Genomic DNA, 72,089 nt, shown 5'->3' with positions numbered 1-72,089 from the left:
TTGTAAAAACTGGCAAAGTTAAACCCCATTGCTTTTCAAAGCCAAATGTTATGGGGACTTATTTTCCTAGTGTGGGTCCCCTATGCCTGGGATACCTGCTGAGGGGTCTGATCCTTTCCCTTCTCCATGCTTGTGGTGTCCCTTCCATTTGTGGTTGGACTCACCAAGAGTTTGGTTTCTGACCATGTCCCCACCCCTCCTGTCCTTTTTCATGTGTCCTCTCCTCTCTGAGTAACTGCGGAGTCTGTTCTGCCAGTCTTCAGGTCAATTCCTGAGTTAGTTACACTCATGCGTCTGCTATCTTGGTGCGTCCATAGGGCAGGGTGAGCTCAGGATCCTATTACTCGGCCATCTTTTTAGAACTCAGCCCATACTGTTTTGTTAGAGAGGGCCTTCTTTTGTTTGTCTTTCTTTTATATGATAGAGGCAGGGCAGAGAAATTTCTTTCTTTCATTTTAAAGATTATTTTTATTTTTTTAATTGAAGTATAGTTGACACACAATGTTATATTAGTTTCAGACATATAACAGAGTGATTTCTTGACTCTATATGCAGAGAACATTCTTAAATGGCTTTGTATTGTGTGATGCATCACAAATTTATTGAGCAGCAACTGGCTTTCAGGCATGGTACTAAGCACTACAAATTTTAAGATGAAAAAAACACAGTCCCTTACCTCAGGGTGCTCATAGTGTACTCTGAAAGTGAGCCTGGTCCATAATAGGTGATCAATAAATGCTTGTTGAAGAAGAGAAGAAAAAGAGGCAAGAAAACCATCTATAATCACTGACTTCTTAGAATATGGTCTCTTGGGTTAGACTGACTGGCTTTGAATCTGGCTCTGACACTAGCTGTTTACTAAACTTTATCTCTGTTTTCTCATTATAAAATAGAATATTAGATTTGAATGAGATGGTATATAGAAAGTACTTAATCCCTTGTCTGGCATGTAGGCTCTCCATAAATAGATGACAATGATTTATTGGATGGAGGCATGTCCAGAATGCTATGGGAACACAGAAGAGGGTCATCCTACTCAGACCAGTTCATGGGAGGGTGGGAGGGACTGGCCAGTGAAGGGTGTGTGAAGGACAGCCCTCTGGGAGGCATGAGCTATGCTGAACTTATAGGAAAATGTATAATAGTGATTAAACAAAAACAGATTTGACCTTTAAGAACTGGAAGATGGTACAAGTGTTCTTAAGCTCAGTTAGAGATGTCTTCGGTAATGTGACATTATTCTGAGAATTTCAGGGCAAGTACTACTTTCTGTGACAATAATTGATTGAAATAGTTTACCATGTGCTAGCTCTGGGCTCAGTGTTTTTGTAAGGCATGTCTGAAAATATCTATAAGCAAGAAGGATGAACAACTGAAAAAGCCACTGAGCAATGTATTAATTTTCCACCAGCACCTGTACTTCCAACATGGTATTAAATGCAGAGTCTGTTTGACTTTATCTATACTGTTCTCCTCAGTTTATTGGGGAAAAAATACCCTCAGCAGTCAAATGTTAGAGGGCCAGATGGAGGGAATTCTATTTTCTATAATCACATGTGGAGTTTTGCTGTTGATTTTACATTTAGGCACTGGGATAGAAATTGTTATTTCTACATATTTCTGGGCAGAATACTCACATTTCTGGATATTTCATTTGCCAGCTATCAAAGTGTTTTTTTTTTAAGAATAAATATTTTTACAGTTTTATCTCATAACTTTTGGTAGTCAAACATGGGTAATTATTATTTTAGTCAAAGCACAGAGTGCTATCTAGCCATATTAGTGTATGACCTACTGAAATTGATACTCAAACTCTTTAAAGGTAAGGTGTAGTTTAAAGGTCAGTGTAGTTTGATTTCATTTTTATAATATAATGTATGCATATATACATCAATATTTATAATATATGTAGGTATACATATAATCAGAGAAAAATTACATAAAGGTGTTAACAGTAGATCACCCAAGAGCTGTGGGTAGGTAGAATAGATGGGCTTTCATTTTTGTAATTTATATGCTTTTGAATTAATTAGAGTTGTCAAGGTAGGCTATCTGTTGTAACAAATAGACTGAATAGAGTTGATGGCTAAAGAACACAGAAATTTGGTTTTCCTTTGTGTAACCAATCCCTGTGTAACCAATCTAAGGCAGCTCTTAGACACTGGGAAGGATAGGAAGGAGCTCTACTTCACACAGTCATTCAGGTGTCTATTTGACATGAAGCTTACAAGGTTTCTTGGCTCTGATATTATATCCAACCCTCTAGGCATTGACAGCTGAGTGGCAGAAGTGAAATAAATATAGAAAATTATTCATTGGAGGTATGGTGGGTAGTATATGTACTTGATGAGCTAGGCCTGGCCATGGCACGTCTGCTCAGAATTTGCTAGAACTCAGTCATATGACCAACATGTAATTGAAAGGAAGGCTGAGAAAGAGAATCTATCTGTATTCCCAGGAGGAAGAGGAGAATGAAGATTTTGGTGAACAGCTAGAAGTTCCTACCATAATCAAGCTCGCTGGTCACCAGATATCCAGGTTCTCCCTTCTATTTACATAGAGAACACACTTAGGCTCTTCCTTAAGGGAGATGATTCTGAGTTTCATTTAAACGCTGTATAAGATTCAGAGGCAAGGGTCCCAGGGTGATGCATCTGGTTCATATTCAGATATGGTTCCTTATGGTGTGGTGGCTTGTGTGTTAGGGTAAAGACAAGTCCTCTTCTCCTTCTTTCAGTAGTACAAACACACACACACACACCATTGTGTGTTAGGGTAAAGACAAGTCCTCTTCTCCTTCTTTCAGTAGTACAAACACACACACACACACACACACACACACACACACACACCATTACCTTGAGTAATGGTTCTGGGACTAGATAACTACAGTAATGGCTCCCATTCAGGAGGGGGAAGAATGGGAGTCAGAGAGCAATCACTGGTTCAAGGCAACAATGAAACCCTGCTGCATAGGCATTGTGAAGGCCCCATTCCTGGTGACAGGGGAAGTTCCTTAAATAAATCCTGATTCTGCCACCTTGGAGGAACTCCTTGTCTACTGATTTACCCCAGTCCCCTGCCCTGAGTGCATCTTCCTTGTTCATTATCCTCCACGGCCATATGTGAAGTAAAACACAAAGGACAAGCCTTCCTCAGGGGCTGCACAACATTCTCAGCTTACTCTCTGCCTGTGCCAAGAGGGGGTGTGAGAGTTCTTTTAAGGCTTGAGTAGTCAGAAGCTTTTGTTGTTGTTGTTTAGGCATAGGTTTCTTTGGGGCCGTCATTTCCTCAAATAGTTATCAGGTTTCTGATCTATTTGCTTCTAGTCATTTCCATAGGAGAGAATGTCATCCCCAGAATTCTTTCCTGAGCCAAAATACACAAGCCTCATCTGTTTCCTCACTTCCCTAACCTAGCACTTCTCTCTCTCAACTTAATGGTGGCTCTCTGGCAGCCATTTGAAACTAAACGCTTAGGTGGAAAGGAAACAGACTTAATATGATTTTCCACAGTGCTAAATACCTCTGTTTAACTAATATGGACCCTTCAAGGCCTGTTTTTAGTCTTATTTCCTATTGTTTGTGGTTTGGAAGCAGTTCTGCGAAGTCTAGATTTTCTTCATTCTCTTTGATTTCTGCTTGCAATCAACCAGTTCTTTCTTAAGCTCATCTCTTTCTTTTAAGTCCTTCCTAAATACAACAAATAATAGGCTCTGTAGCCGGTCTGCTTGAGCTGGACTCTTGGCAAGAAGGGATACCCCGCCAGGGATCCCTCTATGGAGTTCACTGTAGTATACTTGGCATGTTGCTTTATGTCTGGCTCCTAATGGGAGGGGGACTTATTCAATAAGCTATTCATCAAAAATTGAGCACCATCTGTGTGCTAAGAGTAGTCTCAGCATGGGAGGGTAGAGCAATGAGCAAAATAGAAGTTCCTGCCCCCACGGAGCTTGCATTCTAGGGGGATCACAGATAATAAACAAAACAAATAAGCAAAATACGTAATAGTTAGGTGGTGATAAAAACAACAGAGAAAAATAAAGCAGGGGAAGAGGGTAGGATCAGAGGAAGATGGAGGTAAAGGCCTCAGTAAGTAGAGAGCAGGAAGTAAAAGAGGATGCCATGCCAATATCAGGCAGAACAGCAGTCAAAGAAGAGAGAACAGTTAGAGCAAAGACTCTGGGGTGGATGTTCTTGGTGTGTTCTGAAAATTGTGGATGCCAGTGTGTCTGACATAGAGTAAGAGCTAGGTAAAGGAGTAAAGGACAAGGTCAGAGATCATGGCAGGGACCATATTATGTAGGGCCTTGTGCAAATGTTGACTTTTATGCTGGGCGAGATGGGGAGTCATTGGAACATACTGAGATGATGGCTGCTGGGTTGAGTATTGAATGAAGGGGCTTGAGGGTAGACTTGGAGTGACCTGTCAGGAGGCTATAGGAGTGGTGCTGGCAAGAGATGAAGGTGGCATGAGCCAACGTGGCATGGAGGAGGTGGTAAGAGATGGTTGAATTCTGGTTATATTTTGAAGGTAGAGTCAATGATTACTTTCTGATGGAGTAGATGTGTAGTTTGAGAGAAAGAGAGGCATGGTGAAGGGACTGGTAGCTTCTGGAAAGATGCAACCGGCATAAACTGATACAGGGAATATGGTGGCTAGTGCAGTTTTTAGGGAGAGGATGAGGAACTCATTTAGCACTGTGTTGAGTCTGAGCCTGTTAGACATTTGGGGGAAAATAGTGAGGAAGCAGGTGGATACTGGATAAGTAAGCTTGGATTTCAGAGTCAGGTATGGGCTGGAGATGTAAATTTGGATAGGTATCTATGTCAAGAGATCTGGATAGATGTGCAGCCACAGAGTGTGTGGCCCTAGGCTCTGAAGCCAGTCTGCTTGGGCTGGACTATTGGAAAATAATCTAACTTTCAGGTACTCAGTTTTCTCATCTGTAAAATGTGATAATAATTATAGTGTCTAGGGACTTGCTGTGAGAAGTTAATGAGTATATTTAAATTACGTAGATAAAGGCCTGGTTCTAAGGAGTGCTAAAATGCTATTATTATTGTTATTCCTGTTTTATTTTGCGTTGTTTTTGTTGGTATAGTTGTTGATGCCTTTCCAATATTATTTCACTCAGTTATCATAAGAAACATATAAGGTAGATATTATTATTTTCCTTAACAGAAATGAAGAAGCCAAGGCACACAGAGGATAAATCACTTGCCCAAGGAGACCCAGGCCTGTTTGACCCCAAAGATTGGGCAGTTAATCATTTTTTTTATAAATAGTAAAATCTAGTCTTGCCTATAGGTCAAGATAGGAGATTAGAATCATTAGTTCATATAAATAGCCAAGCTGGAAATTCAATGAGTTTAAGTTCAAAATAATCCTGTGAACAAAGCAACAGCACAATTTGAAATGTCAATGTGACATTCTGTTCCACAGTAAATTAATAAGATGTGACTGAAGGCCTTTTTTTTGTCATGGCTGTAACAATCAGAAGCCATACTTCTCTCCCCTCTAATGTCAGGCTATGACAATAGGCAATCAGTAGGGACATCCTTCAAATATTGGCTAAGACTCTTTCACATGCAAAGGTGACGTATTGGCAGTATCCAATTTTATTCATTTCTGTTGGAGGAAGTATGGCTTTAAACACTATTGTATGATGACATGAGCAGTGTAAAAACAGAGTTGGTTTCCTAGGATTAATTTGGTATTTGGTATTGATAGAAAACACTTTCATTCTCTTCTACTCTTTTTGTTGCTGAGCTAAGAGGTCAGCCAGGTGTTTTGAGTGCCTTTGAGGCATGGGCCAAAACCTGTGAAGTCCCAGGAAGTAATTAAGCCATCTGATAAAAACCCATTGGATCACCCTGGTGATTAATCTGCATATTTTGGAATCCTTTCATTTTGGCCATTTCTTTAGTTAAAGATTCTTGGTTGCCAGTCTTGACCATGGCTTTGGGCACCTTCTCCATTTGATCTCAATGCCACTTCCTGAATCCCCTCTAGATCATCCTGAGAACTGTGTCCCATGGATTATGGCCAGCTCTCTACTTGCTTTATTCTGGAACTTATCTAGTAACTGGTACTTTTAATAATTAACACTCCATTTTCCCAAGTTGGCTAAGGAGGGAGAACATCCCCATGGATGAGACTGGTTAGTCCTGTTGCCATAACTCGTATTAAGGGAGATGAGAGGGCTCTCAGCCGAGATTACAGATTTCTAAACCTGACAAGTGCCCCTAGGATTTAACAGTATGGACTCTTCTGGAATCAAACTGGTTTAATATTTTCTTTTCTTGGGAGATGAGATTAAGAGGGGGCATCTTTAATCTAGGTATATGTGTGTGGAGTTAGGTCTTCAGAATACATGGACATTTGAAAGGCCAGATTGCAGGGCACCTGTGTGTCTTAGTCAGTTAAGTGTCCCAATTCTTGATCTCAGCTCAGGTCAAGATCTCAGGGTCATAAGTTCAAGCCCCATGTTGTGCTCCACACTGGGTGTGGAGCCTACTTTAAAAAAAAAAAAAAAAGAAAGAAAGAAAGAAAGAAAGAAAGAAAGAAAGAAAGACAGACTAGATCTCACTGAAACATGACATGGAAAATACTGTTCAGGGGCGCCTGGGTGGCTCAGTCGTTAAGCGTCTGCCTTCGGCTCAGGTCATGATTCCAGGTCCTGGGATCGAGCCCTGCATCAGGCTCCCTGCTCAGCGGGAAGCCTGCTTCTCCCTCTCCCACTCCCACTGCTTGTATTCCCTCTCTCGCTGTGTCTCTCTCTGTCAAATAAATAAATAAATAAAAACTTAAAAAAAAAAAAGAAAATATTGTTCAAGTCAGAAACCTCTAGACCTCATCTATCTGTATTTCTTTCTTTGCCTCATCACCCACCTTCAAACTATAAGCCACTCTTGCTAGGTCTACTTCCAACATCTATCCATTATCTGTTTGCTTTTCACCATCTCATCTCCTGCCACCCTGGTCTATGTCTCCGTATCTTGCAGCCTGAAGTCTTGTGATAGCCTCTGAAGAGGTGTATCTAGTTCTTCTCTTGTGTTCCCAGAAGTTATTCTTTAGAGAGTAGTTAAATAAACTTGTAAATCATAAACCAGGTCATTTGACTCCTCTGCTGTGAAAACTACTGGCTTCTCACAAGGTGCCCTATGGCCCTGGTCCCAGGCCTCTCTCACTTCCCTCACCCACTACCACTCCCTCCTTGGTCACCATATTGAGCCACAGCACTTTGTTCTGCTTACTGAACAGAACAAGTTTGGTGTAACTTCAGGGCCTTTGAACTTGTTGTTTCGTCTACCAAGGAAGTTCTTTGTGATGGTTTTCCTAGCCAGGCTCCTTTTAGTAAAAATCTTAGTTGACAGATTACTTTCTCAGAGAGGCCTATTTACTCCACCTAAAGTAGTTCTCTCCTGCCCTTCCATTTTGTGTATTCATAAAACAAATATTTATTGAAAGTCTCCTATATTTCAAGCACTGAGACACTGGGAATAGAGTAGTGAACAAGACAAATAGCAAGTTCCTGCCTTCACATGTCTTACAGTCAGGTGTCCCATCTGACTGTTTGATTTTCTTCATTGCACTTACATCTATCTGAATTATTTATTGGTTTTCTTGTTTTAGCCTTTCTACCTCAATCATAAAAATATAGGGAAGAATAAATTGTTTTTGTCTTTTCAGGATTCCTGAGGTGATCAGTCTCAGGGAGGCTAAAATTAGAAGGATTTTCTAGACATCAGGGATCAAAGTTGGCACAGTTTGCTGACCTCCCTTGCTGTGGACATTTTTGAACACAGAGTTCAGGAGTGATACTTGTCAAAGACAGTTCACAGATGGCATCATTAATGCACAATTGGAAACAATAGTGCCAGTACCCCATCATTTGGTGGCGGTAAGTTTTGCTTCATTGGCTAGAAACTCTACACACTGTCTGTGTCTAGACTTTGGTTTGTATGTAAGGATTGCAAAGTCATTCGGATTTTACTAAAACCCAGTTTGCAGTCATTCAGATTTTTCAGGAATTCAGAATCATTTAGTAATTCAGGAATTCTGCCTCTAGAGATTTTGATTATTAGGGTAAAGCTGGGACTACGTTTTTAAAAAGCAGTCCACATGCTGCATTTTGTAAAATACTTTGTAGAGTGTAATTTGATATTATAAGGGCCGATTTTGACTTTTAGGGCCTGGGGTACCAGAGAATCAGTAACTGTAGGATCTTCTGAATTTAGGTGACTCTGTATCCAGGTTTGCTTTGGGTAGTCCTGGTATATACTTGTTTTCCTGTCTCATTATTCATAGTGACACCTTTCACTGTCAAAAGTGTCCCAATTTGGGTGGTGTATCATGTGGTAACTCTGTATGGATGATATCTCACCCAAGAAACTGTTATACACAGCTTCCTTGTTAGGGATAAAAAGATAATCTTACATGAAAAGGATAAAGTGGGAATATGCCTCCTGGCCCAGGGCTTCTGCTATGGAAATTTTTAACCATATCCAAGTATAATAAAGTCATCCTTCAGATTTTAGGAATTCTTGTTTCTTTTTCCTCCTCATTACCAGTTCTCTGACAGACTTGACATGGAAATGCATTTCTTTGTCTAGACCTGTGCTGCCCAGTACTGCCGACAATGGTAACATGTGGCTGTTTAAATTTTAATTCAAATTAATAAAGATCAAAGCAAATTAAAAATTCCATTTTATTAGTCTTACTAGTCAATTTCAATGGCTAGTGGCTGCTATGTTGGACCACGAATTATAGAACATTCCATCATTGTAAAAAGTTTCTATTAGACCGTGCTGGTCTAGGTTATGTTTCCCTAGTTTTTGCCCACCTAGATTTGTGTCCAGCACTTTTCCAAGTTATGACTATGAGAAGAGTCAGAAAATTAAAAATAATGTTGGAAATTGTTTTAGAGATTGTCTAACCCAATCTCTTGATATAATTGGTGTGTGAACAGGTTGAGGGAGATTAGGTGACTGGCAACGATTACTTGGCTAGATCTTAGACAAAGTTAGCTGGACTGGGTATTCAAACTAGTTATGTAATCTTAACTAGTTGCTTGCTGTCAAATTGTCCCATCTGCAGAATGGGAACCATTACACTAACCCTTCCTCAGAGTGACGATGAAGTAGCCCTGCAGCATATGTAGATGACAGCTGCTGAGTAAGTACCGTTTTGTATCATTAAATCATACACTGGCTTTGCCAAGACACTATGAACTATTTGGTGTAATTCACTATGGATATGATGGGGAAATTGATTCAAAAGCAAACCAAATTAAAATAGCTGTCAGTATGATTAGGTCCAAAGATGAATTATGCACACATTCTATTTTGTTGTCAAAATAGGTGCTCCTAATGAGATGTTTCCCTACTTCAGATGGTCTTGTAAAATGGCTAGTGCCTTGGAGGCTTTGAAGAGCCTGTAAGTGATGCTGTTTGTAGCACTTCATGTTTTTTTTGACACCTTCAAAGGAAATTGTAAACCCTGTTCCACTCTGTCCATTTGGCCTGGTTAGACTAACACCCTGGCCCTCTTCAAACCAAAGAGCATCTAGTTCAACACTGCTTCCTTTGTGGAACACCCTCTTGATGCAGTGGTGGATTCACTGCTCTGGGAGAGTGCTTTGATATATGTGTGTAGATGCACAGAGCCCTTGTTTGATCATAGGGAGAGCTTCTTTTTGGTGGAACGCATGAAGAGGGGGGCTGGAGCAAATGTGTACAGGGAGGGAAGAATAATGAGTGGATTCCAGGTATGAACACTAACATCTCTTATTATTTATTAAACAAATGTAAATGGGTATTTTGGGAGACTTGTGAGCATAATTTTTAAAATCTAAAATGTGGCAGAACTATTATGGGATAGCCCCTAAAGCATAGGATTTCGAGTCAGAAGTCTTTAATAAGATTCGCTGATGACAAATGTGTATGATGGGCAAGTCATTCTTCCTCAGCCTTAGTCTTTTATCTGGGGGAGAATATTCCTACTCTTCCTTTGCATAGGGCTATTGGGAGGATTTTGTGAGAAATGGATGTGAAAATACCGCTTGATTGCAATGCCATATGTATAAACAAGTGGCATTTTTTTTCTTATTATTATTACTATTAGTATTAATAGTTGAGACATGGATGGAACTAGAGGATATTATGCTAAGCAAAATAAGTGAATTAGAGAAAGACAATTATATGATTTCACTCATATGTGGAATTTAAGAAACAAAACAGAGGATCATAGAGGAAGGTAGGGAAAAATAAAATAAGATGAAATCAGAGAAAGAGACAAACCATAAGAGACTCTTAACTATAGGAAACAAACTGAGGGTTGCTGGGGGGATGTAGGGGGAGGGGTGGGGTAACTGGCATTAAGGAGGGCACGTGACATAATGAGCACTGTAGTAAGACTGATGAGTCACTGAACTCTACCTCTGAAACTAGTAATACTATATGTTAATTAATTGAATTTAAATAAAATAAAATTAAAAAAACTCAAATACATCTAATAAAGTATAAAATCATGGACTAGAAAAAATATTAATAGTTGAATATACCTTCATTATTTACATTTCAAGTGCCTAGAACCACACTTGAGGTTCTTGAGGTTGTAGCATAACCTTTTTGAACTAAGCAAGGAAAGTGAGTTGTCTCAGTATGTTGAGAACCTTGATATCTAGACCCTCTTTATCTTTTCTCTCCTTTTGGTCCTAAATACGGCTTAAGTTTTGCACCCTCACAAGGGAAGCAATGAATTAATGCCTCTGAAAAATAAGGCATTACTTATTTTAAGGCACTCAAACAGGATTGGCCAGGGAATCTGGGAGCTCCTTAGATTGTCGGATGAGAGCTCAGGATTTCTTCATTGGAAAATGACCAAAGTGAAAGCTCACTTTAAATAAGAGCCGGCCTTTCAAAAAAGGCTATCGACATAGGGGTAACTTTTTGATAAATTAACTAGGCAAACTCAGGGATCACTCTGTGGGTTAAGAAGCCCTTCATTTTTCTAACTTTTTTGTAAAGTCCTGCCTTGCCTCTTGCCCGGAGATTTCATAGGGTATTACACAATGTAGTGGTCTCCAGAATCACATTCTATGATTGCCCCTGCTGGGGTCTTGCACAGGGTGAGGTGGCCAGTGGCATCTGAAATCCAAGCTCTTCTCCCATAGTGTTATGTTCACCTAGAGGGGGTGGCCTTTTAAATTTCACACAAAGGCATCTTATGGCACAGTGGAGCCAGTGGGAGGTCATATCCTCAACAAAGGAGGAAACGATATTAATTCATTTTTACCAGACAGAAGTGGGTAAATCATGAAGGCAGGCTTAGAAAAGGAATGTAAAAGACCTTTGGTTAAATATGGAGGTCTGAAGAAATCTGTTTATATCTACTTTCTCCTTAAACCCCATTTAGAAAATATCTGTATCTGTACATATTTATATATATAAAATATATATATATATATATATACACAGTCTATATATATATATATATATATATATATACTGTGTACCTACTATGCACCAAGTAATGTACTTGCTTACAAGAACCACGCAAGATAATTATTATTGTCCCTTTCTATCGGTGAAGAAACTGAGGCTCAGAGAGATGAAATAGTCTCTGGTTATATAACAAGGAGTCAGGATTCTCACCCAGTTGTTTGGTTCGGTTCCAGAGCCCCCACTCTAATCTCTTGTATTATCCTGCTTTCTTTTTACAGTTTACAAAATGCATTTGGATCTATTTTCTCATTTGATACTCTCCACATCCTGTTAGTTAGCCTGGCAAGTATCAATATCCCTACCACTTAGACAGGTCCTCTGAGTGATACAGGGACTTGCCCAAGGTCAAACAGCTTGGGTGAATGTCTGAGTCTTATGTATACACTTACCCTGCTACTGAAACTGTCAAAACACCAAAATAGATGGGAACTATTGCTGAAAGCTACCAGCATTCTTCCAGTAAAGCAGATTCTGCATGCAGCAGAAACTCCTGTCCTGCTGGCACTCTTTGCATAATGAAATAGACCAGGAAATTTGTCCTGTAGGTTTCGCTGCAGTCTCAGTAGTTTTGTACTGCTGTGTCACAGAATGGCATTTCATATGGCTTTCTGGAAAACTAGATGAGTGTTCAAAGGGCAAAAAATATCTGATGGGGATAAAGAGACCAGAGATTAAACACACATGCTGAGGTCCCTGGATATGCTGGGGTTAGGAATTCTGGGGCGCCGAAGGAATGTCAGAATCATGGCAGAAAATCTCTCAGCTGGCCTGTTGAGAGAAAGTTAGTTCTACCCAGCTGTGTAAACGACAATATTGGAAATGTCAGAAAAAATAAAATTCTTTTTTGGAGGGGGGCCATTAAAAAAAAAAAAAGACAATGCTAATAGCAAAATTAGAAATGCATTAGCTTTGTTGTACAAGGTCTGTGACAACATCCCTCCTTGGCACCAGAGCGGTCTCTTATGCACACAGGGGTGGAGCATTTGACAGGTTTATGATCTTTCCCCTAAAACAGTTATTGTCTCTTTATTCCTGTACCATTTGTCAGCCAGTTCATAAATTGATCGACAAATCCTATAATATCAAATGTCAGTTCTGATCAGCCCTTCGGTCTTTTTAATATTTATATGATTTCTTTTGACAGAGCTTGGTGCAGCTTTTACCAGGTGTTGGAGGCTGGAGGAGTGACGGGGTGAGGTGGCTCAGAAAAACCTCTGACAATTGACTGGCAGATTTAGAGGCCACTGAGCAAAACAATTGGGTGATACCTGACAGATGCGCTGTAACAAAATGTAACGCTATCACTGTTTTGGTTCTGACAGCTTCCCCGGAGAAGAGCGCTCTCCAAGTGGGATGCCAAAAGTATTTCCGTGATGATGCGTGCATTGCAAGGACCCCTGGACTGTGAACTTGTGCTCATTAAGGGCAGAAAAGAAATTTATAAAAGCTCTTAGCTTGTGTGGACTCACATGTAACCAGATTGCCATGTACTTCACATCGCGATGCACAGAACCATCCAAGGCATGTGTTAAAAGTCAGTCCCGGGGAAGCTCTCAGGGACATTTGATTTAAAATCGTTTGAAGCCAAAGATTTGGAATTCTGTTGCAGGTGTCGGTTTTCTATACCATGCTTGTGTTCTATCATTCATTCGTTTATCCTTTCATACAGAAAATTTTCTGATAAATTTGTAATTCGAGGGAGCCCGTATTATTAGTTTGTTAGGACGAATAAACGTCACTTGACAGGGATGCACCAATATGCAATATTCAGTATCCTCCCTTCTCAGAGTAACAGGAAATACAGTCTTTTCTCTGAGAATGTTCTCATGATGGATGCAAGAAGCCTGGGGTGCTAAGTGGTTGCAGATGGTGAGCCTTGGCTCTGTCTTCCTCTTCAAAGGCCTGCTCTTCACTGGTACTTCATGAAAGGCTGCCTCCTGTGTGGTCCGGTCCATCGGAATTGAGTGGAGGCTGATTTGTGATGTAGTGGAGAAGGAGTTAGGGGGGAAATGGCCCTGAGTATCGTTTAGTTAAAGGTGCCCCATGCCAACACTGACTCAGTAGAACAGCAGTTTCTCCAGCCAGATTTTTCAATTAGCTCAATTGCCTGAGGGCTTTAAGTGCATATGTTGCTAGACTACATGGTTTGGGATTAGCCTTTTGGCAAATCCAGAAGCAATGCCATCCCTCACACTTAGGGTGATTTTTATCTCAGGGAGCTCTTTAGAGCTTTCCTGCCAATAGGCCTTGATTGGGTACACCCTATAACTTCCCCCAGGAAGTTGTAAGTATTTTGATGTTTCAAAACTTTGAACCTTGAATAGGATTCAAGGCTGTTTTTTTTTTTTTTGCTCTTATGCAAATTTCACACCCCTACCCCCTGCCCTCTTCCCCCTCCCACCGCCAGTAAACTTTAAATTTTGTATTTCAGTTTGTATGGGGGAAGGGTAAAAGCCCTATCAACAGAGCTGAGCTAGATTCTGTTCTCAAAATAAAGGACAGAAGATAGTAAAATAAACCCTGCTTCACACATAGGCACCTGCCTATGTCTATTGTGTGCTGGATGTTCTATGAGGGCTCAGGGGTTTAAATAAAGTTTTATTGGAACACAGCCACGCCCATTCATTTACTATTACTTAGGGCAGCTTTTGCCCTACAGTGACAGTGTGGAGTAGTTGAGACAGGGCCCATCTGTTCTGTAAAGCCTAAAATGTTTACTATTTGGCCCTTTACAGAAAAAAACTTATGGACCCCTGAGTAAAGACTGGGCATTCAGAAAGAAAAACATGCTGTTTCTGTTCTTGAGGTGGAAACAAAGTCATAAGAGTAAAAAATGGGGCTAAGTACCCTGAGTGCTGGTAGTAGAGAATGGGATGTTAGCTCTTCTTAGCTCTTCTGAGGCACCTGGGGAAGGTTCCCCACCCAAGTTGGTCACATTTAACCTGGATCTTAAATTGGATTGCTTTCAACATGTGGGAAAAAGGTGAAGGGGAGGAAGAAGAGCATTTCAGGCTGTGGGAATAGCTTCTACAAAGGCATGAATACTCACAGTGTTCTGGGGGAAACTCAGGGCAGCTGGAATGTAGGAGGGCAGTACACCTGGGTGCAGGCTGCATGTGTGTTTTTAGTGCACCTGGTCTGGGTCTAGAAGAGAGCCTTGTAGGCTATCCCTGGGCTCTGCACCAGTGGAGGAGGGGTGTCAGCTGAGAAGTGACAAGATAGGATATATCCTTTGGGAAGATTGTGACTTCCCAAAGGGGGGCAGGAGCACAGCCTGGGGGGACAGTGAAAGGCTTACCTAAAATATACACATTCTTTCTTGAGCAGCTATAGCCCAGTTTCCTCCTTCAGATAAGTTCTCTATTATACTGATATCATGTCCTGGTTGTAAAGATTCCCATCCCAGGATTGTTTGGGTTGTAAAGACTCCCATACCTAAGCATTGTTCAAAGCCTGAGCTCTCAAGCATGTTTTAATGGATCTATTGAAATAAAATCTCAGCAAAAAGATGTTCTCCATGAAATTGTCATCTTTTCTCGCAGGACACATTGCATGAGTTCCCATTTTACATTTATTTTATTTTGCTTTGATTATGAGACTTACACCTTTGCCTACCACCATGCCAGGCACAGAGTAGGTACCCCATTTATATTGACGAATGAAAGATTGGCAGAGTGCAGCTGAGCATGGTGGACTAGGGAGCCAAAGAGAGTGACTGAAGCCTCAGGAGACATTGGTAAGTGTGTCCCAATAGGGAGCTGGCCCCCACTGGAAGAGAGTCCAGGTCACACCTTCCTTAGTTCTATTCCTTCAGTAACCACCTCCACCAAAACAGGCACTAAAGAAAGTCAGCTTAACAATGTGGGAATAACTAAGTCATTTTCAGTATGACTGATGGATTCAAATTGGATTCAGTTTCTTTCTCTATCGTGGAAAATCTGTGTCTTGTTTTTTGTATTATCACCAGATTTCTCATGTTCACGTGGTTGGACATCTACATGGTAGGCTGTGGTGCTGAAGTTGTGGTTGGACGGATGCAATTGGAAGGTTGTGCAATTGCAGGGTATGGATTCCAAGGAGCAGGCTTAGCTTTGTTTATTACACACCATGTGGTCATCCTGTAGGTAGAACATGAAGCACTTTTATATTAGACGGTAAATAACTGCTGCTTCTCTCAAGTGTGCCACCTGGCACCCGGGCTGCCCTTTCTGCTCATCCCTGGAATTTCCTGGATATTCCTACATGCTGTCTTCTATAGGGTTCATGCCTGGCAGAGAGGACACCCCTAGATGCTGCTCCGGTGTTCTATCTGATTGGTTGGTATCAGAGCCACTCTGCACACCCATGAAGTTCTTGCTCCAGAGCCCTCCCATACGAGCCCCCTGGGACCACAGAATTTTACACCTTGTTTTCACCCACTACACAGGGCTGCCTTTGTGCCTGCCAGCTGGCCTGCCTGGCTCCTGTCCCCTGGCTTCTGCTCCTGCATTTCCCTTGTACCAGATCAAAGGACCTTGGTAGGGGAGGTAGACCCCATGGCAAGGATGCTTACACTTTGACAAGCAAATACCACCTGTGCTGGATCCCAGGTGTAGCAGTGGTCTGCTGCAAGGAAGGGTGTCCTACCTGGGAGTCATCATTGTGTTTTTGCTTGTAGGAACTGTAACGTCTATGCGATTTGGGACCTGAGAGACTTGGAGAGGCAGGAAGAATGGGGGCGAGGGGAGGGAGGGTGACAGAAACAGTGGACATTGCAGAAATGGCCAGACACCGCAGGCCTCCTTGCATGTTGGGCACTTCTGGGATAAGAAGGAGGTGGGGATGACTGGAGTCATGGGGGATGAATCGCATTTCCATTTAATGACCTAACTCTGAAAACCCATGGAATACCTACCCATCGTGGGTACCAACTACATTCTTTTTAATAAATGTGAGAGCTAATGTTCACGTGGGGCCTCTCTCCCAGGCATCATGTACAGTGACTTATTTGAGTCCTATAATAACCACCACAATCCCCGTTTTACAGATGAGGAAACTGGAGATATTTATAACAAGTGTAGTATAGTCAGGATTCAAGTACACAAGCTGAAAGGCTTAGATTTGACCTAATTAACTATGACAAGCCACCGAATGATTTCTGTTGTGGCTTAGTTGATTATAGAGTCATTGAGTACAGAAAATATTTAGACATTAGTATAAGAACTAGCAAAAAAATTGGAATGTAATTGCTGTTACTTGAGCAGAAGCCAAGAGAGGATTCAGCGCCATAAATAATACATTGCTATTGGTAAGAGAAGTTCACAATTTAAGAGTACAAATGACCCAATAATGATCAATTTAGAAGAGTTTGCTTATGGGCTTTCTGTCAGATTTTGACTCAGACAGGGGCTCAGGCTAGTGTCAGCTAGTGACAGCCCCACCCAACAAAGTATAACACCAATAATTTATAATATTGGGGGGAAATATTAATCAGGTAAATAACAGTTGTTACAACTTACATGACTTGGTAACCGGTTCCATAAATAAATATATGTAGGTATTTAGAGACAAAATTGGGGCGGAGGTTTTCATTTTTTATTTATATATTTATTTCTCTACACAGGTTGTTAGATATGTTAAGTGTAACTTGATATTGTAGTTACCTAGTGAAATAAATCAAATAGGGAGACTGATGGATGTGAAAAATGCATCATAAACTGTAACATGCCCATAAATAGTAATGGGAAGCATTAATGTATTATTTTCTACAGGTACATATATTTTTAAAAAGCAAGACTAAAAGGGGTTAGAAATATGCTCTTGATTTAGCACTGGGCCCGGGAGTCAATACCTCTCCCCTATAATATAATTGAATCTATGTGGTAGCTCAATTGTGTGTAGAAATGTACTTCAATTAAGGCAGTATGACAGCGATAATAACGTGCATTTTGAAGTCATAGGGATCTGGGATTTATTTACCTTGAGTCTAAACTTTGCAACTTGACAATTTCTGAGCCCGTTTTCATTCTTGGAAAATGTGGGTAAAGCTACAACCTTAAGAATTAGGAATATAGGGTGCCTGGGTGGCTCGGTCGGTTAAGCATCTGCCTTCAGCTCGGGTCATGATCCCAAGGTCCTGGGATCAAGTCCCACATAGGGCTCCCTGCTCAGCGGGGAGCCTGCTTTTCCCCCTGCCCCTCCCCCTGCTTGTGCTTTCTCTCTCTCTCTCAAAAAAAAGAATTAGGAATATAATACTATCAGTGCCCTCAATATACTGACAAATATTACGAATTTATTTCTGACATCTTCCGTTTCTCCTTTATGCTCTCAAGAATTTGGTCTCTGGTTTTTCATTTATTTTAAATTATTATCTTAAATGCAAGGAAATTCTATTTTAAATTAGAACTCATTTTTTTAAAATTACAAAATATGTAGTCATATAGAAAACTTGGGAGGCACAGAGAAACAAAGAACAAAGTAAACACATATTTCTTCATCCCTAGAGAGAATCATTATTAATTTTCCCAGTCTTTTTATGCATAAATATACCATCTTAAGAAATATTCCATATTCGGACTTGTAACCTTTTCCTTGCCTCGGAATTTATAGTGAACATTTTCCCTCTGTCATTAAATATGCTACAACATTTAAATGGCTATATACTGTGTGAATATAAAAGCCAAGGACTTTTTGACTTGCAAATCAAATCTCCAATTACTTTTCATTCTGTTTTGTTTTGTTTTGTGTTTTGGTGGGTGGGTGGGAGGAGGTATGAATTGTTTTTAAGGTATGTTTCTCATATTTGTTTTCCCTAATCATTGTTCACTAGTTTGAAAGATGTGACTCAATCCATTCCTTGCGCATGACAATGACAGGATTTAGTAGCATAACCCTCTTAGGGAATTCATTGCCTGCCAAGACCTGGAACCGAAAGATTTACTGATGCTAGAGAATTTGCTATCAACAGGAGTCACATGAAAGGCATAGAGTTACTGTCTGTCTTTCAGCTATTCTGTGCCAGAGTGCCTGCCTTCCACTCTGCACCAGCCACCTCCAGTTGCCTGAAATATGCAAACCAGCGAGTGACAAATGCTTTTTGGAAAGGTACAATTGCATTCAGATTGAAAATGGAGGAAGTTGATCAAAGAAGAAAGAAAGAAAGGCATTAAAAATTAATCACCCCAGGGCCATAAAGTCAGCTGTAAACCCTTAGCAATAAAAAATTAAATGAAGAAGTTAATGTTTTAAGCAGAGATTTACATTTTCCAGGGGGGATCTTGACAGCTACAACCGATCGGGGAGCTGGCAAGATTTACAGGGGAAGCCCAAGCGTCTTGTCCCACCAGAAGCTCCAGAATGCATAAAACAGCCATCAAATAAAACATCATTTATATTATTTAGTATCATTGTGAAAAACCTTGGCCGTAAAAGGAAATGGCACTTTTGACCGACCGAGAATATTGTTCTCATCAGGACAGATTAAAGTGGTAAAAAGTGCAGGAATGCTAAAAAAACACATCACTGCTGTGGAAGGCCCAGAGGAAATATTACAGAAATACACTGTATTTCTCCAAGTAATAATATTTATCTATCTGTCTTTCTAGTTCAGATACCAAAGCCTAAGCCTATACCTGGAATCACGCATTTATTGGCAGGTGTCCCGGGGTGGGCTTAATGAATGGTCAGGTCTTTGGACTCCAAATGGAAAGTTGTACCAGACTGATTACAGTTTCTGAGCAAAGTTGGCACATATTTTAGGATTTTCCTGACATAGCTAAAAATTGGGCCTGGACTGATCTAGGTATGAAGACATTATAACATGGTGGTGAAGAGAACTGGTTTTGACAGCAAAGAGATCCCTCCTTGACTATTGGCTGTGCCACTTGCAGCGAAACCTTGGGGAAATTGCTTCTCTTCTGTGAGCCTTCATTTCTCCATCTCTAAAATGGGCATGGAAATAATGGTATGCACTTCACAGGGTGGCGGTTATGAGAATTAATTTAGGTATTAGATAATTAAGCATTTAGCACAGGTCTGGGTACTTAGTAAACCGTCAGTAAATGGCAGCTTCTTATACTGTTTTCCTGCTAGATCATCACGTGGAGGTCAGAAAGATGTGTGGGAATGACTGGAAGACAGCGTGGATGGAACTCCCGGTGAGTGCTGTCTTACCGTGTGTAGGTATTCTGGTCTCTTCCTGTAGATTCCCAAAGATTTTAGGGGTCTCTTCATGGCATTTTTGGTTCCTTGTTGCCCAGCATAGAGGGTCTGTTGGGTGTGGGGTGTGATGTTATGATGTCTACACCTTCCAACTTGGCTCCAGGTCCTGACCAGCTGTAGGGGACAAAGTACTCACCAGGATAATCTGAGAAGGGCCCTCTTCCAGCTCAACTTCCGTGGGTTTACCCACAGAAATATGTTATTAATGCTTAGCAACACGAGGAGGGAATGTTCCAACTGTTGAGAGGAATTAACACTTATTTAGCTATTTTTTCAAGCTCATTAAAGTTTATGGTGCCCTTGTTCAGCACCGATGCTGTTTCTGTGCTGCACTGTCAGTCTTCAGTTCCAAGAAGTGGGGATGTGGAAGGGTGTGGACTTCTGATTATTGGTACTTCAGATGAGAATAATAAAGCAACCTTTTGCAATTATTATAGTCTTTTAATTCCCAGTGTTCTTTCAAATGAATTAAGTCCTATTGCTTTTTCTATGGGAAGCTGGTGAGTGGCACAGGCATGAGATTTGCCCTGTGCCTGCGTTCTTCCCTCCGTCTTTCTGACTTTAATATCATTCTCATCCTCTCAGTTACCCAAACCAGAACCCCAATTCGCATTCCATACTCTTCCTGCAAACACATGGTCAGCTAATCCTATCAATTCTGGCTTCTGAAATACATCTACCTTCCCTTACCGCTCCTGCTGCCTTAGTTCAGGTGACTGGCATCTGGTGCTCCATTTTATTTTATTTTATTTATTTATTTTTTAATTTTTTATTGTTATGTTAATCACCATATATTACATCATTAGTTTTTGATGCAGTGTTCCGTGATTCATTGTTTGTTCATAACACCCAGTGCTCCATGCAGAACGTGCCCTCCTCAATACCCATCACCAGGCTAACCCATCCCCCCACCCCCCTACCCTCTAGAACCCTCAGTTTGTTTTTCAGAGTCCATCATCTCTCATGGTTCGTCTCCCCCTCTGACATACTCCCCTTTTCTTCCTCTCCTGTTATCTTCTTCTTTTCCTTTTTTCTTAAAATATGTTGCGTTATTTGTTTCAGAAGTACAGATCTGTGATTCAACAGTCTTGCACAATTCACAGTGCTCACCATAGCACATACCCTCCCCAATGTCTATCACCCAGCCATCCCATCCCTCCCACCCCCAACCACTCCAGTAACACTCAGTTTGTTTCCTGAGATTAAGAATTCCTCATATCAGTGAGGTCATGTGATACATGTCTTTCTCTGATTGACTTATTTCACTCAGCATAACACCCTCCAGGTCCATCCACGTCGTTGCAAATGGCAAGATCTCATTCCTTTTGATGGCTGCATAATATTCCATTGTGTATATATACCACATCTTCTTTATCCATTCATCTGTCGATGGGCATCTTGGCTCTTTCCACAGTTTGGCTATTGTGGACATTGCTGCTATAAACATTGGGGTACACGTACCCCTTCGGGTCCCTACATTTGTATCTTTGTGGTAAATACCCAGTAGTGCAATTGCTGGATCGAACGGTAGCTCTAATTTCAACTGTTTGAGGAACCTCCATACTGTTTTCCAGAGGGGTCGCACCAGCTTGCATTCCCACCAACAGTGTAGGAGGGTTCCCCTTTCTCCACATCCCCGCCAACATCTGTCGTTCCCTGACTTGTTAATTTTAGCCATTCTGACGGGTGTGAGGTGGTATCTCATTGAGGTTTTGATTTGGATTTCCCTGATGCCGAGTGATGTTGAGCACTTTTTCATGTGCCTGTTGGCCATTTGGATGTCTTCTTTGGAGAAATGTGTGTTCATGTCTTCTGCCCATTTCTTGATTGGATTATTTGTTCTTTGGGTGTTGAGTTTGATAAGTTCTTTATAGATTTTGGATACTAGCCCTTTATCTGATATGTCATTTGCAAATATTTTCTCCCATTCTGTCGGTTGTCTTTTGGTTTTGTGGACTGTTTCTTTTGCTGTGCAAAAGCTTTTTATCTTGATGAAATCCCAATAGTTCATTTTTGCCCTGGCTTCCCGTGCCTTTGGCGATGTTTCTAGGAAGAAGTTGCTGCGGCTAAGGTCGAAAAGGTTGCTACCTGTGTTCTCCTTTAGGATTTGGATGGACTCCTGTCTCACATTTAGGTCTTTCAACCATTTGGAGTCTATTTTTGTGTGAGGTGTAAGGAAATGGTCCAGTTTCATTCTTCTGCATGTGGCTGTCCAATTTTCCCAACACCATTTGTTGAAGAGACTGTCTTTTTGCCATTGGACATTCTTTCCTGCTTTGTCAAAAATAAGTTGACCATAGAGTTGAGGGTCCATTTCTGGGCTCTCGATTCTGTTCCATTGATCTATGCGTCTGTTTTTGTGCCAGTACCATACTGTCTTGATGATGACAGCTTTGTAATAGAGCTGGAAGTCCGGAATTGTGATGCCGCCAGCTTTGCTTTTCTTTTTCAGTATTCCTCTGGCTATTCGGGGTCTCTTCTGGTTCCATACAAATTTTAGGATTATTTGTTCCATTTCTTTGAAAAAAGTGGATGGTATTTTGATGGGGATTGCATTGAATGTGTAGATTGCTCTAGGTAGCATTGACATCTTCACAATGTTTGTTCTTCCAATCCATGAGCATGGAACGTTTTTCCATTTCTTTGTGTCTTCTTCAATTTCTTTCATGAGTATTTTATAGTTTTCTGAGTACAGATCCTTTGCCTCTTTGGTTAGATTTATTCCTAGGTATCTAATGGTTTTGGGTGCAATTGTAAATGGGATAGACTCCTTGATTTGTCTCTCTTCTGTCTTGTTGTTGGTGTATAGGAATGCCACTGATTTCTGTGCATTGATTTTATATCCTGCTACTTTACTGAATTCCTGTATGAGTTCTAGGTGCTCCATTTTAACTGCCTCTGTGCTGGTCTCCCTTTGTTTAGTCTTGACCCCCTCTAGCCAGTCATTTCCAAGACAGTCACAATCTTCTTTCTAAAAGGCAAATGTGATTGTGTTACTTTGCTTAAAAACCAGTCCGTGAGTCCAGTTAGGCACCTGTTTGGTGTCCTTCCCACCCCTTCCATCTTTCTTGTCACTGGCCTGTGCGAGAATCATACAGAAGTACCTGTAGCTCTCCAGTTGATGAGACTTTTTCATGCCTTCATTCCCTCTACCTGAAATTTGCCCCTTCCAGCTCTGTTCTGTTGAGACCTCATGGAGGTAGCTCATATGATACTTTTTCTAGGACCCATTTAGTGACTTTATCCTATCCTGCCACCTTTCCCCTCATCATCACTCATTCTGTGTTTCTAAAATAATATGTTCTGAGATTATAGCACTTATGGACTGCACTGTGCTGATTACAAGCTTATTTATCCCACTGTACTCTGGACCCCTTGAACATAAGAATGGTGTCTCTTTCCATTTGTTGCTAGGGACTTAGACGTTGCATGTAGTAGATGCTAAATGATAATGGTTGAATTGTTGGATGGATGGATGGATAAGTGAATGGGTCCCCCTGTTAATCTTCTGATTCCCTGCTGCCCTGCACTCTCTGGAATCCTCCACTGCAATCTCAAATCTGGGCTTGTTTTCAAAGACTGCCCCCTTATCATTCGTAACTTTTTCCTCCCTCATTAAAATCCCCCCTTTTTTCTCTGTACTGATTTTAGTAGCTGTTAAGAGAAAGACATTTGAATGTAAACCATTTTATTCTAAATTGTGAATGACTCACTATATCCACATTTTCTATTTTTAAAATTAATTCTTATCCCTACTTTCAGTTTTTTCCTGCTTTCATTTCTAAAAAGAAGGTATAAATTCCTAGGTGAGGCCAAAGGGTATCGCTTTGCTCTTTCAAGTTACCCTTTTACTCTGAGTACATAGGCCAGCCTGGTTTCACAAAAGAGCTTCCCTTTTATAAAATCAAGAGATAATCTTGTTATTATAACAACAATAATACCCTCTCATGAGTGCTTGCTATGGATTGTCTACTATGTTAAATCCTTTCTATATATAATCTCATTTAGTCCTCAACTATGGCCCTGAAAGATAGGCCTCATTTTTCCCAAATTGTAGTTGAGGAAACAGAGATATGGAGAAGTGGGGAAGTGGAGTGACTTGCCTCCAGTCACACAATTAGTAAGTGGAAAGCTGGGATTTGAACCTAAGCTTTCCAAAGCCACTCAGCTTCCACTGAGTGCCTCCACCGAGCCTCCACGCCTGTCAAGTATAGTGACTTCTCAGAGAAACAGATTCAAACAGATTCAAGCCAACAGATTCAGGAAGTGGGGACTCGAGGAAGAGATGGGGACGATCATCAGTTCTAGATGGAATGATAATAATGATCAATAGTGATGAACATTTCTGGCATACCAGGCACTGTTCAAAAAAAAAAAAAAAAACTCTTCAAGTAAAACATGAAGAAAATGGAACTAGAAAAATTAAACTCTGAAAGTAACTTGCTCAGGTTGTTCAGTTAATAAATAATGAAGAGGGGATTTAATAAGAGTTCCAACAATGAACACTCTTATTTTATCAGTTTGATTGAAAAAAAAAACCCCGAGGCTCAGTGTAGTGTTCATTTTAATAAGGGCCTTGATATTTATATATTTTGTCTCTATTATTACAACCACCAGCCTAAGAAGTCTGCAGTTTCGAGGATATTTTTACTTTGGGCTATGCGGTCTACATTGCTATTCCCCTGATCTTTCAGAGGTGTTTATATTTTTTTTTAGAAGAGAAATTCTAAGTGCTAATTCAACAGATTGCCTGTAAGTGAGACACTGGGACCTGTTGATGTGCATTTGTTCCAGTTCTCTAAACATCCTTTTATTGGTCTTGATAGACGGCTAATTCCTCACAGGCTCCATTACTTCTAACTCATACAAATATGCCTTTTCTCTCTTTTCAGGGTTGCGATAGCTTTAAGGAATGAGGTCAGTATTTCAAAGGCATAATTAATTTAGTATGCCTCCTCTTTCATTAGGAAGCTCGTTTTCTCCTGAGCCTGTCTTTCTCAGCATATCTGCAAAGCCCTTCTCTAGTCTCCCTTAATTCCTTCTGTGAGCACTGGCTCACTTTTCTTCCCTCCCTCCCTCCCTCCTTCCTCCCTTCCTTCTTTAGGCTTGTATTCTCATTCCTTAACATTCTTTAACCTGACAAATGGCATGAATTCTTTCCACAACTTTTATTCTGTCTTCAGTGACAGTTTATTTCTTTGCAGGCAACTATGGGTCAAAACTCAGTGTGGTTCCAGCTGCCTGGCTGGGTGGGAATGTCCACAGGGTGAGCTGTAGCCCAAGTTACACTTTGGTGGGACAGCAATGTCTACAATAAACACAGGGGAGAAGGGACCTGCTGGCGAGTTGAACAGCTTATTTTTAAAAAACCATAGTTAAAGATTTTTAATGACAATAAAATACGCATGACCTAAGATTTGGCATTTTAACCACTCTTGAGTGTGCATTTCAGTAGTGTTAAGTGCCTTAACTGTTGTGTAAACGATCTCCAGAACTCTTTTCATCTTGTAAAACTGAAACTCTATACCCATGAAACAACAACCCCCATTTCCCCCTTCCCCAGTCCCTGGAAACCACAGGTCTACTTTCTGTCTCTGAGAATTTGACTACTTTAGGTACCTCATATAAGTAGAATTCTACAGTATTTGCCTTTTGTGACTGGTTTATTTTTCTTATCACAATGTCCTCAAGATTCATCCTTGTTGTAATATATGTCCGAATTTCCTCCTTTTTATGATTGAATAATATTCGTGTGTGTGTGTGTGTTTACACTTAGAAGTGTAATTCCTGGATCATATGGTAATTCTGTTTTTAATTTTTTGAGGAATTGCTGTACTGTTTTCCACAGTGATTGCGCCATTTTACATTCCCACCAATGCATAAGAGTTATGCACAAGAGTGATTTCTCCACATCCTCACCAACACTTGTTATTTTGTTTTGTTTTGCTTTTGACAGTAACCATCCTAATGGGTGTGAGGTTGAATAGCTTGCTTTTAAGGAGGTTGGGAGAAATTGAAGTTGAATGTGTTATAAGAATTTCTAAGGTGTCAGCCTGAGGGAGGAAAGATAGTATATAACACCAAGCAGCAGTTCTTGGCATCAGGTGGGAAAACTGGCCTGGATCAAGGGATTATGATACAGTAGAAGGAGATGAATTCAGGACTCAATATTGAAAGAAGGGGCTGAGAGAAACCTGTGAAAAGGTTGGTCTCACCCAAACACTCTTTAAATTCACAGTGAGCTCTCAATGCCCAGACCCAAAAGACACATGCAGAAATCTAAGTAGGCAGGTTGGGGTTTCAGTGGGGAGGCTGCCACCAGATGGTTCTCACAGACACTGGGGGCTGTGTTCACTTTCTGTTTCAAATTAAGTATTGGAAAACTGAGTTCAGTTAAAATAAGCTAGTTTGGTAGGAGCTGAGTTCTGTTTCTTGAGCCACGGAGAAGTTTCCCCCTGATATGGGAAGGAGGATCACTGCAGTGTTGGTTCCACTTAAGAAAGCCAAAATTCAGCGTTCCCCTGGTCTCTGGGTCCCACTGACCTACGGATGTGAGAGAAGAGTGGAGTTATGGAAATTTAGTGAGAAAAAGCATATCTCAATAAGAAATGAAAGGTTGAAGGGTGCCTGGGTGGCTCAGTCGTTGAGTGTCCGCCTTTGGCTCAGGTCATGATCCCGGGGTCCTGGGATCGAGCCCCACATCGGGCTCCTTGCTCGGCAGGAAGCCTGCTTCTCCCTCTCCCACTCTCCCTGCTTGTGTTCCCTCTCTCACTGTGTCTCTCTCTGTCAAATAAATAAATAAAATCTTTAAAAAAAAAAGAAATGAAAGGTTGACAGGACTGATTGAATGAATGGCACAGGATTGATCTCACTGGATCAAAGTACAATGGATAGCCAGTTCCTTGCTATGTCTTTCTTAAATACATGACTCAGAGGTGACACACAATGTTCTAGCTTGTTAAGGAGGGTTTGAGCAGAGAAAATAGAGTGTGATGATATAATTTTTCTGATGGGGATGATTTGTAGATCTATGCAGGTCTCTTATCTTCTCCTCCTGACACAATTAGCTCCGCAGAGGCAAAAAGATAATAAATGCCTATTTGAGGTCAGCTAGTCATTTTCTAGGTAATATACATGCGTTAGTGCTCTTAATATGATCCTCAGAACAACTCTGCCAGGACGGTCTTATTATTCCCATTTTATAGATGAAGAATCAGAGGCTCACAAAAGTTCAATAAATTTTTCAAGAATTCAAAGCTAAATGATGAGACCTGGATTTGATTCAAGGGTTATATTGGCAGTCTTATGCCAAAGCCAGGGTCCCTTACAGCAAGGCACCACTTCTAAATTATGCTAATTGGAATATACACTGTACATGCAATGTGGGTCACATAGTCTTCTCTTCACTCTGACCTTGACTTATACTTCTTCTCACCCTGACCTTGACTTCTTCACTGTAACATACCTGGTTTTTGCTTCCAACTCCCTTGTCCTTGCTGCAATGACAGCATTTTAATGGAATGACCTTCACTCATGTCATAGGAATGGTCTCTGAGTTGCTACCTCTCATGTTGATAGTTAAACCCTCTTCCCTGTCAAATCCTTGGAGAAACAGCCTCATTAAAACCAGTCTGAGGAATATGACTTATTAACTCTTACTCTATGTAGTTACCCATTTTATTTATTTATTTATTTATTTATTTATTTATTTATTTAGTTAGTTAGTTAGTTAGTTACTGTTTAGTTTTTATGTCATAATCATAAACTTAACTCTGCAATCCAGCTAGACTTGAAGGGGAGTAAGAAAAATATGGAACCCATCGAACTGCAGGAGGAGCACAAAGATTATAGGATATTTCAAGCAAATGGAGGTGAAGGGATGCTCTCCTGAGCTACAGAAGGAATGGGCTGGTAGTTAAGAGAAAACACAAGTCAAATTTATTAAATTTGTCCACAGTCTGTGATGGTGATCTTCTTGCTGGTCTTGCCATTCCTGGACCCAAAGCACTTCATTGCTTCCACAGTATTGATGCCCTCTTTGACCTTGCCAAAGACCACATGCTTGCTATCCAACTACTCAGTGCACATGAAGAGCTGGGAACTGTTTGTGTTGGGTCCAGCCTTTGCCATGGAGAAGATGCCAGGACCCATGTGCTTCGGGATGAAATTCTCATCATCAGATTTCTCCCCATAGGTAGGCAGACTTGCCACCAGTGCCATGATGGCATGTGAAGTCACCATCATGGCACAAAATTCCCTGAACAATCCAGTGAAAGCAGAACCCTTTGTAACCAAATCCTTTCTCCCCAGTGCTCAGGGCATGAAAGTTTTCTACTGTCTTTGGAACTTTGTCTGTAAACAGCTTGAAGGAGACCCGGCCCAAGGGCTTGCCAACCGCGGCGATCAAAGAACCCAGTAGGGTTGACCATGGCTGGGTGGCATGGGCAGCTCTGCAGCAGGCTTGCAAGGCTATAGTTATCCATTTTAGTCCTCATAACAACCTCCAGGGCCAGGCATCACTATCCCCATATTGGGGATGAGGCAATAGAGATGCAGAGGTTAAGAACTGGCCCATGGTTGGGGCGCCTGGATTGCTGAGCATCCAACTCAGTTGGTTGTGTCCGACTCTTGATTTCGGCTCAGGTCATGATCTCAGAGTCCTGGGATTGAGCCCCGTATCAGGCTCTGTGCTGAGTGTGCAGCCTGCTTAAGATTCTCTCTCCCTCTGCCTCTGTCCCTCCCCGTTCTTCCTCTTAAAAAAAAAAAAGAAAAAAGAAAAAAGAAAGAATTTGCCCAAGGTTTACTCTACTAGGTGGTGGAGACAGGAACTGAGGCAGGAGTGCCACTCAGTGCCGAATTTTTTGAGCCTGGAGTTTCTATTTTTGCACCATAAAGAGCTTCATTGCCTTTTTAAATTAATGGATCAGTGGAGTGGATTTTTATTCAATAACCTCTTTACTTGATCCCCCAGTTTATAGATTAAGCAATTGAGGATAAGAGCAGTCACATGGAAATGGAGAGGTGGTGCTGGGGTTTGTGTCTAGGTTTAATTGTCTTCAACCTCTGATGTTGCGCCAGGCAGGGAACCTTGGGTCTGAAGTATCTCCATTCAAGGGCTTTTTAAAATACATTAATTACTGAGTTCTCCCATTTAGCCCCGGGGAAACCTCTGGGCAGTTCTAAGTGCTGGTCTTTGGTTCAGACACTCTCCCTCCCCCACTCCATGGTAACTCTCAGCTCCAGAAGAGAAGTTACCATTGGTGATAAGAAGGTGTATGGATTTCATATATTGTAACCTGTGGCAGTATCTAGTAGATATGAACAGGCTTTTGAGTCCAATCTGTGTTTGAAGCCAACTTTCTTGTTCAACATTTGTTAAATGTCTGTCTCACAGTAGTGCTGAGAGGATTGTATAAAGTAATGTGTGCAAAGTGTGTAGCATGATGTCGGACATGAAGAAAGGGCTCAGTGCACCACAGCTGTGATGAGAACTACCCTTTACTAGACTTGGGCTGAGAGGTGAGATTTTCCTGAACAGGAGACACTGCACAGCAGGACTAAGTTACACTTAATTCACTGCCACGATGTTTGTCGTCTTTGACCATAAGTGTTTATAAATCCACAAGGGGGCTATGAATACTCATGGGTTTATCTGAAATATCACTGACTCTTCCCAAATGTGTTTCTTTCCCTTGCCCTTTTTGTATTCTCTTTCTTGCCTTTTCCTCTCTCTCTTTCAAAGGATGCACATAATTTTAACTCTCAGGTCAAATAAACCAGATATGGGGAAAGAAGTGGGAGAGAAATGCATTTAACTAGAATGTCAAATAAATGGCAAAGAGCAATGGGGAGATATGATTGACTTCCTTGCTTGCTTTTTTGAACACTGTTTTAAAACATATCTCTATAAAATTTCAAAAACCAAAATCTGGAAATAGGCAAAAAAAAAAAAAACCCCAAAAACAAAAGACAAAAAACCCGCAAACCATGACCTCACCATCCTAGTGCATTTTGACCTACCCCTTTTAGTCTTTTTCCCTACGCACTTATTTGAAATGAGGATGTAAGACGGAGGATAAACATCTTTGTACTTTTTCTTTTAACATGTTGCTATAAAGCCATAAAAAGACATGAATGAAACTTAAATGAATACCTCTAAGTGAAAGAAGCTAGGCGGTAGGGAGAGAGGAATGAGTCCCTGAAGCACAGAAGATTTAGAGGGCAGAGGAATTATTCTGTGTCATATTCTAATGGATACATAACATTATACATTTGTCAAGACCTGTAGAACTGTACTATACCAAGAGTGAACGCTAATGTATACTATGCAATTAAGTTAATATATCAGTATTAATTAGGTCATCAATTGTATCAAATGCACAACACGAAGGCAGATGTTACTAATAGGGGAAACTGTATTTTGAAAGGTGGTATATGGGAATTTTCTGTACCTTCTGCTCAATATTGCTATAAACCTAAAACTGCTCTAAAAGCAAAGTCTATAAAAAATAGATATAGTAGAATTTAAAATTTTGAACATCTGTTGTGTCCTTCAAAATAGTCTCCTCAGATGTTATGTGCATGTTTTAATGATTCTGTCTTTGCTAAAAACATGTTGTAAGTCCTCATCGAAAACTCTCTATAGAGATTAGGTGGGTGAGCAAGATGGAGATACCATTTTTAAAATTACATTTGTGTAATCATCAGAAGATTGGGAGGAAATGAGACCTTTTCTCACTTGACCCACAAATTAGATTTGAAGGTCTCTTCCTTAGAGCAAATGCATCCTGGTGGGAGTATGTGTGTAGCCTCCCAAGAGAGCTCTTTGAAAGAGAATAGTGCTTCTTTGGATCATGAGGTCTTGCATGAGAGATAAAAAAAAAAAGAATCCTATTTGTGTCTTGATTTTTTTCTTTCATGGGACAGTGGACATTGGTGACATGTGACTACCAAATCACAGCGGACATAGACCTTTAACCAAATCCTAATTCCACCATTTGCCAACTGTAGAATCCTGGGCAAGTTTGAATCCTTGTTTGTTTTTCCTTAAAATGGGGACTATCATCTTGGACAGTTTATGTGGAATTTAATGGAGAATGCACACCCTGTGCCTGGAATGCCCTACTCTGTACTGTTCAATCATGGTAAAAGTTGTTACCAATAATATTGTTATTGGGCTTAGTCTTTTGGATGTCTGACTTTTTTTTAAATTTTTTTTTAAAATTTTTATGTTATGTTAGTCACCATACCGTACATCAGTAGTTTTTGATGTAGTGTTCCATGATTCATTGTTTCTGTATGGATGTTTAACTCTTGATTCCAGTTCAGGTCATGGTCTCAGGGTCCTGGGATCAAGCCCTGCGTAGGGGAGTCTGAAGATTCTCTCTCTCCTCTCCCTCTGCCCCTCCCCCTGGTCTCTCTCTGTCTCAGATAAATAAATAAATAAATAAATAAATAAATAAATAAATAAATAAATAATACAAAACTAGGTTAGATTTATAGAAAGAGAAATACTTTGCACCAGGAAATTTGCATGTCAGTAAGTTTTCACCTAACGTGATAATATCTGTTATCTTTTAAATCTTTCTTTTTTATAGCAGTTAAGGTACAAAATTTATGACCTACTTTTTAAGAATTTGAGCTTTATATAACTTTACCTAATGTCACTTTTGCTTACTAGCATTCTGATCTACTTCAAGTGTGAAAGGAGCTTGTATGTTGAAGCCGGTGCATTGAGAATTGCCCATAACCTGCAGCCCATCTTAGCAATGCTGAGATCTGTAACCTGGAACAGCCATGGACGTGTTACGTGAATGTGATTTGTCAGCTGTGTCACAGTGAAGGAAAAGATTGAGAATTGCTATTTTGGCTTAGTCCATGTGCCAGCTTGTTATTCCTGTTACCCTTCAAAGTCAGACTCAGCTGCTACTGCAATTCCTGGGGGCAGCATCTGGAGTCCAGTTTGTTTTTTCCAGAGAGTATAATTTTGCCTTAACATACACATTTTCAAGCAAATGTTAATATGTTGAAGACGACTGATGAGGTATTCTGCTAATTGCTGAACCCCTTGGTTGATATTTTAGGAATAAATAGAAAAAATATCGAAATAAAACTTAGGAAAGGATGGAAATTAATTTTAGTAACAATATAATGCCAGTTCCAAGCCTAGCTCTCACAACTAACCATCAAGTTAATTTAATTCCTCAAACCCCATTGCTCCAACAAAGTGTTGTTTAAATCAATTCATTCTTTCATTAGGCTGCCTAAGAGCACCGTGGAGTGATGAGAAATTACTGAGATGGCATTCATGTTTCAAAAGCCCCTCAGTTTCACTTCATTTTCCATCCTGACATGGGACTAATGTTCTGCATTTGCATGCTAAAATAGTATTTTTAATTGTAAAAGTGGTGTTGTTAAATTACCTTCAAGTGAGTTTATTTTAAACGGTTCATTAAAGTTTTTGAAATCATTCCCTGCATGATTGCATCTCTTCTCCGCTTTGATGTATTACATCTCTCACCGAAAACACTGGTGCTGAGAGAAAAACCTTTTCTTGCAAGACTCACAGCTCCTGATCTGACCAGTTTTGAAGTGAGAGCAGCAAAAGCCTCATGCTACTGCAGAGTGGCTGAGGGCACCGGCTCTGGCACCTCAGCTGAGAGGCTCGGGGAAAGGGGTCAAAGCCACAGAGGTTTCAAAAGGCTTGTGTCAATTCAGAAGATGAAAAGCAGCTCCCTCTGGGCAGCTAGTCTGGTTCTGAGATTTAAATACCTCTCACGGATTTCTGTGTGTTCGCTCTCATTTTCACATTTGTCCCCCCCCCAACCAGCGCCCCTCCCCACAGCCGCCATTCCACTCTTCCTCTTCATCCGTTCTCCTGTTTCTGTGTCTTCTAGGACAGTTGCCCTTTCTTATCTTAAGCCTCAACAATTACTTTCTCAAAGAAGGCTTCTTTTACAAATAGCGTGATTTTCCTGAGATTGTCATCTGTATGTTTATGAGAGTTCCTTTCTTATATTATTCACTTACAGTAGGTTTAGGGGAATATGAAGTTGCAATGTGTTGACAGAATAGATTTGAGTGATTTTTTTTTTTTTTTTTTTTTAGTTATTGTTATGAAATCCTGATTTCCCATTCAGACCTACCACTTTCTGCAATGGTAGAAGCACCCATCCAAAATCACTGAGCAAAAGGGCGCCTGGGTGGCTCAGTCGATTGAGCATCTGACTCTTGATTTCGGCTCAGGTCATGATGGTAGGGGCGTGAGATCGGGCCCTTGCATGGGGCTCTGTGCTCAGTGCAGAGTCTACTTGACGTTCTCTCTCTCCCTCTGCCCCTCCCCACCATTCTCTCTTTCTCTGTCTCTTTAAAATAAATGAAATCTTGGGGCGCCTGGGTGGCTCAGTCAGGTTAAGTGTCTGCCTTCGGCTCAGGTCTTGATCGCAGGGTCCTGGGATGGAGCCCCACATTGGGCTCCCTGCTCAGCGGGGAGTCTGCTTCTCCCTCTGCCTCTGCCTGCCACTCCCCCGCTTGTGTTCTTGCTCTCTTTCTCTTGCTCACTTAAATAAATAAAATAAAATAAAAAAATAAATAAAATAAAATAATCTTAAAAAAACCATACTGAGCAAGGAGGTTACCCACTGAGGTAGATAATGTGGAGAAAAAGTGTGGAGTGGAGAGCCAGCTGTGTTATATGCTATAGTATGTAATGTCAGCACTTTACAATTTACTGATCAGTGGATGGTCTTGAAGGTATCTCATATCTCATATGAAGGCATCTCGTATTACTTGTTAAATAAAATGCAAACTCTACTTAATGACCCAAACCATCCTAACCTTGAGTAGAAGCAGCATTTCTATTTGGACAGAATTCCAGCTTTCCCCCTTAACATCTGTTACTGAAAATGTCATCTCTCTGGTGATGTTTAAAACACCACAGTACTATTATGCATTAACAATTTGTTCTAAAACTTTTTAAACAATGATGATAGCCCAGTTATCCTATTATCGATTGCTGGAGGCAATGTCAAGAATAGAACTCCTATTTCCTCAAGTAAGCCGCAATTCCTAGATCTTGCCCTTTAATTTTTGGGCTCCATTAACTTTTTCTTGAACTTAACAGCCCTCACAGTGCATCAGCATGCATTTATTGAGCACCTACTATGTGTAAGACACTGTAATAGGACCCGTGAGGAAAACAAAATAATAAAAATGGAGAGAAAATGAAAGCTAATCATCATTTTCTTCGTGCCAGTTACTGTACTATATATTTTCACCTGCATTATCTCATGACAGCCTTTCAAGATAGAAAAGATTGTCCTCATTTTTAAGACAAGGAGGCTGTAGATTCTAATTTTAGCCCTCAAGGGCAGTACAATCCAGTGGGGAAATAAGGTACACACAGGTACACACACATAATAGAAAACAATACATAATGCCTATCAAACTAGTATCTCCAATGTAACTACCACAGTTGTTGAAAAGAGAAGTCATAAATTTGGGTTGGGCTAAGCAGGAACATCTTTGATACTCTGGTGGGGAAGGAACTTCATTCACGCTGTAAGCATTTTTGGAGTGCCCACCAAAATACTTTTCAAAGATTTCACAGTCTGAGGGTAGGGACTGATATACAAATAGGAGCATCGGGGCGCCTGGGTGGCTCAGTCGTTAAGCTTCTGCCTTTGGCTCAGGTCATGATCCCACGGTGCTGGGATCAAGCCCTGCGTCAGGCTCCCTGCTCAGCAGGAAGCCTGCTTCTCCCACTCCCCCTGCTTGTGTTCTGTCTCTCTCTGTGTCTCTGAGTCTCAAATAAATAAACACAATCTTTAAAAAAAAAATAAATAGGAGCATCAAGGAGGGAGTGACTATGTGACTTGGTATGGGATTTAAATGAAAGGGGAAATGTAATATATATAAAGTGTTGGCCATAGCTCTTTGAGACTCCTTGGCTGATTTGAGTAGTTTTTACATTTGTCTTCATTTCTGGTAGTTCTTTTGTTCACTTCATAAAATTCATGAAAACATAGAAGAGCTTGCATTTTTGATGTTTCTCCTTCCATAAGCTCTTGCTTTTATTCTAACTTTGGATTAAAACAGTCTTTCATTTTCCAGGATTCAGGGTAGTTGGTTTTACAAATTTCAGTTTGGCTAGTGACATCAATATATTTAAGATTTCAAATTCACTTCCACATTGCTTCCCCCACCTGTTTTTTCATGTGAATGTTTTTAGTACTGACAAAAACAGTACAGGCTAAAAATTGATATTTGAGCCTTGACTTAGAAGCTGGTTTGGATGATGAAAACTTGGGATGTTAGTTCAAACTATGGCAGGAGAGGATTTCATTGCTTTATTAGAAGTGAAGTCTTTTGTTGAAACTATTCACTGAAATGGTATAATAAACCAGCCCCAGTTTCCACACAGTCCAGTATTTTGTTGCTGACCAAGGAGTGTATTGAAGAAAATCTTACCTGTTTCCTGTGACATCAAAGGTTAGGATTTTTCTCTGAATATTTCTAATTTCCTTAAAAACTTGTTGATAGTGTTACCAAATAGAAGTTTAGCCACATCCCTTAGGAAGCTATATTTACGTTACATGGCACAAGGAACTTTGTAGATGTAATTAGGATTACTAGTCCTCTGACCTTAAAATAGCAATTTATCTTGGATTATCCTGGTGAGCCAAATGAAATCACATGAGACCTTGGAAAGAGAAATATTTCCTTGGATGGTAGCAGAAGGGGAAGTCAGAGATTTGAAATGTGAGGATTCAGGATGCGTTGAACCTGAAGGTGCCCACGTGTCAAGGCACTGAAAGGAACTGAAGTCTGTCCAAAACCTGAATGAGCTTCCTTAGAGCCACCAGATTAAGAGTCCAGCTTAGTGGACACTGTGTTTTCAGCCTTGTGAGGTCCTGAGCTGAGGACCCAGCTGAACCACAGTGTCCAGACTTCTGACCCACACAACTCTGAGATAATAAATGGATGTTATTTCTGTTATTTATAATTTACCATTAACTTTATGGTAATTAGTTAATGCAGCAGTAGAAAACTAATATATTCAGCAAGGCCCCAAAGGCATGCATAATCTGGCCATAACCTCTCTCTCTGGCTTCATCTTGCTCTACTTTTCTCACTTCCACACCCACTACTTTTCAACAACGCTGACTGCTGTGTGTTGAATTGTAGCCTCCAAAAAGTATGTCCATGTCCTAGCCACCAGTACCCATGAATATGACCTAATTGGGGAAAAAGGGCTTTACAGATGTGATTAAGGATCTCAAGATGAGGTCATAGTCAACCAGGCAGGCCCCAGATCCAATGACAGATGTCCTTATGAGAGACGGAAGAGAAGACCAGGTGAAGATGGGAGCAACAATTGGCATTACATTGTCCCAAGCCAAAGAAACATCTAGAACCTCTAGACAGAGCAATAGGCAAGGATGGATTCTCCTGCCCAGCGTCCTAAGAGAACATAGCCCTGCCAACACCTTGATTTAGGAATTCTGGCTTCCCGAACTGTGAGAGAATACGTTTCTGTTAATTTAAGCCACTTGCATTTGGGGTAATTTGTTACAGGAGCTCTAGGAAACCAACACACTGACTTTGCAGATTCTTAAGGGTATTGCGACCCTTCCTTTCTCTGGGCCTTCTCAGCATTTTGGAATTTGTGTGTCTCTCCATATAGTTCTCTCCCCAACTCTTTGCATTTGCCTGGATGACTTCTTCTCATGCAGAAGGTCTCAGCTCAGTTGAAAGTTCCTTAGAAAGGCTGTTCCTGACCACCCTCTTCCACCACTCTGCTAATAGTTTAGTCTTCCCTGTTACATACTCTCATAGCAACACATTCTTTCCTGCACTTATTTGCATAATTATTTGTCCCGTATTTTTTTTCCCTTTCCACTAGACTGTCTACTCTAAGAGGACAGTCCTCATTTCTGTATTGCTCACCCAAGTACCACACCTGTCACAGAGCAGGTGGGCTATAAATATTTGTTGAATGAATAAATGAATATTCCTTCTGGCTCTTTCTCTGTTTGGGAATATCAAAGGGATCAATCCCATGCAAAGATCAATGGAACATAAATTTAAATGTTTCTCTTCCTGACACCCAACTTTAATGCTATTTCCCAAAGTGCCAACCTTCTATTTGTATTCAAGCTAAAGAATTAAGTAATGATGGGAACCTAAAATGGGAACTGCTGAAGATAAGCAGAGAATAGTTAAGGCTCAGAACTTCTGTTTCTAACCTTCTCTTTAAATGCCTTTCAGATTTGTTTCCCAAGAACAGCAGCTGAGGGGAGGAGTGTGATGCCTATCTGATGCCCACATAACTGTTTATTTCTGAGCAGACAGCCTATGCTGCAAACATCAAGGTTTTTTTCCTTTTTATTTGTTTCCCCCTTTTGTTTAAGTCAAAGTAATTTTGTTTGCATTAGATTAAGCACTGACTTGTTCTGTGCAAAAACAGTGGAGATTTGTTTTTCCTCCCCATCTCCCAGTCACTGTGTCATTCTGACAGTAGAGCTGAGGAGTGAAACGCAGTCACATTGCAGACTTGGAGCTGTGTCCTGAGAGACGTTTACTTGCCCTTTGCAGAAAGGAAAGGGGGCAGGTAGGAAGGGAAATTGAAAAAGACGAGACTGGGGTTATTAGCAAAATAAAATATATTGTAAGAATGCCTTAGGTTTTGCTTTCATGGGAGGTTTCATGATGAGCTAAGTTCTTTCAATAGTCACTTAATGCAGCGGAAAAATAATTAAATCCTTTGTGGCCCTGGTCATTCCCTATCTGCTTATTGTATCTTTTATGGCCACTGGGCTTCCAGGGTTTTCTCTAGATGCTCTCTCCTTTGTTCCCTCCCTCCTTAAATTTTTGCGTAGGCTCTTGGACAAAACTGCCGTGAGATACTTTGCAGTAATTAAAGAAGCCTGGGGAGCTTCCACAGGTGGACCTGGGAGAGGTAAAGACTGGGGAGGGGGTGCTGAATCTCCTTGTCTCTTGGAAGCCTCTGAAGAGTGAGAACAATGACCTTCTGGATCAACAGTGACCAAGTGGGATCCAGTTAGCTACAAAATCAGAATTCTAATGATAATTGGAATCTCTCCCTCTCGCTGTGGAAGGCACACATCTCATTTTGCTCATGGGCTCAACAGATATTTTTGAACTGCTTTGCCTGGTCAGAATGACTAGGTTTCTTAGAACAGGAAGCTTTCTTTTAGGTCAGGACTGTATTTGAAACTTTCCCAAAATTTTCTTGCTATTCTCCCATTCCTTGTCTTCTCTGCATCTGGGAGGCTGTGTGGGGACGTGTGGAGACTCAGAGAAGCTTGGAATAGAATTCAGGCTCTGCCATGTATGGGTTGTGGGAACATCAGCATGTTACTTATCACACCAGGCTGCAGTTTTTTCTAATATTAAGTGGGTGGGATAATATTCATTTCTGGGGCCTGTAAAGAAAAAGGTGAGGTAATGTAGGAAAAACATCAACACAGTTCTAGTACGTGATCATCTTTCAAGACTGGCCAGAAAATCCCCCCAAACTGTGTCTTTTTGGTGGATTATACCAGTAGCTTAGATAGCACCACTATTTCCCTTTACTTAGGACATTACAGTTTAATACTATGCTTTACCATAGAACATATTTTATCCTCAGAGTTGTATTTTAAGGTAGGAACATAATTTTTTTCTTTCTTGGGTTACTTAGACTTTTATCATTCAAGATGTCTGTCCTTAGATCTGCCTTATGCCACACGGTCTCCTATTTTCACATTTTTTCAGTAATAGGGATTTTGATAAGAGAAAGAACTTAGAACTGATATATTTTGAACACCTACTATTGGCAGGTGGTCTACAAATGAGATTTTCTTCCATCTTCACAATGACTCTGTGAGGAAATTTTACTAATATTCCTATTCTGCAGATATGAAAATGGAGGCTGGGAAGGTTTGAGCCAAGGGGTCTAACACAAAAGCACTTGATTTTTTTTTTAATTGAAATATTGTTGACCTACAATATCCTACTGCTTTCAGGTGTACAATATAGTGATTTGACATTTATATACATTATGAAATGACCACCAAAGATAAGTGTAGTTACCATCTGTTAACCATGCAAAGTTATCACAATATTATTGACTGTATTTTCCATGCTGTGCTTTAAATCTCTGAAAAGCACTTACTCTTTTAATGAAACCAATTCTCTCTCCCTCTTGTTTTGAAGGATAAAAAGGTGAATTCTGAAAGTGGGACAGAATAGGATCTGGGCATCCTTAATGCTTATGAATACTAGAAAATTATCCCTTTCCATTCAGAAGAGACTTCCTGGAACACTCAAAGAACTCATCTTCTTTCCCCGAAATGATTAATCCTTCCCCCTTGAAGATGGTTCAAAGGGTTGTACAGAGGACAGCATGTGTGAGGGCCTGTGTGTTGAGTGGCTCCTCTCCTCTGGCTTGGGTTCTTCATGACAAAGCACACAGCTGTGAGTTGTGGTATTGTTCCTTGATCCCTGAGAAAAACCTCCAGTTTCTTTTTTTATATAACCTCAGTAGGCCCTTTTCTGGTAAGTTATTGTGTGTCCCTCAGCCACATGTTACATTCAGAAACAAGAGTTTGATATGCAGAGTTTGAGTAACGGGCTGGAATGAGGCCATTTCTCTTTGCTGACAGCATCCCATTAACCACTCAAACCCATACTCAGCCATCATTCAGGGCATAGTCACACTCCTTCTGAGGGTGTAATTGCAACACATTGAGTTATGAAGGGAATCTGGGTTCCCCAAAGCCATAGCAGATAGACATACTTGACAAGTAGTTTCTAAAACTACCTGTTGTTCAGTGTAACTTGACATAATTCAGTTAGGCTTTGTATGTTTTCCCTCTCATTGGGTAAAAGTGAGATTCAGTGTTGCTTTGTAACATCCTGCTATCATGGTAATAATTTCTTGGATTACTAAGAAAAATCTTCCACTAAACACATGCTGATGCCTCGTTGTTTTTGTAACTTTATTTACTCCAAAGCTGACTGAAGGAATGTAGATAAGCACAGTAGCACTGCTCATGGAGGACCTGTGATAGTGTGGGATGGGCGTAGGCCATGATACACGACTGTGCACAATAGTGTCTCTGTCTTATGCACTTATAATCGGACTTCCTGTCAAAGAAACCTAATGTTATAGGACAGAGCCTGCAAGGCTGCACGAGCGGGACACTTTGAATGATTCACCTTGAATGATATGCCCAGTCTGGCACATAATATGTAGTAAATATATATGCATTCAATGAATGAATGAATGAATGGTATAGCAGGCAAATGAAAGAGACTGCATGGCATAAAAGAAGAATTATAGGCTTTAGAGCAAAAGGGAGAATTCTGGCTTCACCTATTTATTGTGTGATTTAGGGCTAGCCGCTGATTCTGTTTTCTCATATGTAAAATGGATATAATAAGCTTTTCCTTCTTTGCTTGTGATGAATTAATGAGAAAATGCTTGAAAAGAACCCAGGATAAGTAAACATTTATGTATATGCATATGATTATATGTACATACGTATGTATTTGTTTCCTCCTTTGTTCTAAAAAGGATTTGAAGTAACACACAGAAACATCCAAGCTACTAGGACCGCATATAAAAAGTAGAGAAGAAAGTGTTAGTAAAGGAAAATTAAAGATGGAGAAATCTTAAGTATAATCAAGGCTGAATGTACCTAAATTGTAGGGTATATATATTTCTACACTATATAGAAAAGAACAAGTTTGGCTCTGAGCTTTCTAGTAAATAAAACAAAGAAGTTAATATGATAAGATACATGATTCACATTGTTAGTCAAATTAACAACAACAACAATGTCGCCTGTACAGAAGACTGGTCCTGAGAAAAAAGGAAGGTTTGCTGTGAACTACATTCTCCATAAACAGACCTCACTGGGCTATTTCTTTTAGTGCATGTCATTATCCAGTAAAAATTATGCCTTAAAATGGGAAGGAGGACATAAAAACTTGCAGTCTAAAACATTGATTTCTGATGGTACTACTTATTACTAGGACAAATTTAAATTATCCAGTTATTTCATTTTAGAAGGACTATATAAAAACAAAAAATAAAGGAAGTTGCCAAATGGGTAGTCACCAAAAGCTTGGGTGCAGAATTTATAAATGGGGATATTTTGGAGTCAGATTTTCAGAGAAAAAAAAAAACTTCATTACTTGATTACAATTATCATGATTATGATTTAAAGTTATTTTTAACAATTCACTTTTATTTGGTATTTTTGTCATAGAGTTTGCATCTACATAAATTATAAACTTCACAAAATGTTATTATCAATGTCTTAAGCAGTCAATAATCTTTCATATTTCCTTGTATTTTCCTTTTTGGTGTTGTTCATTCTTTGTTAGTTCTCCATGCTTTCATCTGGAATAATTTCCCTTTAGATCAAGGAAATTCCTTTATTTTTTACAGTAAAAGTCCGTTCCAATGAATTCTTTCATGACTATCTGAGAATATCTTTCTTTTGCTTTCATTTTTAAGGGATATTCTTACCAAGTAAAGAATTCTAGTGTTGACAGTTTTTCTTTTAGCACTTTAAAAGAGCCATTAAAATTTCTTATGGCAAACATAGTTTCTGTTGAGAAATCAGCTGCCATTTTCCTTATTGTTTCCCTGGGGGGCGGGGGGAGTTTCTTTGCTTCCCTCTGGCTGATTTTATGATTTTTCTCTTTCCTTTTTCCTTTTGCTTTTTTGGTTTCTTACCATTAGATTTATGTGCCTAGGTATGATTTTCCTTGTATTTATCTTGCTTCAGATTCACTGAGCTTCTTCATTGGTGAGTTAATATCTGGATCCAGTTAACTCCAAAGTCCAATTGGTGAGTCCAGAGTGTGTGATATCTCCTGAGCTTTGCCTGTGGTCAGATCGTCTTCCAGTTGTTCCTGAAACTATTCAGTGACACCTTTCTAAGTTCTAACTTTGTGTATCTTTTCAGAGGAAATATTTACTGATTTCATTACCTTTCTCTTGTTCTCAGCCAGCCATTATCTGCTTCTTACACTTGGGTGAATCTGAATGCACAGGCAGAGTCAGATTTAATAGAAAACCTTTTAGTGATCATTCCTCAGCCAGTTCCCATGGGAACAAAGGCTAATCCAATAACAGGTTACTTTTTTTGACTTACCTATTTTTTTTTTCCATTTTTTCCAAAGACTATAGCTGCTGGGGTTTGGTAGACCAGTCAATTACCAGATATCAGTTAACAACAAAAGAAAAATTACTTAAACATTACAAACTTGAATATGAAGTGGATTGGACTATTTATACAAACTCTAGAAGTTACACAATATAGTTCTGGGTTAAAACATTCCACGAAAGCTTTGATAATTTTACAACACTATCTACAAAATTATGGCTTGCTTTACATAGCAGTTTGATGATAAATCCCTGTTTTAGAAACTAATTCTTGAATGTTTTCCTCATATATTGACAAAAAAAGGATAATTTGGCAATGGAGTCTCTGTCAAAGATTTGGAAATATATTTTTCCATTCACTTACAATTTCTTGAATGCTCTAATCTAGCTATATTTACAGGGAATTCATACTGCTGCATTGTTGATTTCTTCATGGAGGGCATATAGTTCTTAAGCCAGAATCACTACCCTTTGGAAGGCTGTGTGGTGTAAAGTAAAGAGGCACTGAACTTCAAGTAAAGAAATCTAAGTTCTGGGTACCATTTAGTCTCTGGTTGGATGAAGTTGGGTAAGTCACTTCATTTGTAAAAGGTTGGAGTTGAGTTAAATGATTTTAGGTCCCTTTGAGCCTGAATATTTCTAATTACAGGACTCTGTGTTTAAGACAGGTAAATTTTGTGCCCCATCCATTTTTAAGAACTGTTCAGAATTTTTACTTTGGTCATTGGTGTATAGGTGCTATTGTGGAGAAACTTTGGAGCATCTAAATCTGCTCCGTTGGCTTTTTTTTAGGAGGAAAATAGGTAATACTCCTTTCTGTGCTTGTAAGTTCAGAAGTAATTGAGAGATGAGCTAATTATAGAAGAATAGGGATAAAGCAAGGAGGCTGTTTGAGTGTCATGGAAATTTTAGGAGGAAATAACTTTAAGAAGGGAGTGATAAACTGCCAAATGCTGTAGAGAGAGAGGTATTAGATGAAGAGAAAGCAGGAAGCACCATTAGTGACTGTTGAGAGGACAAGGTCAATGTTGGAGTAGAGGCCAGTTTTCAAGGGATAAGGAAGGGAGTGGATGGTGCATGGGAAGTGGATTTCGTATTCTTCCTTGGAGAAACCTGGAGTTGTAAAAAGAGAGACTATTATCCTAAGAGGAAAACACTGTTGAAAAAGAGAATGCTTTTATGATTAGAGAAAGTTAATTAAATTTGCACATGTGATGGCTGTTACTTTTTTTCCCTGTGCTATATAATTTTCTTTTGCAGAATTACCTCTCTTTTAGCCTCTGTCCATGTTGTGTGGTAGTAGGTAATTCCTCCTTCTCTCTTCCCTTGTACTCCAAGATCTCCTGTGACTCAGACCTAGTCAATAAGCGCATTCTATCTTTTGGCCAAAGAAATCAGTTCAGGGACAAGCACATGACTCCATCCAGGGGATTAAGAGCTCTCCCTGGGACTTTTTCTGTAGTCATTAGGATAGAGGAATCCCCCCCCGCCCCAGTATTGATTGTACTAAGGACAAAGAGAATGCTTGAAAATGAAAGACCCATAAGTAAAGAATACAGACACACACATGGAGGACAGAGAGAGAGAGGAAGAGGGGGGGCAGTGAGATGAGTGACAGACTGAAACTGACTGTCAAGACTCTCCGAACTTTTGGATCTAAGTGTAACTCTGAATTTTAACCAACGGTAGTAAAAAGGGATGCAAAGGAAAAATCCAGAGTGAAGAATAACAGACTGGAAGTCTGGCAAAAGCAGGGTCTGCTGATGAAATCAAGTCTCAGAGGGACCTCTAGGAGATGAAGTGGAGGGATTTGCCTGAGATACTCCTCAGATACTGAGGAAAGGGGAAAAAAGGATAACACTAGAGATAGAGAAATATTGATATGGGGAGAAGCAGAGTTGAGGAAATTGGTCTTAAATGGCTAAGATCACTTTATACAGTCGGAAAAAGGTTACCCATCATTTGACACATTGAATCAACTTGTTACATTGATCTTTTTCATAAACCATGATGAGAAATTGCTTTCAAAGAGCTGTTATGTTACTGAATGAGTTCTATAGGTGATTGACTCCAAATAGCATAGGGAGATGGGAAAAACAGAAGATATGGGTAACCCTGGAAATGTGTGTGTGTGTGTGTGTGTCTCTCTCTCTCTCTCACACACACACACACACACACCCGTGGACATAAGTGCACTACTTGCTGCAGCATTGTTATTTGTGAATGCAGCTGTGAATAAACCAAAGTACTAGAAGTGGATCTCTGTCTTGAGGTTCTTAACCTGCCAACCCATGATGTTCTTTATGAATAAGGTCCTGTTTGCTATCTGTGGTTTTCCTCTTTTCTTCCTTTTTTCCTTATTCGTGGCTTGTGAATATTTATACTGTGCTAGCTACAGGGATTACAGTTTTGAATAAGATAGATATAGTCCCTGCCATGACAGTAGTGAAAAAATGATGAAAGGATTAAGAAGGGACCAAATATTTCACAAGCCTGGAGTCTTGTATCTATTTTATCAACTGCAGAAATTTTTATAAGACCATTATTTATTGATAAGTTGTCAAAACAGAATCAGCTGTGCTTATTTCTGTTGAAATTGGAAAGTTGATGATGTCCAAAAAACTTGACAATTTATGTGGATGAACCTTTGGAGAAAAGTCAGTTTTTTAAAAATACTATGCTCAACTAGGCTGCATCTGGTTTTATTTAATTGAATATCAATAAATATATGTTAGTATATGCCATTTCTTTTGCTACCTTCTCTCCACTTGAGTGTTCATTAAGCAAAAGCCTTATTATTATTATTATTATTATTATTATTATTATTATTATTTTGTGACAGGTAAAGGGAATTAAATTATTTGCAATGATTTCTTTATCTTCCTGAAAAGTTCTGGCACAAGGGAGCTATTTACTGTGTGAGGGGAGTTGGAGGGACATTGGTCCCTGTAGAAGTTATGCAAACTAATGTACCATACTACAAACTAGCCATGGGAATGTAATGGAGAATGTAGAAGGAAAATATTTTATGTCTATTGCCCCAGTCATGTTAAAGAATCCACTGCTCCCTGTAGAGTTTAAATTTCAACAATAGCTTGCATGACAGGTCATACAAGCATTGCCTAATATATTTAATTTAACCTGTGCTTATGTAATGTCTGAAACTGGTCCATTCAGAACTTTGGCTCAGTTTAAGGAAAGCCTCTTAAAGCTGTCTCTTGATAATCTCTGAATCCCAATGATTGATTGGCTTTATCGTTTATTTCCTCCCCAGGTGATTTTTCAAGTCACAGTCATACTCAAGGCCTTTGTCTCTTACCTCCATTTGCTTATCATCAATTTCACTTGTTCTAGTTTTAATAGTTGAAGAAAACACAGTTGGCATGGAGTTTACCTTCTTCCTCACCTGCCATTTTATTTATATCTCTGTCTTAGAAGACAGGAATAGGAAAAAAGAAAAGAACTGGATAAAATATTTTATAAATCATATCAAATCTCTTTGTAAATTTAGCAACTTATGTTTATACTCATGGGCTAATGCCCTTCTCCAAATAGTCACTGGCTTTACTCTGTCAATAGAAAACCAACATTGCTTGATAGAAAGAACACTTGAATTGGGGAAAAGAAAGTTTGCTTTAGTTTCCCCTATTATAGTTATAATATGCATAGCTTTGAGCTTTCATTTAACCTCTCTGAACCTTGTAATTTTATAAAACAGGAACAATAATATGAACATATTCCATACAGATCATCTTTAGAATCAAATGAGATAAATTTTATGAAAGTGTTTACAGTTTTTGTACAGTATTGTCACAGTGAAAAGCATGACTATGGAGGTAAAGTCCCACACTATTGGTTTTGCATAGTTGTCATTTTAGATCTCCAGGGAAACATCCCAAGAGTGATATTTCTCAGTATAGGAATAAGTAAGCATCAGTATTATTTTAGAAAGAAAAGTTCTAACCAAGTGCAGCCCATCAACTTGTCTATCAGTGAAATGATTATTTGAAGAGTTATGGTGATTTCATGCATTGTACACATTCATATTATAGGTCCATTATTAACCAGAGGAAGTACCAAAATTCAAATAAATGCAGAGTGAACTACTCAGAAGAACAAATGGTTTATAAACCTTTTTATTTTTTCTTTATTTCTCAATCAGAAAACTGATGTTTTTCAATAGAGAAAAGTTCTGACTCCATGTTTATCTCAGTTTTTTTTAAATTTTCTCTTTTCCCAGCTAATTATAATTCTGTCATACCTTGAATTATTTAGTCAAGAGTGTTTTAGGACCCTTTGATAGTAATTAAAAAAAAACTTTATTGACTTATTTTCTTTTTAAAGAAAGCTCTATGCCGAACATGGGGCTTGAACTCACAGCCCCCAGATCAAGATTCATGGGCTCTTCTGACTGAGCCAGCCAGGTGCCCTGACCCTTTGATAGTAATTTAGTTTTTACCTTCTGGTATGTAAAGTTTAAATGACCTAAGATCTTCAAAAACTGAATCTTGAATATAAATTGAGTATTGAAAAATAAAATATAGAGACTTCTAAAATCTTGTGTTTAAATAGTGGTGAGTCTGAAAGAACCTAAGTTGTAAGAAAGTTAACATCAGGATACTCTTCTACAGCTGCTCCAGAGGGATGTGAGTTGACTTAGTGACAGATAAGCTTGAAAGACAATATAATCTATCTCTGTGGGGTTCCATTGGGCATCACATGGCCTCAAGAATCTCAAGGTCCCTTGAGTTGAGCAGTCTCTAATTTTGTTCTATGTTACCATAGGCCTCTAAAGTAGAAGTAGATGGGGTTGAATGAGGAATGGAGAGGTAGAAAACATTGCACCTGATAAAAACGCATTGAAATTCCACTTTCAGGACGTAACCCTAACAGTTTTATGCTTTTATAAGTGCAACTCTGTTCTTATGTACAAATGGACAAAAAGCTTATGTGGTGGGCTTCACTTTAAGAAATTTTTACCAAAAAAGCTATATTTAAAAAGACTAATTCTATTAAGCGTTGACAGTAAATGAAGTAAAACACATGGCACTTTCCTATGCTGCTGGTGAGAGTGTAATTTGCTATAATCACTTTCAAAACTCTTTGCCAGTAGCTAAACAAATTTAACATTCATAGATTCTATAACCAAGCTTTTCCACTTCTGGGGATATACCTAACAGAAATGCTTATGTATGTGCACCAAAAGATATGTATAAGAATATTCATATTAACATTATTATTAATAGCACCAAACTAGAGACCCAAATATCCGTTAACAGAAGAATGGATACATAAATTAGGAAATATTCATCTAATGACATATAATGCATGATGTATATATATAATGTATGATAATGGTATATAATGTAGCTACATGCTATAAAAACTATTTTTATTATTTTCCATTTATATTTCAAAAGCAGACAGAGCTACTTGTCTATAGTGATCAAAGTCACTTCTCTTTTGGCGAAGAGGAAAGTGTTAGTGTTAGGGATGAGCCATAGGGAGCTTCTGGGGTGCTGGTAATATTTTATCTTTTGCTCTATGTGGCAGTCATACAAGCATGCTAACTTTGTGATAATTCATTGAACTATACAATTATGACTTGGCCACATTTCTATATGTATATTATACTTAAAGAAAAATGTTAAAATAAAAAAGGGTGTTGAGGCAAGAATCAACCAAATCAACCAAAGCATCCATCAAATGTGAGAGTAGAATAAAGATCCTTTGCAAAAATTACACATAGCATTTTTTTAAATTTTACTGAGATATAGTTGACATGTAACATTGTGTAATTTAGGGTGTACAATGTGATGATTTGATACACATATATTGCAAAATTATTACTACAATAGGGTTAGTTAACACCTCTATCACCTCACAAAATTACTGTGTGTGTGTGTGTGTGTATGTGTGTGTGTGTGTGTGTGTGTGTGGTGAGAATATTTAGGACCTATTCTCTTAGTAACTTTCAAGTACATAAGACAGCATTGTTAATTATAGTCACATGCTGTATATTAGATTAGATCACCACAACTTATTTACCTTATAACTGGAAGTTTATACTCTTTGACCAACATCTTCCCGTTTCTCCAACTCCTGACCCCTGGCAGCCATGATTCTACTCTCTGAGAGTAGAAAGACATAAAAAAGAAATTGTAAGTGAGATCATCCAGTATTTGTCTTTCTCTGTTAGACTTATTTCACTTACCATAATGCTCTCCAGGTTTACCCATGTCATCACACATGACAGAATGTCCTGCTTTCTCATAGCTGAATAATATTCCATAGCATGTATTTACACCACCTCTTTTCTGTCCATTCATTTGTGGAGGAACAGTTAGATTGTTTCCATGTCTTGGCTATTGAGAATAATGCTGCAGTGAGTGTGGGAGTGCATATACCTCTTTGAAATACTGATTTCATTTCCTTTGGATATATATCCCAAAATAAGACGGTCAGATTATATGGTAGTTCTAGTTTTCATTTTGAGGAACTTCCATACTGTAATTGGAAGTTCCAATTGGCTTTCTTACCAACACACACAGCATTTTTTTTTAAAGATTTTATTTATTTATTTGAGAGAGAGAGAATGAGAGATAGAGAGCACGAGAGGGAAGAGGGTCAGCGGGAGAAGCAGACTCCCCGCTGAGCAGGGAGCCAGATGCGGGACTCGATCCCGGGACTCCAGGATCATGACCTGAGCCGAAGGCAGTCGCTTAACCAACTGAGCCACCCAGGCGCCCCACACACAGCATTTTTAAGGGAACTACTTGTGTTTATATCCTGGAAAATGAAGGTGTAAACCAAGAATCGTGCAGATTTAGGATCTAGGAAGAAAGAATGGTTTGGGAGAATAATAAAGGGAAGTTCAGCCTGACAGTCATGCAGCAAGCTTTGAGAATAAGAGTCCTCTGCTGAGCAGGAGGACAGAAAACTCCAGGAAGGTATTTAAGAGATTTGATATTATCCCAGAGAAATGGAAAAACTTGAGAATTCAATAAAGGCAAAGAATGCAAGAAAATAATAAAGACCAATGGAAAGATCAGGATAAAAGCCTACATAAGAAAGAAAACCTAACCAGAGAACACTTCTTGGCTCTGCAGCAAATAATGCTTACATAGTCATAATAGTATAAAACCCTGTTTATTATTATCCAAATCTCGAGACTTAAATTTGGCTTAAGACTTCAAATATTAGTAACTTTGAAATGTAAAAATAAAATTACGATGAGAAAATCTTGGAGGCAGAAGTGTATGTGAGGAGTATAAAGATGGATACGAACATGGGCACTGCATCTTATAAAGTATAGTGACAAAAGGTGCTGGCTGTGGTCAGTTGGTCGGGGCTGAAATGTTGGAGTGCATTATATCAAGCCATAAAGTCTAGCCAGTTTAAAAAAAAATCCTAAAAATAGTGATCTGTATTAGGAGGGGAATAAGAAAATCGTCGGAACTGAGCTAAATCTTCCTCATATCATAAAGTCAAACAATAATGTTAGACATTAATGAATCAAGAAATAGTAGAGTGAGCAAGTCATTAAATGATGCAGAGCTCTCAGGGAAGACTAAAAAAAGCAGTTAGGACTTAAAAGTGGTTACTTCTGGGGCACCTGGGTGGCTTGGTTGGTTAAGTGCCTTCGGCTCAGGTCATGATCTTGGGGTCCTGGGATGGAGCCCCACTTTAGGCTTCCTGCTCAGCGGGGAGTCTGCTTCTCCCTCTGCCCCTCCCCCTGCTCATGCTCTCTCCTTCTCTCAAATAAATAAATAAAATCTTAAAAAAAATAAAAAAAAATTAAAAAGTGTTTCTGAGAGTGGGACTAGGAGTGGAGGTGGGTATAAGATAGGTGACTACTTATTTTCCCTACAAGCCTCATATTATGTGACTTGTAAAATGAAGTACAGGTATTATTCTGAAAAATTTAATTAAGTAAATTTTAATGGTTCCTCCATGTCAGTGTTTCTATTTGTAAAATTTTGTTTATAATTTGTCAAGATTACATCTGTATCAAAATATGTTTTCTATTATTGGCATAACTAATTACCATAAGCTTAGTGGCTTAAAAAACACAGCTTTACTATCTTACAGTTTTGTGCTTCAGAAGTCTGACGTTGGTCTCACTGGGCTCCTATCGAGGGGTTAGCAGGGCTGTGTTCCTGTCTGAAGGCTCTAAAAGAGAACCCATTTCCTTGACTTTTCCAGCTTTTTGAGACTGCCCACATCTCTTGGCTCATGGTCCCCTTAATTCATCTTCAAAGCCATCAATATCAAATCTCTCTGACCCTCCTTTCATTCTTGGATCTCGCTCTTTTTCTCTCAATTTTTCTCTCTCTGATTGACCACAGCAGAGAAAATTCCTTGATTTTAAGGACTCGTGAAATTAAATTGGGTCCATTTGGATAATCCAGGATAATTTTCCTATCTCAAGGTCCATTACCTTAATCAATCTGTAAAATCCTTTTTTGGCATATAAGGTAACATATTCATAGGTTCTGGGGATTAGGGCATGGACTTCTTTCAGACCATTATTCTTCCTACAAAAAAATGAAAAACTCAACTGTACCAAAAGTTATCCACAACTCCACCATATTAGTATATCCAGAAAAAAATTATAATAAAAAATTTATAATCTACTTATAAAATTAAGATCATGAAAAGAAATCCAACCTTGTGATAAAACTCTGCCCATCCTTCGCTCAGAAAAGAGAGATCTAGGGGCGCCTGGGTGGCTCAGTCATTAAGTGTCTGCCTTTGGCTCAGGTCATGATCTCAGGGTCCTGAGATCGAGCCCCACATCAGGCTCCCTGCACAGTGGAAAGCCTGCTTCTCCCTCTCCCACTCCCCCTGCTTGTGTTCCTTCTCTTGCTGTGTCTTTCGCTCTCTCTCACATAAATAAAAAAAAAAAAAGAGAGATCTTTATATGTTTCTCAAGAGCTTTTGCTTTGTTCCTATTGAAGATATTTTTGGTGACTCCCAAGGAAACACGATGAACACATATATTTGATATGAGTAGGCATAAAATGGTCAAATCTTATGGAGTGAGACTAAGAGTAGAAATCAAGTTTGAGAAGAGGTTTCTTCCTATGGGATTTATCTGCCCTCACCTGTACATAGCACTCTGGATGCCATGGGCTGCTCTGGGTGCTGTGCACGCTATATAGAGAGTGCTCTGGAAAACAATGGTCAGGATCCTGATAGGACTCAAAGGAACTCCAGAAGTAGCTACAGGCTACAAAGGATGGACAGCAAAAATGGTATGTCCTTGGGCTAAGAATGCAGACCCTCTCCTTGTTCTCTATTTTGTGCTCTTGGGATTCTTGTCAAAGCATAGAAACTCCAAATGAATCTGTGGAGGGCTGCTAAGATGTCTCTTCTGACAGAAGCCACTGTTTCAGGGTAGGGAAATGGATTTTGATGTAATTTTGCATCACTGCTCCAGAACATACTAGGTGTGTAACATTGAATAATTTTTTATTTTCATCAATGACTGTCAAATTTTTCTGTAAAATGAGAATTGCAAATGGTCTCTCTAAGGCTGTTGTGATGTTTAATGGGATAGCATATGAAATTCCTTTTCTCATTGCTTTGTTCATGACATGTTTAAATGGTATTTGACCAATTTTGGCTAAGCTATAACTCACATTATCTAACACAATGAATACATATGTCCCTATGTGCATGAAGAAAACTAATATATTTTTTGGAATCTATTATATCGGGTATTTTGTGAGAAGTGGGTGGAATATAAAATGAATAAGAAAAGAATTTCTTTTCTCTTTTTAAACTTTAGTGGAAGATACAGGATATAAATAAGTAAAATTAAATAGCACAATATTTAAATATCAATACGAGACACACTATAAAAAGGTGACATATAATCTAGAGAGTCATGTGTGCTGTAGACTGTCTCCATTGTTACCAGTAGCACTAAGAATAATGACTCATAGGGAAAAAGAAGATGGCCCCAAAGTGGACTTTCCGAGGATACTGAAGGCAATTCTATTTAAATAATTTAAATTACTTAAATCTTCCAAATAATTATCTAAACCAAGGAAACAACTTTTATTCTAAACCGTTGATCCTTACACAATAAAGATCAATCAAAATGTTTAAGTAAGGAGGTTCTAATTGGATTATCTGTCCCACTGGGGGTTAAGTTAAATAATTATTTATACTTTGGCCCTAGCTGAAATTCCTTTTAAAATGTTCATCTTCATTTTCCTGCCTTAAACAATAGAACGTTGTTAACAAAATAATGGCAAGACGTTATAGGACATTATGGAGTTGTAAAAAAGGTTGAATATTGAGATGGACGATCAATGCCCTAAAACATTTTAAGAACACTTTTTGGGGGCTGCTAACTTCGCTCATGAGATTTTTTGTTTTGTTTTTGGTTTTTGTTTCATTATCTTGGGGATATCTTTGTGATAAGCCTTTCTCTGAAAGCAGAGGAAGCAAAATATTCCAATATGCCGAAAGCCATGGTTACCTGGATTCCAGGAAATCAGGATCTTCCTCCATCTGTTAGGTGAGGTGCTGATGGAAAAGGGTTCTGCTGTATTTGAAACCAAACTGCCAGCTTGGATTTAGAGATGAAAGTCTGAAAAATGCCATATAGCAGCTCCAGCTTTCAGTGCCAACTGCAGAGATCGATATCATTTGTACACCACAGTGAGAGCATTTGTTCAGAAATCTCGGTCCCTCTGAGTCCCAGGGAGAGAATAAAGCTTCATACGTTGTGTGTTTACATAGCAGTTTTCTCAATGGATAGTAGTGAGCCCTTGTGAAGTCCAAGTGAGCTGTGTTTTATGTAATAATGTGTGCTGTGTTTGCAACGTGGGAGTGGGAGGCTGCTTTCTACCCCCTCTCTGAATTTATTGATATTGACTGATTCACTTTGGGGCTAAGGAACCCTCTTGGAAAATAATTTACTCGGGGCCACCACCTGGAAGGCAGACCTACACAGGCGTGACCAATTCTGGGCACCTGAAAAAAGCCACGTTGCCATCCAAGGGAGACTGGAGGGCTGGCAGGAGAGAATCAACCCTGAGTGAAGATGAGCTAGATTCAGCCAAATGAACCTGAAGGCTGGAGGAAGAGAGTGGGACTGGGGAAAATATGTTGCCTGTAACTCTGGCATTTACCTCCTCTGGTGGAGAAGGTTGTATGTGTTGAATATATAGAAACAAAAATTAACGTACAAGTGCTCCTAATCTTACCCTCTTTATGACGCCCTGAGATTGTTGGTGATTGTTTATTCAACTTCTTTCTGCTTTTATCAGATTTGTTCTTGAGATGTGTGATTTAGGATCAAGACTTTTATTATTAATTATTGTACACAGTAATGTGAATATGTTGAAGCCTTAACCTCCAATATGATGGTATTTGCAGAGGGAGCCTTTGGGAGGTAATTCCAGTTAGATTAGGTCATGAGGGTGGAGTCCTCTTTATTGCCCTTACAAGAGACACCAACCGGAGGGAGCTCTCCTTAGCATGTGCACAAAGAATAGGTCACGTGACCACACTGTGAGATGGCAACCGCCTACAAACTAAGAGGAAGAGGCCTCTGAATGAAACCTGGCTTGCCAGCACCTTGATCTTGAACTTAGCAGACTGCAGGTCTGTGAGAAATAAATGTCTGTTGTTTAAGCCACTTAGTCTGTGGAATTTTGTTATAGCAGCTTAAGCAGAGTAAGACATGTTTGTAATAGCATTTTTCCACATATAGTTTTTGGCTGCATAGATTGAGCATTTCTTCATGTGAAAACATATAATTTATCAGCCTTAACATGGTTGATTGAAAAGTGTGTTTTATTATTACTAGTTGTGACGCATAAGATATATGACTTACCTTATAGATACACTCACCATTTTATAGGTTTGTGCCCTAAAAATAAAGGAATTCTGATAAATTCTGATAAATCCATGTTTCCCACCAAAAAGGCAAAAAAAAAAAGTGTGGTATTTTTATATTTGCAAATGCCACATTATTAAATATTTTCCAGAAAGGAGAGGATTTCCCTGTTCCCTCTGCTGATGATTTTACATTTTTGATGATTTGAGGAATTTTCTACAAAGTAGGTTTCAGGTTTTCTCATTTCAAACCTGGTTTCTCCTCCACTACCTTCGCAGTTCTAGTGCTAGGTGCTGTAGGACGGATTCACTTTTCATTATAACCTCTGACCCCGTACCTTTGTGTTTATGATCCTGGGTGAGTTGGCCCCATGGGCAGTGGGAGTATTCCTGGAAGCCATTGCCACTGAGGGAAGCTAGAGATAACTGTAACCTGCATCAGTATGTTCCACTCAAACTAAATGTTTTAAGTTCAACTCTTCCTTAGATTCTCAAAGTTGGCCCCAAATCCCCAAGATGCCCACAGTCACTCCATTGCTACCTGACAAGAGAGCAGGTGTGGCAAAAGGGAAGTCAAAGTGTGAAGAGACAATGATCTTAAAGTCTTTTCACTTAAATTTATTATTTTCCCAAATTTTACAGAAACATGGAATCATATGAAGACATTGCTAGAGTCTTCCTTTCCCTCGTTGATCTTTTGCCTGGTTGTCCTCGCCACCATTGAAAGTGGGGTTTTGAACTCTTCAACTATTTTCATTGAATTGTCCTCTTGTCTCTTCAATTCTGTCACTTTTGCTTTGTGTATTTTGGGTCTCTGTTGCTGGGTACATGCATGTTGTTGTATTTTCCTGTTGGAATTACCCTTTCATCATTATCATTATAAAGGTCCCTTTTTATCTTTAATAACCTTTTTGTTTTTAAAATCTATTTTGTCTGATATTAGTGTAGCCACTTCAGTTCAGATCCTTCCTAGGGAGAGTGATAATTGTTGGTTTGATATTGCATAAAGTGCCGTATCATTTTTATTTATATATCAAAAATTCATCTGGTGGGAAAGGCAGACAACACCACTAATATTGGAGAAGTAAACATTGTATCATTAGGAATAAGTAACCTTTATTCTTATTCTTATTTGTTTTGGTCAGTAAGGTATGCTATTTGGATAGCTCTGTGATGCAACAATTGTTTGGATGAAATATAAAAAAAGAACTTTAATGTCGTAATTTGGGATTCTGCTTTCTAATTTAGAGTGAGGGAGGAGGCAATATGGGTTAGTGTTTTCTTTGTTTGGAGTTCAGTTCCACTGACATCATGAGAACTTGTTTGTAGATGAGAACAACTTCTCTAAAGTTTCATCACCATCCAGACAAACTAGACAAGCAAGTCCCAAGCTAGACATCTTGGACTTATCCACAATTCTTCTTGTTTTCCCATGGCCCACATCAGTACAAATGTATCTTCAGCTCTGAAGTCTTGCCTCATTTATCACTCTTTCCCAGATCCACCTTACCCTCCTAAAGAAGTCGGTAGCCTCTATACCTCCTCTGTATTCTCAGAACAGTTCTTACACTCTTGTTATAGCACTTCTTACATTGTACTGTGATTCTCTTCTTAAATGTCTGACTTCCAAATGACAATAGATGGTGGATTCTAAGAATAAGGACTATATATATTTATCTTTGTGTCTTCCATGCCTGGTATATGGCATGTGGTACATGCCTAATAGATGTTTAGACCTCTTGAAAACTTGAACATGAGCACCCAATATATTTAACCAGCGGGTACTAGGGAGTTTATTTGGAGAGTAAAAAAGTAAAAAATAGAAGTACTTGTGCCAGATGTTTATGATTATGAATGTCACCTTAAAAGTTAGGGGGAAATGGGTTATATATTAAATAATTATGTATTTAATATTTAATCATTGAGATAATCTATATTCATTAAGACAGTAATTGGCATCTGTTCCCTTTGGCTTTTGCATACTTCTTGATGAAATTATAGCTATTTAACATACAGCTAGATTTTATTTTAAATGGCTCTACACCAAATACAGTTTTAAAAACACCTACATTCACATGAACAACAGCGTGAGAGCCCATTAATAACTGCAGGTTTTTAGCAAGCTATTTGGTTGAAATTGGCTTATATTTAATCTAGTAGAAGGAAGAATCCCTCCAAACTAGGATCTTCTCTGTCTCCAGAGTTATTGTGTTTTTGCCAGGTTTCCAGGAATGTTGGTTTGATAGGTCAAAACTGTTGATTTTTAAAACTTTTTAAAAAAGTTTTTATTTTAATTCCAGTTAGTTAACATACAGTGTTATATTAATTTCAGGTGTATATGATAGTGATTTAACAATTCCATACATCACCCTGCACTCATCAAGTGCTCCTTAATACCCATATGTTGATTTTTTAAAAAGATTTATTTATTAACTTGAGAGAGAGAGAGAGAGAGAGAGATTGAGCACATGAGCAGGAGGGGCAGAGGGAGAAGGAGAGAGAATGTCAGGCAGACTCCTGGCTGAGCATGGAGTCTGACGCAGGGCTCAGTCTCACAACCCTGAGATCACGGCTTGAACCAAAACTAAGAATCAGATGCTTAACTGTGTCACCCAGGTACCCCTGTTGATATTTTTTAAAAGCTGAATTATTTCTACCAAACTGCCGAGAGTATTCTCAAGCCTGAGACAGATATAGGACCGTAGAGTCTTGAATTTGAATGGATATTCTAAATCAATATAGCTTAACTTTCATATTTTACAGATGAAGGAACTGAAGTCCTAGGAATGGAAGTGATTTTTCAAAGGGTAAGAACCTCCATTTCTTAAGTTCTAGACCAGTGCTCTTTCCCCTATACCATTCAGCTTCTTACAAAACATTTAATAAACAGATTCAACACAATACCTACCGAAATCCCAGCTATCTGTTTTGCAGGCCCTGATGTGTTTGCTGATCCTAAAATTCTTATGGAAATACAAGGGACCCAGAATAGCCAAAACAATCTTGAAGAAGAACAAAGAGGACTCACACTTCCCAGTCTCAGAACTTACTACAAAGCTACAGTAATTACTTGACAATGTGGTACTGGCATAAAAGTTGACATAGATAGCTGTAGGATAGAACTGAGAATCCAAAAATTAATTCTTAAATTTATGGTCAATTGATTTTCAAGAGTGTCAAGATAATTCAGTCAGAGAAATAGTAGTCTTTCTAACAATTTATGCTGAGACAAGTGCATGTCCACACACAAAAGAATAAATTTGAATCTCTACCTCACACTACATACAAAAATGAAATAAAAATGGATCATAGACCTAAATGTAAGAGCTACAACTATGAAGCTCTTAGAAGAAAACGTAGGAGTACATCTTCATGACCTTGGGTTAGACAATGGTTTTTCAAATGTGACACCCAAAACAGAAGCAACAACAGCAAAAGAGATAAAATGAAAATCATGAAAATGAAAAACTGTGTGCTTCAAAGTCACCATCAGAAAAGTGGAAAGAAAATCCGCAGAATGGGAGAAAATATTTGCAAGCCATATATCTGATGTGAGACTTATATCAAGATATACAAAAAAAATCTTACAACTCAGCATTTAAAAGACAACACAGTTTAAAAAAATGAGCAGAGGATTTGAATAAACATTCCTGAAGAATATATATGACTGGCTAATAAGCACATGAAAAGATGCTTGACATCATTAGTCATTAGGGAAATATAAACTACAACCATATGCCCCAGAAATTCTACTCATAGGTAAATACTCAATAGAAGTGAAAATTTATGTCCACACAAAAACTTGTACCAAATATTCATCATAACATTATTTAGAATAGCCAACAGGTAGAAACAACCCAAATGTTCATCAACAGATAAATGGAAGAACAAAATGTAATAATTCATACAACGGAATATTGTTTTGTATTAAAAAGGAGTGAAGTATTAAAGATTTATTTATTTGTTTTAGAGAAAGAGTGTGTGCGTGCACATGCACGTGGTGGGCGTGGGGCAGATGGAGAGGGAGAGAAGCAGATTTGCGACTGAGCACGGGGCCACTGAGGCTGGATCTCATGACCCTGAGATCATGACCTGAGCCAAAATCAAGAGTGTGACACTTCACTGCTTGAGCCACCCAGGCATCCTGGAATGAAGTATTGATACATGCTACAACATAGATGAACCTTGAGAACATTATGCTAAGGAGAAGAAATTAGTCACAGAGCTACATCTTGTATAATTTTATTTATATGAGATGTCCTGAATAGGCAAATCCATAAAGATAAAGTTAGATTATTGGCTACCACTAATGGGGGGCAGAGGGAGGAAAGCAAAGTGACTGCTAGTGATTTCTTTCCTTTTGGTGTGATGAAAATGTTCGAGAATTAGATAATGGTGATGGTGGCGTAATCTGTGAATATGCTAAAAACCACTGCATTTTACAATTAAAATGGTAGGTTTTATAGTATATGAATTATAGATCAATAAAGCTGTTATAAATGAAACTTCTATGAAGAGAGGACTATTAGTAACTCCATTTTATAGATTAGAAAAATGTAGGCACTTGGTGAATTTTGGCACTTGCCAATAGAAGTTGCATTGAAAATGATCGCTGAGGGGTGCCTGGGGTGCTCAGTGAGTTAAGCGGCTGGCTCTTGATTTTGGCTCAGGTCGTGGTCTCAGGGTCCTGGGATTGGGCCCCACATGGGAGTCAGCTTGAGGATTTTCTATCCCTCTCCTCCTCCCCCTGTTCATGCACCCATGCTCTCTCTCTCTTTCTCTCAAATGAGTAAATAAATCTTAAAAAAAAAAATTACTGTTGAGACTTGGATTTGAGTTCAGATAATCTGATTCTAAGTCCTTCTGCTTTATGGGCACTCATGGAATACATTATTGCTATAATGGAATAGTGGTTCTTTGTGCCACGAGGATATGTAGAGTGAGTGAGGCAGTATATCTGACAACTCAGAATCAGCTGACATATCCTGCATGGTCTGAATTAGTTGATCTCTCATGCACTCCCATAGACAAATCAGCTTAGCAATAAATACACCTAAGTTCACACAAATAATGCCCACTTAGGTGATTTCATCTTTTTCCCTTAAGCTGGCCTATGTGTATAGACAGAGCCTAAAAAGTATTCAGTTACACATTAAATTGCATACATGATTAAATATACTGACCTAGGTATCTACAGTAGACTTTTTTGTGTTTTATAGTTGAGAATGGATTTTGCTGATCCATGAATGATTTGATATCATTTGCTCATCACTGAATAGAATTGGCCATTTGTCTAAATTTGTACTCCTCACAGATTTGCTAGTTGGAGATATTCTTTATACTCCTTCTATTATTTTTTCTATTTCTTACACTCTTTCCCAAAGAATCACTTCATACATCCTTATTGCCCTCTGATATTTCAAATAAAGCCTTGCCCAGTAGCTGGATATGTGGTGCTCTCAGCTCTCCAGCTTACAGGCAGGGGCCAGAAAGGGAGCAACACATACAAGCAACAGAAGTCTTTAAGTGTTTGTGCATTGACATCCTTGCAAAGAACTAAAAGCCCTTTCCAGAGTCTTACTCTTACCTAATAACTTTGGTCACCTGGTTTTCTAGTTCACATAAAGTCAGAACCAGTGAGTTAGAAATTTTAGGGAGACTGAAAGAGGGACACACATTGATACAGCAGGAAGGGACAGCTGATAAAATGCAAATTCTGGCAGAGGACCTGAATCCTGCCAATGATGTCCTGGTTGCTAAGTGTCTCTATGTCCTAAGTGGAATGCAAGACCACTAAGCAGGACCTTGCTTGGTGATTGTAAAACAGATTGATTGAGCAACAGCAGCATCCATCGGGAGAGCATGTAAGGTCGAGGGGACATGGTCTTGACAGGATTTCTTGGGGAGGAATATCACCACCTTGTGTGTTTCCCTACTCAGTGGAGGAGGGAAGGCAGAGGCTTCTCCTTCACCTTCAACCAAATGAGAGGGGCTTCAGAGCTTGCTATTTGTCACTTGAGTAGAGACTTTAATATCTGTGGTGATGGAAATGTTTCTCTGCCTTTGCGGTGGTTGTTAGCCACATGTCTCTACTGAGGACTTGGAATATAGCTGGTGAAACTGAGCAGCTGTATTTTTTTTTAAATTTTATTTTATTATGTTAGTCACCATACATGACATCATTAGTTTTTGATGTGGTGATCTACAATCCATTGTTTTCATATAACACCCAGTGCTCCATGCAGTACGTGCCCTCCTTAATACCCATCACCGGGCTAACCCATCCCCCCACCCCCTCCCCTCTAGAACCCTCAGTTTGTTTCTCAGAGTCCATAGTCTCTCATGGTTCATCTCTCCCTCCGATTCCCCCCCCTTCATTTTCCCCTTCCTTCTCCTAATGTCCTCCATGCTGTTCCTTATGTTCCACAAATAAGTGAAACCATATGGTAATTGACTTTCTCGGCTTGACTTATTTCACTTAGCACAATCTCCTCCAGTCCCATCCATGTTGATGTAAAGTATTCATCCTTTCTGATGGCTGAGTAATATTCCATTGTATATATGGACCACATCTTCTTTATCCATTCATCTGTTGAAGGGCATCTCGGCTCTTTCCACAGTTTGGCTGTATTTTTAATTCTATTTAGTTTCTCTTGATCTGTATTTAGTTTAAATAGCCACAAATGGCTATGGGATACTTTATTGGACTGTACAGTTCTAGTGTATTCTTTTATGAATATTTTTAGTAACCATAGGGAGTTAATGCTTATTGGTAATTTGCTGTGTGCCAAATACTGCACTGAGCATTCCAGTACCATTCTGATCCTCCCAACAGCCACTTGATATAGGCGCTATCATTATCTGGATTTTATTGATGAGAAAACCAAGGCACACAGAGGTTAAGTAAGGGACGGAATTAGGTTAGAATTAGAGGATTTGATTCTAGAGCTTTTGCTTTTAACTATTGCCCTCTGTTTTGTAGACTTGCCCCTTTAATCTTTCCTCCACTGTATTCATAGCTTTTATTAATGAGAAACAGTAGTAGGGATCGTCTCTGGAGACTTCATTTATACCTTTCGTACTGTATCTTCTTACAGTTATACAAACTTCTGATCTCTCTCAGCTACTTTTGTATATATACATGTATATTTTTTATACAGCACCTCTGAGGCAGAATAATTCCATTTGTCTTATTTTGTAATCATCTTTGTTGAATAGTAAGTGGATTCTTTGAAGATGAAAAGATTTTTATCCTTGAAATATATGTTTGGGAAGTCCCTAAGTGCCCTCATATGTTTGATATTCAGAAGCCTGAGACCATATTATCACCTCTACCTCAGAAAAACCTCATTTGGTCCATAATGAGAATGAGGCTTGGGGGCTTTTTGACATGGTTTTCTATTATGCAGGAGGTGCTTTCCTTTTTGATACCTGAACAAGCCATGGAGTTCCCTTTGTACTTTTTATTTTCCAAATGGGATAATTATATAAGATGAAAGATTTGTGCTTTAATATTTTTATTCTAGGTGCATGGGAAAACTCTATTGATTCTATATAAGCAGAATATCCAATGACTGCAGAAAGGGGATTCACAGGCAGTCTTTAACAAAATATTATAGGATGGTAGCTATTACCTAGCACAAATGAATTTTGCACCATGTGCCAGGCTCTGTATGCACAGTGTCCTCTCAATACCTTCTACTTAAATATCATAGTCCATTTACAGGTGAGGAAACTGAGGTGTAGAAAAATTCAGTCATTTATCCAGGTTCATTTTTGTAGAATCACACATGTAGAATCAATATCTAAACATGGATTAAATTGATTCCAAAACTGTCTCCAGGGGGAGCGTAGGATGTTTGAGCAATAGATTTCCAAATATGGCTGCACATTGGAACTTCTAGAAACCCCAGTACCCAGGCTACACACCAGATGACTTAAATCAGAATCTCTGGGGGGGTAGGACTGGGGCATCAGTATGCTGGAAAGCTCTCCATGCGATGCCAGTGTACATCCAAGGTGGAGACCCGTGCTGAAATAGCCATGCACCGGATCCTGTTATACTTCCTGTCAGGCAACATGGCAGTTCCCTTTAAGATTCAGTGGTGGGTGGATAGAACTGCTGCCTTTTCCTAAGGCACTTATATATTATTTGGAAGAAATAATTTGAATAGGGGGTATCAGTTTTTCAAACCAGAAAACCAAAGCTAATTTCTCTTTTGAGTCCATTCTCTTTGGGATTAGGCAGCAGTTGAATTGCTTCTAGGGAACCAAGTCATGTCAGTCAGATCAGGATTTAAATTTGGTCAGTTTAGGACTGAAAAGAATTCATTTCAGTGTTCTTGCTTACTCTCTTTTTCTCCCCCAGAAAGAGGCTCTTCCATGGGAGGTGAAGTTGGAACCATCTGGTCTGGGGTCATCCTCTGTCCTCCATCAGGGCTGGCTATGGCTTAGGTACCTGGTCTTTGGATGTTAGCCAGTAATCCTGTGCATAGTTCTCGTCTTTGGGCCTCCATACTATATTTGCTGGTGTTTTCCCTCAGCATGACTGTAGGATCCCATCAGGTCTGCCAGCCCATCCCACCTCTCCTGGACTCTTTGAGACATGGAAAATTCACATGCCCTCTCATGCAGGTGGTGTGCTGGAGTCAGCATATACCAGCTCACAAGGGCTGCCTGTGTGAATCTTCCCATCTTGTGTTCAGTGACATCACCTTGGTAGCTTGAAATTAGCGTTGGGGAGTCTTTATACCATTTTAAAGCTCCATGTTTTGGTTTCCTATTGATTCTGTAAAAAATTACTGCAAGCATGGTGGCTTAAAACAACACAGATTTATTCCCTGCTTTGACCTCTCTCTCTTTCTCTCATCCGGATCATCCAGAATGATCTCGAGGTCCCTGACTGAATCCCATCTGCCAAGTTCCTTTTGCCATCTGAGGTAACATCTTCACAGCTTCTGGGGATTAGGACATGGACATCTGTGAGGGGTCATTATTCTGTCTACTTTACCCTAAAAAAGAGATTTTTATTTTCAAGAGAGCTAGTTGTTAAGTGTTTACTAGCACACACTCTCTGTGACCCTCTAATACATTGGTAGACTTGTGGAGAAGACCCTAATCCTTCTCATGGCACTACCATTTTGATTTTAATGCTCTCATACCTTCTGCTATTTAGGGACATCTATAAGGTTTCTGCCGCTGGAAAGTGGGGCACAGCTAGTATCTAGCCCCCCACTTTCTCTGGGTGTCTGTGAAGACCCAGGCTGAGACTGCAGGGTGTAGTAACACCATCCTGCTGTTCAAACTACCACTTCTCTCCAGTTTTCTCTCCTTTTTTCAGCCACTGCATTTTACCTTGTTTGGGATGGGAAAAGTTGCTTTTATGTCATTATACATTCATCCAAAAACTGTGTTTATCAAATAAGCTTTATATATCTCCTGGGTCTTAGTTTTTAATAGCTGAAGGCAAGCTTTTAGAATCTAACAAACCTTTTCTCTCTCAAAAAGCTGGTTTCTCACAAATCAGAAACACCTTTCTTTTAAGATTCCATTTATTTCCAAGTTTCAAAATCCTATTTTGAACCTCAAAGCCAATAAATGCTGTTTTGCTATCCTTCTAAAGCAATGACAGCCACTGAATAATAAATGGGTAGTGGGTCTCCGGGCAACCAGAATATAACACAGCATTTTAAAAATCTTTTGACATAGCTAACAATGTGGTACAACATGTATCAAAATGCGAAGCTGGTGGTACAGATGATGCAGGCTGTAGAAGTTTAGAGGATAGAAAGGTTGGTGGGAGATGCAGTGTTAAAGGAACCTTCATGGTATCAGAAGGACTAAGCTAGCCAGGGTGGATGGTTTGGGTTCAAGAAGGAAAAAATAAGAGGGATATAATGTCAGGCAGGAGCATGAGTACACAAGGGAGCAAGCAAATGTCTTTAGTATGCCTGATGAGGGCGTCTATGAGGGCAAGTCCCAGGGACATGGAAGAGCTGAAGGCTTTGAATGTCAGGATGAAGAGTTAAGACCATATTTCTAGGGAAGCGGCTGTGCAGACATGCCCTGAGCTTGCAGTCCCCAGAGTGGGAGTGTGTGGTTGCCACCGATCCTCCGGAACCCAGATCTCATCTGAGCGCCGCAGCAGCCGCATAGTGCCTTCCTAGAGCTCTTTTGACACATAACCAAACCTTTTCGCATATATCACCGATCCTTCCCAAATCTAGCCTGTAGGGCATGTGTGCTCCCACCTTCACTTCATGGGAAAAGAAATGGACCTTCACGTATCTTGAAATTCTCTTACAAACAGTTTATTCTTGGTGTTGACTCTAGTTATTAGCTCAGTTTGGGGATGCTTGGGGAATGTGGGTGTGACTGTGTGTGTGGTGTGTGTGTGTATGTGAGATGTATGTGTATGTGGTTCATATGTGTATGGTGTGTGACGTGTATGGTACGTGGTGGGTATGTGGTGTATATGATGTGGGGTGTGTTTGTGTGTATATATGTGTGGGGATGTACTTGTGTGTGGTGTGTTCATACTGTTTGTGTGCATGATGTGTGGGGTATGTGTGTGTATGTGGCAGGTGGTGAGTGTGGGATGTGGGATGTGTGTGAGGTTTGTGGGATATGTGTGTATAGTGAGTGGGGTATATGTGGTTGGTGTGTGCGTGTGGGGTGAGAGAGGGGTGTGTGTGGTGTGGTCTTAGTAGAAGCATAGATGACGAGGGGTATGTATGTGGGGAATGGGGTAGGTGTGTGCACACACACCTGTGAATGTGTGCCATGACGCCTCAGAGCACCTGCTGTGGAGCCAGACTGCCTGAATCCGTTACTGGTGCTACCACGTGAGCAAAGTCCTCAACTTCTTAGGGTCTTAGTTTCCTTATCTCTAAAAAGAAAGTAATAACGGTGCCTACCTGCAAGTGGTGTGTGCTGCTACCCATAAGGCACTTGGACTGATGCCTACCACACAGATGGCACTCAGTGAATGTTAGCTGCTTTTGGTCACATCACAGATGCTCAGGTTTTCTGGTGCTGGTTAAAGGTCTTGCTGCCCTCTGCTCTTTGATGGCCCTTTGAAGCAGCAAGCAGTGGTAGTTAATTGTAGAACTGTTAGCTGTAAGCTAACAGGGAAGATTTTTCTTCTTCATGTCCTCGCTGATCCCCAGCATCATGCTCATCTTTGCACTCACTTTAGATTCTGACAACACACAAAATCCTTAGCTGCTTGTCTTTTTCAGAAACCTGACTGGGCTGATGAAGATTAGAGGCAGTACTCCAGCATACTCCACTAGTAAGAAATGGAAGGCAAATATTTGACAAGGACAGTAGATGGGTGGCTATCAAATATTACCCACAACCACCACCAGAACTCATTAATAGTAGCATATGTTAGGTGAGATGCAAATTGTTAGCTGCTTATGTAACCTTTTAGTTTGAACAGAGAAAAATGCCCATGAAAACACCCTGCGCTTCTATCTAGAATTGGGGTGTGTGTGTGCCTCTAGCTGCTGGTTCAAAGACTGACATTTATTGTGGGCAGCAAGGAGCCAGGGGTTGAGGAAAACTCATTTTCCCTTATTTTTACCTGATCCAGAGAGGTTTCTAGGGCACAGGCAATGAGAGCCCACTTGAAGACATTTTATAAATGTCAGGACCATCCTGTCCAGATTATTAGAGAGTAGGAAATGAATGGTAACTTAATAATAAAATTAAGACTGTCAAATTTTTGTAACTGGGCAAATGCAAAGCAGTATTGTATTTTATGCAATTAAATATATGTGTACCTCCTATCATATATAGTCACCTTCTGTCCTTCTCTATCCCCTTATTCTGCTTTATTTTATTAACTCCCTTCCTCTTTAGATTGTACCGTTGACAAGGACAGAAATTTTACGTCTCTTATTCATGGCTGTAGCCCCAGTGTCTGAAACAGTTCAGGCATATGGCAGGTGCCTGTACTTAGTTGTTGAGTAAATAAATAATAATAATAAAAAGAGCAGAAAGAAAATCACTTAACTGTCTAGTAAGAGCATTTGGTAAAATACATCACTTTCATACAGTAGAAGACAATGGAATCATTAAAAGCGATAAGGCAAAGGGCGCCTGGGTGGCTCAGTTGGTTGGGCGACTGCCTTCGGCTCAGGTCATGATCCTGGAGTCCCAGGATCGAGTCCCGCATCGGGCTCCCTGCTCAGCAGGGAGTCTGCTTCTCCCTCTGACCTTCCTCTCTCTCATGCTCTCTACCATTTTCTCTCTCTTTCTCTCTCAATAAATAAATAAAAATCTTAAAAAAAATCTTATAAAGTGATAAGGCAAATTTAAATCCTTATTTATTAATGTGGAAACACATACATTATGTATTTAATGAAGAAATCAGGTTGCAAAGTCATGTGTTTATCTTTTGCATGTATGTTTATAGTTATGCATATGTATGTGTGTAGAGTTACACATATATATTTGTGTGGAAAAATCTGTAGCACATATATCAGTCCTAATCTCTTGGTGGGGGGGTCAATGGGAGATTTTTATTTCTTACTTTTGCCTTTTTGTATTCCCTGACAAATTTAAACAGAAGCATAAATTGCTTTAAACATCAGAAAAGTAAAGAGAATTTTCTTTAAAAATAGATTCTCTTTTTTCTTTTCTTTGTTTTGTTTTGAGTTTCTAAAGCCTTCCTTCAAAGCCTGTGTCCCAGCTCTAATTTGTTCCAGCTGCCGAGGGCAATGGAAACTGGGCATTCGAGATTTTGAGAAGTATCCAAATAATTTCTTCTGCTAGATCAGTATGGGGTTGAACTTTTTGGAGGTTCAGAAAGAAAAGAATAAAACCCCAGCTCCTGGCATAATGGAGGCCCTTAACGCGTTTGTTAAGTGAAAGGAATATAGTTGGAAACTTACACATGGCTTGTTGTCTGCTAAAGTAGTCCCTCTTGACTCCAGGTGGATCTGTGGTATTCTGGAGAATCATGACGGTTCCCCCAAGTTTCAGGTCTTATTTACCCTATCAAATGTACTTGCTCAAAATCCTACCCTTCTCGGGTGGGCAAGAATGAGAATGACCTGGGAAGCAAGACTGATTCTTTTGAATGTGGGCACCAGCTAATGTGGTTTATGAGAGAACTAGACTGAGCTCCAGATGGCACAGCTTTTAAACATTGAGCTGCTACCATTGCCACCCACCCTGTCTTCTGAGTTTTAATAGGGTTTGGAAATTTTTTTAAATTTATTTAAAAAAATATTTATTTATTAACAATAAAAAAATTAAAAAAAATAAAAAAATATTTATTTATTAATTTGAGAGAGCAAGTGAGCATGGGATGGAGAGGCAGAGGGAGATGGAGAGAGAAACTTAAGCAGACTCCATGCTGAGTGTGGAGCCTGACTTGGGGCTCGATCTCATGACCCTGAGATCATGACCTGAGCTGAACCCAAGAGTTGGATGCTTAACTGACTGCTCCATGGGTTTAGAAATTTTGAAATCTAATAAAGACCACAGTTATTTTGGGCCTCAGGACAGTGGGCTACATTGCTTAACAATGAGGTATGAAAATAAATACTAACATTACATTTGCTTTTTCTATGTACCAGGCACTGGGCTAAATTCCTCACTTGCATTATGTCATTGAATCCTTTTGGGCCATACCCTCTGAAATGGGTGCCATTATTAAGCCCATTTTAGAAGACGAGGCACCTGTGATGTAGGGAAGGTCAGTACCCTGCTTGAAGTCGGATATGTGGACATTAAATGACACATCTGGGATACACGGCCAGCTCTCTCTGACTCCAGGCACTCTTCTCTTAAATCACAATTCTGGACTGTGTTGCTGTGTTTTATAATTTGTCAGTCACACTGTTAATGGAACTACCTACTCTGTGTACATTCCTGGTCCCTTCTGCTTGTTGGGAGACCTTATATGTATTAGTCAAGGTGAATTGGCTTGGGATCATTCCAGAATGTTTGGGAGACTTTGTGGAGGCCTCTGCCAACAGCAAGGGGTTATTTTCCATAAAGATTACACTAAGGCCTGCTTTGTTTTATGGCCAGTGTTGTTTTGCATCGCTAACTTAGCCTGTCCAGGTTTAAACTTGTACCTCCTTTTAGACTGTACCAGGAAATGTAGAACCACATCGGGGGGTTGTGGAAAATGCTGGCTTTCCTTAGCGAACAAATGATCAAATATTGTATTCAATTGGAAGAATACCTTCTTTGTTTACCTTACATAACTGTAAAGGGAACAGGCTCATTTGATTTCACTTAACTGATTTCATATTTTAAAGGAAAATAGGAGATTTGTAGTTACATACACATATCTCATTAGCTAGAATCTTACACAGCTTCTTCGTGAATGTCACTATGATTTAGGACAGCAAGAGGTTAAGTTGTCTGCAATCACTTAGCCATGTAATGATGCAGAAATAGAACAATTAACTTTCCAAAATAAAATATCAGGGAATGAACACAGGCACCCAAATATAAGAGATTAATCATTGAAGTATTAGAAAAGGGACACGGAGACCAGTTAATTGCCAGGATCTGAAAGTCAGCAGTCTAATCCGATTAAATATGTAAATGGAGCAGTGCTTTTCATTTTCAGTGTTCTTTTGGACTAATAATTAAATGATGGATTTAGAAATTAATTCCTAGGTAGTGAGCTGCTTGTCCAGAAAACGCTGCCTTCCTTTACCAGCTGTGCCTGGCACTTGGAAGTTCTGCTGCCTTACTCTTTTTTTTTCTTGGCCTTGAAGGAAGCGAGAAGAAATTCACACCATGAACAAATAAGCCTCCTCCCTCTGCCTTCTCCCTGACATGACAGTCAAAATGAGAGAATATTTCTCCTTGAGGACAGTGCTGTATTGCTACTTGACTTGTAATAAGCGTCAGGAGAATAGCGCTAGTGAGAGAGGAAAGCTAACCCCCTCGCAGTGCTGCTTCTCTTCGGGAAGCAGATGTCTAAATAAACGTCGAGTCTCTGGTTTGAAATGGAAAAAGTCCTTCCCCATTCGCATCAACCTGCAACCATCTCCGCCTTCTCCTCCCCCAGAGGAAACATTGTCTTAATGGTGCAGCAAGGACATCTCTTCCGTTGTCATCTGGGCTGATTTGACTTATCACACTCCTCAGCCTGCTTCTCCTGGATGACCGTAGGATGTAAGCCAGTGTGCCGTGTGATCGCATGTTCTGCTCATATTCTGGCCGCGTGACTGTCAGGGGCTGTGTGTTGACATGCTGTGGGGGGGGGGGGTCGCCCAGATGCCCGTGGGGTCTGGAGTCCATCACAAGCAGGCAGGCAGGGGGAAGAGCCTGATCACACTGGAGCTAGATAGGGCTGCCCCCTCTGTTGTATAACCTCGTAGCACATTGTCAGTCAATCTGTTAGGTGGTTTATTTGAATAATCCTTGACTACTACTAAGTTTCTAATTCAGGCCTTGACACATACGGGGTGTTCTGAAAGGTCTGTGGAATACAGAATTAGGTGAATAAATGCATGAAGAGGGGAAATACAAAGTTCTGTTTTCTCAGTAGGTATTGGACAAAGTAAATTAGAAAGATTTTGTGTTAAAATCAGCAAGATCAACTGAAAGACATTCAGATTTGATTCAGATTCAGATTCAGTTAACCAGTTTTTTCCCCCAACTAGGTTTTTTTTTTTTTTTGCATTTTTAACTTTTTTCCCAAAGTACAATATGTATCTAAATAAACTCAAATAATGAAAACTGACAGGCGTGTGCTTGTATTTGTAAGGGTCCTAAGATTGATGGGGACATTTTCTTAACCACTTGTCAGTACTACCTTTTTTTTTTTTTTAAGTATAATTTACTTGAAAGTGCTCTGTACGTTTCAGCATTATAAATGCCACATGCCTCCTCCTGTTAGCTGATAGCTGTATATTGTGAGGGACTGTAGAAAAGGTCTGATGTACCTCTGCATTCCTGGCAAGTTGAGCCCAACCCCTTGTATATAACAGGTGTTTAATGTTTGTTAGTTGAACAGAACAGACAAATGCACTGGACCCAAAGGATTTGGAGATACACTTACTATTCCTCGGTGAGGTTTTGCAAGTTAAAAGTTAGAAACTGACAACACTCAATGTAAAGAAGTGAACCAATATTAATGGAATTTCATGTATGAGTAATGAAGATATTTGGGCTGAGTAGAATTCTTTATCATGTCGGTGAGGCAACTTTGTGCTTAAAATAAAGGTTGCCTCTGACTTCTGTTAAAGCCTAATGTGTGTTTTTCTTCTTTTTATAGAAAGGTGAAAGTGATAGCGGTAGAGAACACGGGCTTTCAATTCAAACATACCTGGGTTTGAATCCCCATTCTACCGTTGACTTGCTGTCACCATTGGACAGCTTTTCTAAGCCTCTGGACTCACGGCAAGAACAAAACACATGGTTATGGTGGAGACTGGAGATAATGTGACTTATGTGGTATATTGTAGGCACTCGATGACTATTGCCATTTTAATCATTGCTTTTATTTTAAGAGCCATATACCCATGCAGTGTTTTTAATGTTTGTGGATATTTAAGGAATTCCAATGAAACCAGCATATTTTAGTCTTTTGACATCCCAAATGTCTTCATCTGCTTTGGGCTGCCATAACAAATAACCTGAGATTGGGTGTCTTAAACAGTAGAAATGTGTTTTCTCACAGTTCTAGAGGCTGGAAGTCTGAGATCAGAATGTCAGCATAATTGGGTTCTGGTGAGAGCTCTCTTCCTGGCTTACAGATGGGCACCTTCTCACTGTGTCCTCACATGGTGGAGAGAGAAAGCCAGCAAGCTGTCTGTTGTCTCAGAAGGACACCACTACCCTCATGAAAGCTCCACCCTCATGACCTCATCTAAACCTGATTATCTCCCAAAGGTACCATTTTCAGATACCAAATATTGGGAGTTAGGGCTTCAGCATATGAATTTTGGAGGGATAGAATTCAGTCTATAGTACCCACGGAGAGGTCCTATCAGAACTGATTGACAGAAAAGTTTTTCAAATAGTAATGGGTTAATCTGAGTGAGAGCAGTGGGTTAAGGGAAGGTGTTTTGCAGCTCAGTGGGTTATGATCCAGGTTGATCACCACCTCTAAGTACATCGGTAGGTTTTTCATTCAAATTTTAAATTTTCTTCCCTTAAAGTGAGAAAAAAAGAATGGCTGATGACAGGGTGCACAAGTTAAGTGAGGTTCTTGGGTTTTCATCAAAGTCAATATATTATTATTCTCTTAAATCTTTGATCAGGGGTATGGAGAGTGGAGGGTTGGAAACTAGATGATATTTAGATGGAGGATGACCACATGTAATATGTTAAGATAGAAGGTACATGGTTAGAGAGTAAGTAAAGGCAGAACACAGAAATTCACATGCCCCTGCCTCTGGCATTTCTGGGTTTTGCGACTGTTACTAATTATGGGCCCAACTCCTTAAAGATCTTGAAACTTATCACTAAGTGAGTTAGGTTTGAAGTCTAGCTTCAAACACCCCTTATCAGCTGTGTGACCTTGAGTAAGTGACAGAACATCAGTGAGCCTCAGTCTTCTCATTTCCAATAATGTAGCTTAAGGACCAAAGATCCTTACACATATTGGATACTCAATTAAGGTTTATTGACTTTGAAAATGAATCGATTTACCTCTTTATCACTGAAGGGCAAGTGCCAGATAATGTTCATGATTATATAAGCAGCCAAGCTGTCATGCTCGATATCACTTTATAAAAGTAAAATTAGAAGTTATTTCAATAACCCAGGTTCTCAATCTTATCTGAAACCATTGCAGCCAGATGTATTGAGGAATTTAGAAATTTTCACATGGTAAAAAGGTAATACAATATATATACTGCATATAACACCCCAGTGGGTTCTGAAGAAAGTACTCCATAATCAAACATGTTAATAATTCTTTAGTGAAATGTGTGAATATTTATACTCAGTGAGAGATGCAGAGTCTATAAATAGTGTCACATCAGTTCAGGTCAAGTTTTTTCACAAAAGCAGGTCGGTTTATGTCAGGCTTTGCTACCAAAGAAATTATGAAAAAAAAATTTGATTTTTTGAAAACTTTTAGAAAAGTTTTGGAATTGCAGATAAGGGACTGAGAATCTATATTATTAAAATAACTTTTGATATTACTTTTATGAAGTAATATTGACTTTTCAGAGTTGAAGTCATTGCCACGTAACTTGGTCATAAGTGTTAGATTATGAAAATAAAATTTAAATGCTGGCTTCCCAGTGAGAAATGCAAATCCTAAGACATTCAAATACCCGGACAATCACAGATTCATGGATTTATGACTAGCAAATGATGAGTATCTAGGCATAAAGCTTTACTGAATGCAC

At 39.5% G+C, this 72,089-nt stretch overlaps 1 pseudogene; it reads right to left on the bottom strand.

Annotated features, from left to right (window-relative positions):
- Positions 1-27,650: 27,650 nt before the first annotated feature.
- Positions 27,651-28,138, bottom strand: LOC112829812 (peptidyl-prolyl cis-trans isomerase A pseudogene; annotated as a pseudogene).
- Between the last annotated feature and the right edge of the window lie 43,951 nt (positions 28,139-72,089).

This window comes from Callorhinus ursinus, unplaced genomic scaffold, assembly GCF_003265705.2.
Source record: "Callorhinus ursinus isolate GAN/ISIS: 27379988/994484 unplaced genomic scaffold, GSC_fseal_2.0 scaffold21, whole genome shotgun sequence".
Lineage (NCBI taxonomy): Eukaryota > Metazoa > Chordata > Mammalia > Carnivora > Otariidae > Callorhinus > Callorhinus ursinus.
Note: the sequence above shows the minus strand (reverse complement) of the source record. Positions and strands in the feature narration are given on the sequence as shown.